The sequence below is a fragment of the Syzygium oleosum genome, unplaced genomic scaffold (genome assembly GCF_021117445.2).
Source record: "Syzygium oleosum isolate NSW1041296 unplaced genomic scaffold, Sole_v2.1 Sole_v2.11, whole genome shotgun sequence".
Taxonomy (NCBI): Eukaryota; Viridiplantae; Streptophyta; class Magnoliopsida; order Myrtales; family Myrtaceae; genus Syzygium; species Syzygium oleosum.
This window is the reverse complement of record NW_026607495.1, coordinates 2,977,801-3,049,889: the sequence shown is the minus strand read 5'-3', so window position 1 is coordinate 3,049,889 and position 72,089 is coordinate 2,977,801. Positions and strand designations below refer to the sequence as shown.

The window sequence follows — 72,089 nt, the reverse complement described above, 5'->3', positions numbered from 1 at the left end:
TGAATGATGCTAATCAAGTTCTCTTATTGGCATTCAAAGAATGTGAAGAAGGTCAAAGCGATACGTGGTATTTGGATACCGGCGCAAGCAATCACATGTGCGGGAGAAAGGAGATGTTTGCCGTGTTAGATGAGACAATTAAAGGGACTGTCTCATTCGGTGATAACTCTAAAATTCTTGTTGAAGGGAAAGGTACAATTTTGATTCGCTTAAAGAATGGTGCACGTCAGTTTATTACTAATGTTTATTATGTTCCAAAAATGTCAAGCAATATATTGAGTTTGGGACAACTTCTGGAGAAAGGTTATACTGTTCATATGAGAGATCTTAATCTTATGTTGAGAGATCGGAATAATAAACTGATTGCAAATGTGAAGATATCGAAGAACAGGATGTTTATTCTTAATATAAAGAGTGAGATGTCTCGATGTCTAAAGTCGTGCGTAGATGATCCTTCATGGTTGTGGCATTTGAGGTTCGGCTATCTCAATTTTGGCGGACTCAATTTGCTTTCTCGCAAGAAGATGGTTTATGGCTTACCATATATTGATCATCCCGATCAATTATGTGAAGGGTGTGTTATCGGCAAGCATTCCAGAACTAGCTTTCCGAAAGAGGCGACTTATTGAGCGAAGAAGCCGCTTGAGTTAATTCATTCTGATTTGTGTGGCCCGATCAATCCTCACTCATATGGTAATCATCGATATTTTGTTACTTTTATTGATGATTTTACTCGGAAAACTTGGGTGTATTTTTTTAAAGAAAAGACAGAAGTGTTTGATACTTTCAAACAATTCAAGAACTTGGCTGAAAAGGAAAACAGCTATTTTATCAAGGCTTTGAGGACTGATCGTGGTGGAGAATTCACCTCAGCCATATTCAACAAATTTTGTGAAAATCATGGTATTCGGCGTTTCTTGACGGCCCCGTATTCTCCTCAACAAAACGGTGTGGCTGAACGGAAAAATAGAACCATTCTTGATATGGTTCGAAGCATGTTGAAGAGCAAAAATTTGTCCAAGGAACTTTGGGCTGAAGCTGTTTTGTGTGCCGTCTATCTTCAAAATAGATGTCCCACATATGGACTTGAAGGCGTAACTCTACAAGAGGCATGGACCAGGAGAACACCAAGTGTTTCGCACTTGAGAATTTTTTGGAGCATTGCCTATGCTCATGTCCCGGATAAAAAAAGATCGAAACTTGAAGACAAGAGCAAAAAGCTCATCTTTATCGGGTATGACTCATCATCCAAAGCCTATCGATTATTTGACCCTAACACTTTGAAAGTGTATGTAAGTAGAGATGTCAAGTTCGATGAAAATGGAATGTGGGAAGAAAATCCAAAAGAAGAAGCGAATGTTCGTGGTGATTCCAATCAAACGGAGTTGAAAGATCAACCTTCACCTTTTCTCCAACATCTTATTCAAGTTCATCAACACCATCCTCTTTAAATAGTGTCGATGAACCGCTAGTGCCAAGATCGAAAAGATTGTCTGAAATTTACAAAGCTACCGAAGAGCTTCATCTTATATGTCTTCTTGCAGATTGTGAACCACTTGCTTATGATGATGCGGCCAAAGAAGAAAAAGTGGAGGAAAGCCATGAACGAAGAAATTGAAGCCATCGAGAAAAATTAAACATGGGAGCTTGCTAATCTTCCGAAGGACAAGAAATCGATTGGTGTTAAATGGGTGTACAAGGCCAAAAAGAATGAGAAAGGTGAAGTGACAAGATACAAAGCTAGATTAGTCGCGAAGGGGTACAAGCAAAAAGCCGGAATCGACTATGATGAAGTTTTTGCCCTTGTCATCCGCATGGAAACAATTAGATTGATTATTTCCATTACTGCTCAAAATAATTGGCGAATTTATCAAATGGATGTCAAATCAGCATTCTTGAATGGCATCCTTGAAGAAGAAATTTATGTCGAACAACCCAAGGGGTTTGTTGTGAAAGGTTATGAAGACAAAGTGCTGAGGTTAAAGAAAGCTCTATATGGGCTTAAACAAGCACCGAGAGCATGGAATTCCAGAATTGATGCATATTTCAAGGCGAATGGATTCTCTCAATGTCCATACGAGCATGCACTCTATTTGAAGCAAGAAAAATGTGATATTCTACTCGCCTGTTTATATGTTGATGATCTTGTTTTTACAGGAAATAATTCGGCGATGATTGATACTTTTAAGGCATCGATGGTGAAAGAATTTGAGATGACCGATAATGGTCTCATGAATTATTTCCTTGGTATCGAAGTGAAGCAAAGTGCCGATGGGATTTTTATTTCTCAAAAAGGATATGCAGAAAATATCCTTGAAAAATTCAACATGAAGAACTGTATGCCGGTCAATACACCAATGGAGTGCGGAACCAAGCTTTCGAAGTTTGATGATGGTGCCGATGTTGATTCGACATATTATGGAAGCTTGATTGGGAGTTTGAGATACTTGATATGCACGAGACCGAATATTATGTATAGTGTTGGAATTGTGAGTCGATATATGGAGAAGCCGAAATCATCTCATCTTAAAGCTGCAAAGAGAATACTTCGGTATATCAAAGGTACTATTTCTTATGGCTTATACTATTATTATTCTGAATCTTTCAAACTTAGAGCTTATTCGGATAGTGATTATGGTGGAGATATCGACGATCGAAAAAGCACCACCGGATTTATATTTTTCTTGTGCGACACTGCTTTCACGTGGTCATCAAAGAAGCAATCAAGTGTTACTCTGTCGACATGTGAAGCTGAATATGTAGCTGTATCTTCATGTGTTTGTCATGCAATATGGTTGAGAAGACTACTCAAAGATATTCTTATGGAGCAGAAGAAAGCAACGGAGATTTTTGTTGATAATGTTTCTGCTATTGCTTTGGCGAAAAATCCAGTTTTTCATTAACGAAGTAAACATATCGATGTTCGATACCACTTCATCCGAGAACAGGTTAAAGAGAATGAAGTTGAAGTATTGCATGTGAAAATCGGAGATCAAGTAGCAGATATTTTTACTAAACCTCTCAAGATCGATGCTTTTCGAAAGTTCAAGAGCCTGCTTGGAATGATCGATGGAAGAGAATTTGGTTTAGGGGGGAGTGTTAGAAATTAAACCAAATTTGTTGATACTTGTTTTTTTGTGAGTCTATTCGTATTTTCATATTTTGATTTTTCGTGTTTTTAGGTGCTAATTATAGTTTGAGCCCGAAAGAGGAAAGTTTCCTAAGTCAATTAGATTTCCTATTTTGAATAGGTTTCCTAATTGAATGGTTTCCTAATCGGAGTAGGTTTCCTAATTAGAATAGATTTCCTAGAAAGAGGTTTCCTATTTCGAATCAAACTATGGCCTATATATAGTCTATTTCTCTTGTAATTGAGACATGCAATAGAAAGACGCGAATTGCGATTGTTTCACCTTCAAAAATTTCTTCCATCAAATCAATATTGTTGCCGCGCCTCTGACGCTCAACAGAGGTCCCTACCCGGCTCGACGACGGCGAATAAAGAGCGAACTCAAGATGAATCGGACTAGGTCTGGTCACCTTGCAACATCTCCGAGCCAGTATCCTCGGGAAAGACCTAAGTTAAATGAACAAGCGGAACTTACCAGGAGGCGGGAGTCGGTGTGAGGAGTTGGTGTCCTGAAATCACTGGTCGGAGGTTGGAGGGTTGTGATGGTGATGGCCCAGTTCTCTTCTTTTTCTTCTTCTTTTTCTTTTTCCAATTTTCGAATTTTTGTAGACATTTTCTAAATTTTTTTTCTATTTCACCCCATTGTCCATTTGTACACTATCTTGGCCCATTTTGCATTTTAAATATTGATTTACCAGACTCGCAAAATCTGGTATCGACATTAATACGAAAAATTTACATCACAAATCAAATTAAGAGGACAGCAAAGGAGAATGAGACTCAGAAAATCCCCAAGAATACATCCCAAAACTTGATTTATCACAGATATGTATGAACCACTGATAGCATTTCACATTTTATTTTTGTTAAAAAAAGTTGAATCTGAGAATTAAAACTATAAAGTAGGATAACTAGTTTACTAAAAATTAAATGGATCGGATATTTCTTGTATAGAGGAAGACAAATAATAAAATCAAACACTTACCTCTGGTCAAGGGAGGAGGAAGAGGCGGAGGTTGAGATGGCGGAGGCGCCGGAGCCGGCGCCGGAGCCACCATGGCTGAGGCACTATAAAACGGGTACACCTCGAACCTGACGCTGCAGCTCATGGTGTACCGCCTCCCACCTTGCCTCTCCTGAGGGAGGGTGGAGATCATCGTCCGAAGGCACCGGTTGCAGTCCGACGCCGTCAAGTCCGGAGTGCACTGCGCGAGGGTGTACAGCTTCTGCAAGTTCGTGAAATTTGCCTCCTTGACCGCGAATTTCTTCCCCGACCCGCCGTTGGAAGCCCTTGTGGCAACGTCATCCACGGTCCGTCCCAGGAGTTGCTTGAACCGGGTCGGATCAGTGATGTTTGCAACGTTTTGCATCAAGAGATTAGGCACCTGTTCCATGGCCGAGAAGAAGGACTTGTTGGCGTACCTCAACATGCACTCGTCGTACCAGATCACAGAGGCTCCCTGGTTCCGGCATATTCGGAGGATATCCTGTTTTCCAGTGGCCACGCAGTTGCTGCACGTGGAGGTGTCGACATCGCCGCGGCAGAGAAATAGCCCATAGGCCCGGTCGGGAGGGTTCTGGCCAGCGGTGGCGTTGGCAAAGCCGTTGGTGCTGATGGTGGCGGCGGAGGAGAGGGAAGAGAGGAGGGTGTTGAGGTTGGACTCGTAGGTGGAGTTGGGAGTGAAGAGAAAGACGTGTGGGCAAGAATGATTAAGATAAGTGGGGGCAGCTTCAGTACTGAAATTCTGGACGAAGACGAAGAAGAAGAACGAGCAGAAGGAGAGGGAGAGGGGGATGGTGAAGCCAGAATTCATGATTTGCTAGGTTGAAGAATTGATTGGGCTTGCGGCACGAGAACGGGCAGAAGATTGTGGGAAGTAGAAGAGCATGCGGAGAATCAATTTTGATGAACATCAATTCTTAGGATACGTAATTGCAACATGAACAGTACCAGGTCCAGAAAACTGTCATTTTCATGTGTTTGGATTAGGCGCAACGAAATAGAGAGTAAAGACAAGAAAGATAAATCAAGACACGAGATTTATCCTGATTCACCCTTAAACTAGGATTACATCTAGCAAAAGGATTTCATCATAATTAATACCTCACACATTTCTGTTATAACTTTCAATTACAAGTGAAAGAAATATTATCTATTAAATAGTTATTCAAGGGTTCAAGCCCAAATTATCAATAAAATACGGACCCAAATTATAAAAACTCTCTGGCGTCGCAAGGTAGCCCTGAGGTGACCCCCTGGACTCTCGCCCGCTCACCCCGTGCTTTCCTATCAATGGGGAGTATAAACAAACCCCAACATCAACCTCTTAAATTAATACAAGGGCGCCATTGCAAATCGAAATTCGAGGATCCGAGTTTTGAACATTATAAATTTAAAATATTATTCCTCACGACATATTTAGGAGTTCTAGAACATATAAATTGATATCTAAAATCATGAAAGGCTATTATATGAAAAACCTCAAACTGGTATACATGTGATGAATTTACCCCCGAACTAATTTTTCGACCACCAAAAACCCCAAACTGGTACACATGTGATAAATTTACCATAAACTAATTTTTTAACTACCAAAAATTCCAAACGGGTACACTTGTGACAATCTTACCCTCCGTAAAATTGGATTAATACCACGAAAAATCATATATATTGGTAAACCCGTAACAAACGAAATGGTAAAACCCCAAACTGATATATCCAACTCAGAAATTGACGGTAAAATTTAACAAAAAATAATGAAGAGTAAATTTGTTACAGGTGTATAAATTTGAGATTTTTGGTAATCAAAAAATTAATTTTAAATAAATTTATTATAAATATATTAATTCGGCGTTTTTTTTAAGTATTAATCCATTATATTAGATAGTTTTTCGCTAGGTCAAAGGGCCGTTTATGACAAGCCAAGACAAACCGGTGTGAGATTTTCCACAAAGTACAAGAACATTAAAGTATGACCCCCCAAAAAAGGCATTAAAGTCCATTCCATGATGTCAAAGCGACAGGAGCTGGGGTTAGTAAGGTGGACAGTGGAATGAATGGACGGTGAGGATGGAAGACAGCATTTGCCCTCGTACGAAGCCGTTGACCAAAGTCAATTCCGTGAGTAGCGCTCTAATTTGACAATTGATTCGCATAATTTGATGCGACCGCGAAAGGAAGAATCCAACCCCTCCCGAAACGTTTCGTGTGAGTTACGCCTATTTATCTAGAAGGCCACTAGACTTAATTTTGTTCTCAATTAGGCATGTTTAATATTATAGCTTCCTTCTGACAAAAAAAAAATTGTAGTTTCCAACACTAAATTGTATTATTTCTTCAAAACACATTAGATTTGAATTCACATACATTATCCAGAGACACTATCACCTCTTCATTGGGCGGGTCCATTTATTTGTGCTTCCATTGCCATTCTAGAAATTTAGCGAAAAAATTATTACGTAAACATAATATACATACTGTTTAATTCGCAAGGATTGAGCTCACAAAAAAGCTAACAGATCTGACGATCCATATATATATATATATAGTCTTATGAATAATTTTGCTCACATAAGCGTTGACATTGATGCTCACTTGACTCGCGTCATGGATTGAATTGGACGCAATTCTAGTAACGTTGCCGTGGGTTCCCGAAAGCTGAATGATGGTGAGTGAGTTTGGACTGTTTTGTCCTCAACTCAAGCGGAGACTTGGAAAGTTAAGTCAAGGAGGAGGATGTAGACGTAACTGAAAGTGAGAGAGAGAGATGGAAGACATTCATGCTACTTTCAAACATAATAGTCAATTTACATCAGTTTTCATCAGCGTAAATAAGGATGCTCAAAGAAAATGAATTCTCTACATTGAGTTCCATGTCATCAGAAATTATTACTTTAAATTATGGGATAAGTACATTGAAAATCTTAAAACTTATCACGAAAATGCAATCAAGTCCTAAAATTTCAAAAAATGCAACGAAGTCCTAAAACTTGTCACGAAAGTGCAATCGAGTGATAAAACTTTCAAAAAGTACAATCAAGTCCTTAAACTTATCACCAAAATGCAATTGAATTTTAAAACTTTCAAAAAGTACAACCAAAGGAAGGACTTCATTGGACCAATTTGACAAATTTTATGACTTGATTGTAATTTTTGAAAGTTTTAGGACTCAATTATATTTTTGTGACAAGTTTTACGACTTAATTGCACTTTTTAAAAGTTTTAGGACTAAACTGCATTTCCGTGACAAGTTTTAGGACTTCCAATACACTTACCCCTTTATAGGATTTTTGCAAAATATCCCACGCTAGATTCGCAGTCTCCACACTCGATATTTTTTCAAATATCGTTTCCTCCACGGCTTGAAAGATCGCATACAATGCTTTCTGGTCTTTCTTAAGGGACTCCAACCAAGAATCTTTCTCCTCCTTTCTTAAGGCCTCAAATGCTTCAGCATTGGCCACTTCAGTGTAGGCTTTTCCACCAGATTCCATAAATCTTGCGACTTGAAGAGAACCTTCATCTAGATGGATCAGTTGATGAAATTCCTTCCGTTCAACTTTGGAAGTTGCAATTAAACGGAATTGGTGAATGCTATTTCTAGCTTTTATACCAAATGTTGTAAACAAAAAGAATAATGACAATTTTGGAAATCTGGAACAAGGCAAAAATAAAGACTGGAGGGAGAACCTATTGAAGTGCGAATGCTGTTTTGTTCAATGTAACTACAAATCTAAAGTTCACAACCTTTTGTAGTGGTTGGACGTGCACATAACTTGGCAAACATTAAATGAAAAAGAAAACCGTAAATGCACACAAACTGCTGCGGAAACAAGCAATCGAATAATAAAATAGATAGAACAAGAAAATAAATCAAATACCAAATCTATGTGGTAAGGTTATAGTGATATACGTCTACGAAGAGAGCAAAAATGAATTCCACTATAGATTAAGCGATACAACGTAGATTACAATTACACTCAAATCACTCAAACACTCTTAGTGTTTCCTAGCCCCCAGTTACACCCAACAACTCACGTACTGTTCAGCCCACAATTTCTCATGAAATAATCTCTCAATCTCATGAAGGAATTACACAAATCTTACCTCAAGATTTCAATTGGCTTCAATACCAAAAGCTCTCGGGGTATAATTCACAAAAAAGCTCTTTAATACTCTTCATAAAGAACATTCGCTTCTTATATATAAGCAAGAATTAGATCCAAAATAGAAAACCTTTTTTTAGGAAACCTTCTCCAACTAAGAAACCATTCAACTATGAAACCTATTCAAGATAGGAAACATACTTGAATTTGGAAACTTTCTTTTTTGGGCTCAAAATTGAGACATAATTTTAACAATCTCCACCTTAACTCGACGTTTAAGCCAAATAACAATCGCTTTATCGAAACTTCACTACTACTCTCCCACAACCCCCAATAGGCTCAATAGCTACAGACATCTTTCAAATCCAAGCCTTACTTGAATTTCGCCTTAACCGTGGACCTCAGCAAAACACCAATTGGACTTGCACCTTTAACCACTCCAAAAAGATTTTCCGACACAACCTACTCTACCACAGATAATACAAAAACATAATTACATCCATGTCTGATTGGAGATAGAACACGTACCTTGTCAAATTTTGTAGTTATAGCAACTGTTGGCTCTATAGGATCCATCTCGCTATAAGCACCATCTGTGTCAATTAATCCGCTAGTATCTGCTACCTCAGAAGTTTATGGTTGCAACTCCACCTCATGCTGAACACCATCCAAATCCGTATGAACACTGCCAATAACACTCATACCCAGAAGTACTAAAAACTCATCAAATGTCACTTCTCTGCTGACAATAGGTGAATTAATTCCGAGCACCACAATCGATAGACCCACTCACCTTTTGCATAATCTAGGAACATGTACTTTCTTGTCTTTCAATTAAGCTCACCATCACTCGCTTGAATACAACATGGGCAATCAAATATTCTAAGAACATAATAATCAGCAACATTACCTGTTCACACTTCTTCGGGAGTTTGACATCCAATCACAGTGATGGGGATCTATTTACCAAGTAGCTCGCCGTACTAAGCACATCCGTCAGGAATGTCCTAACCATACTAGCATTAGAGAGCATTTTATGGGCCGTCTCTAGTAATGTTTTGCTCATCAACTCTGCAACATATTGTAGTTTATTAGCACTAGTGCAATGTCTCACTATGCATTCCTTCATATGGAATTCGTTTAATAGCTTCGAGCAAAACGCCATACTACTATCAGTCCGCACATGCTTGATTATTTTACAAGTCTCATTTTCGATCAAAGCTTTTAATTACCTGATCCTAACAACAGTATCAAACTTGTGCCTTAGCACAAACACCTAGGTCTTTCTCGAGTAGTCATATACAATTGTTAGCATAAATCTGACACTCTTTTTTAAAGAAAACCGCAACAACCTGTGAACATCTAAGTGAATTAACTCTGCAACATCCGTCTTTTCTCTGATAATTGCACTAAACTGCACTTTCCGTCACTAATCTAAGTCACCGCACCTGCAGACATTCAATTCGACAGCATCATAACCACACAACAGATTTCTTTCACTTAAAACCTTCAGGCTTCTCTCACTAATATGCCTTAAACGCATATGCCACAATTCAAGCTCTCAAGCATATGCCTCCGACATGTCCGCAGCGAATTCGTCACTGTCTCAACTTGAAGCTCATATAGGTCATTGTGCTTGATTTCTGTTATTATCACCAAGGCACCTTGAATAATTTCCAGAACTCCACATTCTGAAAAATACGGATACCTAACTAAATCCAAGGCACTCAAGGAAATTAAGCTCTTCTTCAATTTTGGAACATACCTCACTCCAGTCAATGTCCTTATGATACCATCATGCATTCTGATTCTAACATTACCAACACCCACAACATCACACTAAGCGTTGTTCCCCAACTATACTTTACTATTATCCGTGCACTGATAAGTAGTAAATCAGTTCCTGATTGGTGTAGAATGAAAAGAATAACCAGAATCCATAATCCATTCATCAAACAATGAATAATAAGTGATAGACAAGATGTGATATGCATTATCCAAATTACCATTAGCTATAGCTGCAACATCATCCGCAGACTTAACTCTAATTCCTTTACCATTGTCATTTTTCAGCTTAAAGCAATTCCTTCTAATATGCTTCCTTTCACCACAGCTCAAACAGACAATACCACTAGTCATAAACTGATTTCATCCATTCAAGTTTATACTAGTCCTTTTAACACTTGTACTAACTTTTTCTTTATTTTCACCTACTAAAGTAGCATATACAGGTTCATCAAATTCTTTTCTACGAATGTCCTCACTGAAAATCAAATCTTGAACCCCATCAAACGTCAAACTTATTGATCCAAAGGAATTACTAACCACAGTAACAGTAGTATTCCAACTATCAAGTAATGTGGATAATAGAATTAAAGTACGTATCTCATCTTCAAAGTCAATCTCAATTTAACTCAATTGACTAATGATCACATTGAATTCATTAATATGATCAACAATCGACGCACCTTCGCATATCTTTAAGTTAAACAGATGTCATATCAAATAAACTTTATTGATCGTAGATGGCTTCTCGTATATATCCGATAGGGCTTTCATCAATCCCGCATTGGTTATCTCTTTCACAATATTAAACGCGACGTTACGAGCCAACATCAGTCGAATAATACCCAAAGGTCATCTATCCTGCAATTCTAAGTCAACTTGCTTCATCATCTCTAGCTTCTCCCCATATAGGGGCAAGTACAGTTTTATTTTATTCAGATAATCCTCAATTTGCATTTTCCAGAAACCAAAGTCCTTCCCATCAAATCTGTTGATTTTCACTTTTCCTTTAGTTTGTCACCATCAATTCGCTTCAACTTAGCCAAACCTAACTCTTATACCAATTGTTGCATAAACAGGCGATCGAACAATAAAATAAACAGAACAAGAAAATAAATCAGACACTAGATTTACGTTGTTTGATCATAGTGACTTACGTCCATGGGGAGAGCAGTAACGAATTTCACTATAAATCAAGCAATACAATGGAGATTACAACCACACTCGAGTCACTCAAACACTCTTAGTGTTTCCTAGCCTCCAATTACACCCAATAACTCACGCAGTGTTTAACCCACAATTCCTCATGAAATAATCTCTCAATCTCATGAAGGAATTATACAAATCTTACCACAAGATTTAATTAGCTTCAATACTAAAAGCTCTCAAGGTATATTTGACTTCACAAAGAACGTCCCCTTCTTATATATAAGCAAGAATTAAATCCTAGGAAACCTTCTCTAACTAGGAAACCATTCAACTACGAAACCTACTTGTATTAGGAAACTTTTCTTTTTGGGTTCAAAATCGAGACATAATTTTAACACAAACAAAGTCAAATAAAAGACACACAATAAATGTACTAATGTCCCTTCGGTACCTAATCTTATTCAATTATCAACCAACATGTCTAGGCAGCCTTTTTGCTAATTATGAATCCTAAGGTTCTATTCCTAACCAGGCTAAAGAGAAATAACGATCAATGTATCGAAAGTATGCAATCAAATAATAATCGAAATGGAAATGCGCAAACAATGACCTATCATTTGTCTCTAACAACAATCAAAACCTATCGTAAAGCCCTAAAGGCTCGTTCAATTTTGAGTAAAGAAATTTTTTTGATCAAAGATTTTTGCATATTTTAAAAGAAAACTACTCAAAATCTAGTTTCTAAGATTTTTCCTAATTTTTTTAAAAATATGATTTTCTTCATATATTTTATTAAAATTAAAAATTTTAGAATTTTTTAAATTTTCAATAATTATAATATTATAATATGCGGATCCATGTCAGATCTCCTCATCCGACCCGGGCTCGCCAGCCCTGGTTCACAGCTGGATTGGGCTCAGCGATTGAGCCCAGTTTGGCAATACCCAAAACCAAAACAAATGAAGGAAAAGACAAACAACTGAGTCCTGCCCGATGAAAATACAAGCCCTAGCCTATACTAAACCAACCCTAGGAACTAAGACTATCCTATTCGGGCCCAGCCCAAGAACCAAATCCTAAAAGGTCCAACCAAACCCCTATATGCCTGACCCAACTCTGATCCGACGCTCCTCCTGCACGCCCCTGCTCCTCTGACGGGACGGAGACACTCGAAACGAGCGGAGCCGCTCATCTCGGCCCGGCCACGCGCCGACTCACGGCCCAAAAAAAACGAGGTAAACGCCACACGGGGGCCAAGACTTGGCTGCAAACAGAGTAAAACGACAGCGAATCTAACACGGACATTTGGACAAACAAGTGGTGTGCATCGCTGGCTGGGGAATTTCCGGCTCAGTCGAGACTCAAACCCGCACCGGGATTCTCGATATACAACCAACGGAGCAGACACGGCCACACACCGGATAGACGGGGTCGAAAATCGCATAAGCCAAACGCGGGGACCCTACCCGACTTAGGCGATGACGCTCGGGAGGCGAGCTCGAAGTGGTCGAGCTATAGTCAGCCGTCTCGGTATCGCCAAGCCAGGATCCTCGGGACAATGGTGGATCAAACCCAAAAAAAATCAATTCACCGAAAATCGAGCGCTGAGGAAGAGGGGAGCCGCAGGCTCGGTGGTGCCGATTAGGGGATGCCGATTTGCGTAGGGGACGGCCGAGCGACGCTTAGCCAAGGAAATAGAGCAGAAAGAAAGGAATCCCGTTCCGTTTTCTTTTTCTTTTTTGGTATTTTTCTAATAATTCTATTACCAGTTGCTAGTCTACCCAGCTATCTATTTTTGCTATTTCTATTTGGACGATTTACCTGGCCGGCAAAATCAGGTGTCGACAGGGACTTAAAATGTGTCATAAACACACAAGCCCAACACATACACTTTGGATGTTTCGAATGAGCTATGCTCACGCCCTATTGGTTAGGCCATCAAAGCTCGAGTGGGGAAAGAGAAAAAGATGAACGGGAACCATTGACAAGGTCAATTGCGTGAGTTGCATTCTCTTGTTGAATGGAGACTTGACCAACAAAAGTCGAGATATACGTGACTCATGTATCTCAGTGACAAGTGATGATGCTAAAGAGGTTCTACGTGAGACTCATATAATCCAATTGTATTACTTGAAATAGGTTCCCGTGAACTGAGTTCGTGGAATTATATATTACATTATGTGTCAACCCTTCATAGGATATTAAAACATTAATACGTGTTCTTCTAATTTAGACTTGTCCGATCATGATCATCCACCTAATATCTTGCACTCTCCCTCCCTCTCCCATCATTCCGTCTTGCTACTCAACACTACAATCATTTGAGCACTTGCTGTCCATACCGTCTTGCTACTCAACACTACAATCATTTGAGCACTTGCTGTCCATAGAGGAGCTCGTCTGACTAGCTCCACTCCTCGTAGGCCATGGCTAACATCTCGGATTGAGAGAGACATACGAGAGGATGACGGTGAAAGAGCTAATCAGTCATGGAATTTGGCTGAAGTGGGTCCGGCATCGGTGGACTTGTGGTCGTGTATATATATAGAGAGAGATGCTTATTATGGTGGACACATGAGGAAATATATGTATGTAAGCATCCGCGCAAAGTTGCTAGCCTTTCCATCATAAGCAACCACCTACCATTATAATCGAGTAACTAGGCAGTCATGCAAAGGAATGTATCCGGAGGTGAGGTTTATGACTTCAATTTCTAATAAATGTGACAGAAATAAAGCGGTGCGGATTATGTATAAACGGATATATCTCCTCATATATCATGAAAAGTACCGTAAAAAAAGATAATTGATGAAACTCCAGTCGTTTCAATTAATTATTTCTTCAGACAAGGAAGAACTTATATTCCTTGATCCAATAAGGCCACACACATATATATGTTAATGTAAACAGCCTACCATGCCTAGTGGATCAAAACAACATTGGCCTCAAAGAGAAGACACTTTGTACCTTTAGATGTAAGCGACAAAGGTGTTTGCTCATTGTTCAGTAACGATCTCAGTGGAATGCCAAGGCTTTTATGATCAAGGTCTCTGTGAGACTATCGTGTAGAATGATTTCCACTCACATCACTGTTCACCGGGGGTAAAGTTCGGTGACCGACATCTCATTGGTCGACAATGGCATAGACCTGCTAGTGGATTGATCCGATTCATGCTCTTTCATTGGTCCCTCTGTCCTACTCCGGAGGAAGAAGGCCGGTTGTTGGGGCAGTGCAAGAGAAACAGAGTAGCTGCTCAACATAAGGACTATGTTTGCCATCGTGGGTCTATCCATTGGATCTTCCTGAACACATAGTAAACCAATGTGGAGGCATCTAAGAACTTCATTCCTTGAATACGAGTCTCCAATGACTGGATCCAACACTTCCAACGGCGTACCATCTCTCCAATTTTTCCAGGCCTAAAAAACAGTTCATTCGAAGAAAAATTTTCAGTACGTCGAATTTGCTTTGTTTAACAATTTTCTTGTTAGTTATAGTCAATTTGTGCAACTTACATAGCTAGCAAGATCTTCTCCCCCGTCTCCTTGGTAGAAGAAACTATTCTTCTTACCACTAATGAGCTCTAGCAGTAAAACACCGAAACTATAGACATCGGACTTCACAGAGAACTGCCCATGCATTGCATACTCAGGTGACATGTAACCACTGTAAACCGTAATATATCAGCAATAAGCATACATAAGCATAAAAAGTACAGAACAAAGCATAACAATACTTACAAAGTCCCCACAATTTTATTGGTGTTTGCCTGTGTTTGATCGACTCCAAAAATCCTTGCCATGCCGAAATCTGAAATCTTCGGGTTCAGTTCACTGTCCAACAAGATATTGCTTGCTTTTAGATCACGATGAATGATCCGAAGTCGAGAGTCCTCATGTAAATAGAGCATTCCCCGAGCAATCCCACATACTATTTTATAACGTCTTGACCAATCCAATTGCTTGCTCTTTTCAGGATCTGCATGTATGCACAATCGAAATGCAGGTATATTCAGTGGATAAATCCTCTTGAATAGATTTTATGCAAGGAACTAACTTGAGGTTCTAGAAGCTAGTGAAACATTCAACATACCTTGAGGCTACTCACATATTCACCTCAACATGGAAACAATAGCTTTGTAATATTTTGAAACACGACGTACCAAATAAAAAGTAGTCGAGACTTTTGTTCGGCACAAACTCATAGACAAGCAGTTTTTCTTCACCCTCCAAGCAGAACCCAAGCAGTCGCACAAGGTTTCGATGTTGAAGCTTCGCTACTAGTATGACTTCGTTCTTAAATTCTTCAGCACCCTGTCCCGAGCCTTGAGATAGTCTCTTCACGGCTATTTGTTGTCCATTAGGAAGGCTACCCTGGAAGGTCAGCATTTTGATGTCTAATACACATGAATAGCTCTTGATGACAACATTTCAAAATTACCAAATCAAAGATTTTCAAATCTTTTCACACTAAAGATCTTTCAAGTATATTTAAGCCATTCCCAATCTAGTTTCTGACAAACCATACCTGGAAAACTTCCCCAAATCCGCCCTCACCCAACTTGTTTTGGTGAGAGAAATTGTCAGTGGCGGCCTGTATGGTGGCTAAATGATACTGCAAGGACTCGGCATTTGTAATGTCATCTACACCTACACGACAAAACATCAAGAGATGGTCATTTCACCAAAAGCGTTGAACAATACATCATGCATATACGGTTTCATCATCCTATCGAACTATATGGCATAGGTACATATTTCATACCGCTTTGACCTTCTTGGACGGCTTCGTACGTCCTGGTTGCTTTCCTCTGCTTGAAACAACAAGCGAGGAAGAGAAGCACCACGCCCACGCCAACAGGAACGGCGACGGCAATGATTATCACAGTAGTTTTATTGCTTTTGCCTACATATGTGCAACCAAATCTTAATAGCATCAGTATGTGTTTATGTCTATGAGATTTTGGTAACTGGAACTGCTACCATAGGCCAGAGGAAACGGAAACAACGGAGAAAGACAGAGTGCGCTTAAAGAGCAAATGTCCAGAAGAAATTAAGCAGTAATCCATAATCTGCCCGTCTCACAAAATCCATTATTTTCCTAATTCCAATGTCAGTGCACCAATTGTTTATAGGGGGTTAACCAATTGATTAAAAGCCACCTCTAACCAGTTGTTATGTAAATAATCTAATCTCATAAGTGGATGTAGAACCCACCATGTTCAACTGGTATGAGTGATTGAGATAATCGCTCCACCTAGGAAAAACTTTTCACCTAAAATGTACCTGATCTTGACTTTGTAGCATGAAAGACTTAAAAGAAGCATTAATTTCGTAATGGTTATAATACTTCTATTATTCTTCGACCCAGCCTCCAGTTTTTTTGACAAAATGTTGCAGCATAAACACCGGAGTCACCACTCCAAGTAAAAGCCCAGGAACAACAAACGCACTAAGACCAGAAAGTTTTCATGTGATCCTCGAATATCATCTCATGTCTTCAATCAACCAATTACGTTAACTCGAAAAGTCATTATGCTAGAAATAAAGAGAAGAAGTTAAAGACAACACGAAAAGAAGTAAGACCATTTTTTGGAGCATTTTTACGCGAGCAGCCGCCTTACCTTGAGGATTGTAACCACCCACTCTCTGAAATCGATGATTCAGAAAGCCGCTTGTGTAAATATATTATAATTAATCAACATTTAATCCAAAAGCCTAGTAGTAGAGACATTTCTTGTATAGAGGTTAGCTAAATCTCAGTAAACATTTTTGGCCTACCGGACTACATCCGCGGCTTCTATAAAAGGAGAGCTAGGACGGAGGAAGACGAGCAATACAAACACATGTTTACCTTTAGGCGGAGGTGACGGAGAGGGAGGCGGAGGTGACGGAGCGGGAGGCGGAGAAGCTGGTGCCTGCAGAACGGTGGCGTTATAAAAGGGGTAGAACTCATACCTGACGTTGCAGCTCGGAGTGAGCAACCTCCCGCCTTGCTTCCCCTGAGGCAGATTAGCGATCCCAAATTGGAGGCATGTGCCACAGTCTGACGCCGTCAAGTCCGGCGTGCACTGCGCGAATGCGTACAGCCTCTGCAAGCTCGTGAAGTTCGCCTCCGCCACCGCGACCTTCCTCTCTGACCCGCCAGCTGAAGCCCTTGTGGCGGCGTCGTTCAGGGTTTGTCCCAGGAGATCCATGAACCGGGTTGTGTCGGTGACGTTGCCGGTGTTGTACAAAATGCGAGCCGGCGATTGCTCCATGGCCGAGGAGATGGACTGGTTCGAGTACCGCAACATGCACTCGTCATACCAGATCACGGAGACTCGCTGGTTGGGGCATCTTTGGAGAATTTCCTGTTTTCCGGTGGCCACGCAGTCGCTGCACGTTGCAGTGTTGACGTCGCCGCGGCATAGGAAGAGCCCGTAGGCCCGGTCGGGAGGGTTTTGGCCGGCGGTGGCGTTGGCGAAGCCGGTGGTGCTGTTGGTGGCGGCAGAGGAGAGGGAAGAGAGGAGGGTGTCGAGGTTGGACTGGTAGGTGGAATTGGGAGTGAAGAGGGTGGTGTTTGGGCAAACATGAACTAGATAATTGGGTGCAGCTTCAGTTCGGAAAATTTTGATAAAGAAGAAGAAGAAGAAAGAGAGAGAGAGGGAGATGGTGAACCAAGAATTCATTGTTAGCTAGTTTGATGAATTGATCGGACTTGCGGCACGAGAAGGGGCACGGAATTATAGGAAGAAGAAGGGCATGGTCTGCTCTCCAAGATACTCTTGTTGCGAGAACTCCACAGAGCACCAATTTTGAAGAACATATATTCTTAGGATAAATCTGGACCGTCAGGTTTGACAAATAATTGCAGCATGAACAGTGCCACGTGCACAAGAAACTTTAATGGTAAAAATATGGGGTTAGGCTGTTATGCTCTTAAATTATGAACTGTTGGGTTGCCAATATTTTATCTTAATTATTGATCTTCAAATGATGGTGGGGATTCAATGGCTACAAATGCAAGCAAGGTCCTGGTCAAGCGGAATTATAGCATTTAAGCTAATCACTTGGACACTGTCCTGTACCATAGTGCATTGCTAATAACACCGTAGAAAAGTATCGCAAGAAACAGACTCGTTCTCTTAATGGCTTGTGATAAGAAATTGCGGTTTTTTACGTAGGATTTGCTATTCTCACTATTTCTTAATATGTGACTGATATAATTAATTATAAAAAGTATCATGTAATCTACACAACAACTTGAGTGATCTGTAATCTGAGCAATTTTATGATAATGTATTCTTAAAGAGAAAATGTAATTGAGATTAGGTTCGATGGCAGAACTGAAAGCTTGGAAGGTGAAAACATCATTTTGTTTTCAAAAAATTCAATCCGAAGCACACCGTTGCAAATTGAAATTCGAGGATCACGTTTTGAACATTTAAAGTTTGAAATATCATTACTAATGACATATTCAAGAGTTCTGGAACAAATGAAAATCGGTATCTTAAATCATGGAAAGGTATTATAGAGTTTTGAAAGGTCAAAAGGGATTTTTGGCAAGTCAAGACAAAACCGGTGTGAGATTTTCCAAAGAACATTAAAGTCCATTCAACGATGTTTAAAGCGACAGGAGTTGGGGGTTAGTTGGGCCATCAATTTGCAGGGGGAACAGAGGAATGAGATGGACGGTGAGGATGGAAGAAAGTACTTGCCCTCGTGCGAGGTCGTCGACCGAAGTCAATTGCGTGAGTTGCGTTCTTGTTTGGCTCCAATGTGGCGACTGGAAGAGGAAAAGTCAAAGTATGTATGCCAGTGATGTCGTTGTAGAGTAAGAGATAAGGATGAAAGTGATCTTGGTGGCGCTGATAGCTTTGAGTTTTGCCGTGAAAGCTCCGGTAATAATAGTAATACTTTCGAAATATTAATATTGATCACCACAATTCGATCGGACCATCGATTGGCGTAAGGAAGGATCGAACCCCTTCGAAACGCTCCGCTCAAGTCACGCCTATTTATTTGGGAGATACAATGCAATCGATTTCTTTTTCTAGATCACTGCGTAACACAATAACCTAATTCGCTCGAGATATTACCTTCTTTTATCCATCATATATTGACCTAAAATTGATAGCGTGCTCAATTAGACACATTTGATGTTGCAGTTTCCAACACTAAATGGCATAATTTCTTCAAGGGTTGTTATCACGAAAAACTCCAAACTGATACATCTGTGACAAATTTATTTCAAACTAATTCTTCGACTACCAAAAATCTCAAACTAGTATATCTGTGACAATTTTACCCTTCGTTAGTTTTCGTTAAATTTTTTAGTCAAATTTTTGAGTTGGATAACGTGTGATAGTTGACGGGTACACCAGTTTGGGGTTTTACCCTCTGTTTGTCACAGGTATACCGGTTTGTGAATTTTTGTAGTATTAATCCAATTTAACATAGAGTAAATTTATAAAAAAAATGTACAAGTTTTGGGTTTTTTATTGTCAAAAAATTAGTTTGAAATAAATTTGTCACAGGTATACCAGTTTGAGGTTTTTCATGATATTGATCCTTTCTTCAAAAGGTGCCTCTTACAAGCTAGATTCAAATCCACACATATTATCCAGAGACGCCATCACCTCTTTGGTGGGCGAGTCCATTTATTCCCACCTTTGGTGCCATTCTAGAAGTCTAGCAAAGAAATTATCGCATAAACATAATCTATATACTAGGTTGAATCTGCAAGGGGTGAGGTGAGCTCACGAGAGCACCATCGGATCCGACGGTCCGGATTCATTTTAATGTACAATACTAAATTGACTTAATAATCTTGTTCGCTTGAGCGTCGACAGCAATGGTCATGCGACTCGCATCGTGGATTGAATTCGACGCGATTCTAGCAACGTTGCCGTGGGTTCTCGGGAAGCTGAATGATGTCGAGTGAGTTTGGACTGTTTCGTCCTAAACCTCAGGCGGAGACCTGGAAAGATAAGTCAATGATAAGGATGTAGACGTAACTGGATGTTAGAGAGAGAGACATGGAGACATTTCATGCTACTTTCAAACAGCATAGTCAATTTACATTAAGTTTTCCATCAACCTAAACAAGGATGCTCGACGAAAATGAATTCTCAGTTCCATGTCATCAGAAATTTCTACATTAAATCATTTAGGATTGATTTGCAAACGACGACTTCAATCCACTTAAATATTTTGTTGAGTTGTTGGGTATTTGACTATTTAACTACCAATTTTGTTAGTAATTTGGTATTTTCGTCCCTCTCCTTCATACACAAGTTTTTCATTTGATAATATATCTAATCAACATTTGGCATAATCAAAGTGCAATATGTAGATAGTTGTTTTGGGTCTAATCAAAATTCGGAACCCTTCTTTTCCATGACATGATAGATAAATAGATACATAAGCTCCATTATTATCTAGTGACCTCGGTTATTTGTCGATAAATCCATAAATGATTAGTTATTTATGAGGAGATCAGTGAGTTTTGTATTGAAAAATCTTAACATTATTGGATTTAATCTCTGTAGTTAGAATGAAAGGAAAATATTTGTTAAATGTAGAAACTTATATAGATAGCTATATAAAAGACATCTCTAATACACTAATTATTAAATGAAATCTACCTAAAGTTTTATAAGATAATGACAAATAATTACTAAAAACTTAAATTGAGAACCTAATTTTCCAGGAGGATGATGGTCCACACTAGACTTTTGCATGTGCGTCTATGTATTTCTGGGGAAGATAAGGTCAAAAGATGGACCGACCGGACAAGCAACAATAATCAAAGTTGATCTTTCAATGTGAATGGTGTTTATAAAGCCGTCTGGTCAAATTAAGGTTTTCTAGAAAAAGGTCGTGAGAAATTTTCTGGTTATATATTGTAGGCCGGTTGGTAAAACTGGACAGTTTATCATACACATGATGAATTATTTGCTGAATTCATTATTTAACTTAGGTACAGAGATAGGATGGCCCAAAAAGCCATAAGGCCCATGACCATGTCATCGAGGAATCCAAGCACAAGACTTTGGCTTGCCACTCCCCCGGTGGCGACCATGGCGGCTCGAGCTTTGGCGATTTCGACGAGCGACGAGATGCGACACATAAGCTTATGCCACCAAGATACTAGGGTTAGTTCCAGAGATGAGAAAGATCGAAAGCTGGCGGAATGGACCTCGCTGGACGTCGGTGGTAGGCTGCAAAGGCGGCAACCATCAGGAGGTGATAGGTACTAAAAAAACAAGCGAACCCAATGCAAAAATAATGTCCAAACTGAGTGTACTAGTTTTGACATAGTGTAAACAGATTAACACAAGCATAAACTCGGAAACATGTCTAAGGTGCACATCACAAAAAAGTGCAACGGAGAAGATCTCTCCAAAGTCTGTTAGCTCTTTTTCTGCGAAAAGAGGATTGCATCTCACATTGAACAAAACAAATTAAGAATCTTGAGCGGCCAAAAGTACACATGTTTTGAACCCTAAAAAGAAGGGGATTCAAGTACCGGGACGGTTTTGAACCACAAAAAAGAAGAAGAAGAAGAGGGGCGGTTTTGATTTCAAAATATCAGTAGAGGGATCAATGATGACATTTCATCGGTAAAGAAATAACAAAAACAGGAGAACAAATTGTCGAAAAAGGCCCAATAGAAATCCCGAAAATGTATCCAATCAAAGCTTAATGGGACTTACGACGAGTCCGACAGAATTAAACATACTCTTCGACACGTGCTATTAGAAATGTTAGGAATACTGAAAGTTGCTTGCTAAATTGGCTTGTTAAGTGATGTGGTACATTTTGTAAATGGTTATCTAAATTAATTTGCTCGTTTAAGCAACCATAGATTTGCACATTATTGAATTTAATAGATGAGTCTTAGTATATTTCTAGCACACTCTCCTACCATGGAGGATCGCATCTACTCACCTTGTCCTTAAAATGAGTCACATTCATGAACTTTTAGGTGCTCACAAACTTTTTCTCATTATGCCGTCGTCAACTATTACACTGAATGGAAAGTAACTCTACTTCAACAACCCCAGCTTCTCATCAACGTCAAAAAGGGAAGAAAAACACTACCCGAGCAATACAAAGAACGCAAAGTTCACGAGAAAACATAACTCTATGGCTCCTTTAGATCTCACAGTTGAAGAAGGAGGAGGAGCAGTTACAACCGCTGCAGGTGGCGGAGCAAGTGCCAGTGCCGGTGCCGGTGCCGGTGCTTCGTGGAAGACAGTCTCATTATAGAACTTGTAAAGTTCAAACCTAACATTGCAGCTTGGGGCCAAGACTCTCCCTCCTTCCTTATCGCTTGGCAGATTATCGATGGCCGCTTGCAAGCACGACTTGCAATCCGCCGCCGTCAAGTCCGGCGTACACTGTGCGAGCGTGTACAGCCGATTCGAGCTCGTGATGTCAGCATCCTTGACAGCAAACCTCTTCCCGGACCCATCGCTCGCCGCCCTCTCTGCTAATTCATCAGTCGTGTCCTTCAGCAACTGGGTGAAACTGCTAGGGTTTGAAATGTTGACCGTGTTCATCAATATGAAGGATGGTGATTCTTGCTTGACGGAGAAAATGGATTGGTTCGAGTAACGCAGCATGCACTCATCATACCAAATGATGGAGTCTTTCTCTTTAGGGCATTTGCGGAGTATTTCCTTGCTCGCGTTGGCCACACAATCGCCACAAGTGGCGGTGGTAATGTCGCCACGGCAGAGGAATAGCCCGTAGCTGCTGTCAAGTGGGTTTTTTCCGGTGGTGGTATTGGCGAAGCCGTCAGCATCTGTGGCGGCAACGGAGGAGAGGGAAGAGAGGAGGGTGTTGAGATTTGTTTGGTAGGTAGACTTGGGAGTGAAGAGGGTGGTGTTTGGGCAGGAATGCCATAAATAAGTTGCTGCAGCTTCGGTAATGTGAGTGCAAATGCTGAGAAAATTGAAGAAGAAGAAGATGAGAGAGAGGTGAATGGTGAAGCAAGATTTCATGTTTTGATGATTGGATGGCTAAGAAGAGACATACAGAAGACATTTATATAGGGTAGTGTCAAATTAGAACTTTGGTTATGTATGGACCGCAAGTCTACCCGCAAATCAAGTAAATGTACGTGTGGATGGTGGAGGGTGAGCCCCTATTGCAAGAATTTGATTATACAAGCCATTTAGGTTGCTTGTACCATAAGTCAGTCAAGTCAACGGAGTTGGAGTTTTCCCTTCTTTTGTTCCGCAAGCGAAGACTCATAGAGAAAATTGAAGTCAAGGACACGTTGGGTCTCATTTAACGTGTGTAGGGTGATGAGCTCGGTCCGCCTCATAGGCCTAACACCATCTTAAAAAAGAAAAACTAAAGTCAAAAAGGAAAGAAAAAGAGTGCTGAATGTTCACAGTAGGGGTGTGCAACCGGACCAGGTTTACCCAAGAACTAGACTGGACCACCAGAAAAATAGGTCCGGGAACTAATTTCTATTTGGATTGGTCCGAGAACCGATTCCATTTTTTGGGAATCGGTTGGAACTTGTCCGATTCCCGGTTCCAAGTGAAGACCCACCCAGACCAGTTTTGGAGCCGGTTTTTAGCTTGTGTTATAAAAAAAAAACGTAGATCATACTATTACTATATTTTGGATTGATGCTTTTGGTGGATAGTAATTTTTATTATTCATCGTAGGGATTGTTGCTTTTGACGAATAGTGATTTTTATTATTCATCTTTTACTTTGAATCGTTTTATCGTTACTCATATTATTTTGTTGGAAAAAATGAAACCAGAAAAAGGAACAAAAGAAAAACAGGTTCTTCGGCAGTCCTTAAAACCGAACCAGAAAAAGAGGGCAGGTTCCAAAATAGTTTCTAGGGCAAATAGGGTCAGTTCTAGGTTCCAAAACTAGGAACTGATTATAACATGGTATGTTCCAGGTATGGAACCTATCCATCCTGTAACCGATCACCCCTAGTTCACAGTAGTATAGAGGCGAGAGCAGTGGTGTTTTTCTACGAAAAAAGAAAGAAAGAGGGAGGGAGCGCGCGCAGCTTCAAAGAGGAGCAGATATGGTGAAACTTTGTTGGAATTGGTTGTAATTTTAGTATGTTCATCTGTTTTGTTCGTTGAAATCCTTCTCCAAATTGTTTCTCAATTTCTTCGACTGTGGTTAGAGTTTTCTTTTTCCTTTGTTGATCCACCTTTGTAGTGATGATATATTATTGTATTGTTGATGTGTCGAGCCTTTAACTATTGGCTAGTGATGAACTATTGTATATCCTGCTAGTTTTTATATTTAGTGGACATTTTGGAGTGGCCTCGTAGTTTTTCCCGCATTGGGTTTTCAACATAAAATTTGTGGGTTTTGCTTTTCTATTTCGTCTTTAATTTTCAGCGCTATATTTACTGGTTTGGGGTTGATATTGTTGGAATATTGTAACTAGTTGTTGTTGAGGTTGATTTGATATTGGTTGGTTGAGTTTTGGGGAAGATATTGATCCTAAACAAGTTTAAGTTCTTAGTGAATTGTTGTTGTCTTTCTCCACAAAAGTGGTATCAAAGCTAGCATTGATGGAGGAAACCAACAACACCATGTTTAAGTTAACAACATCATGTTTAAGTTAAATGCCTCAACTTGTTCTATTTAGAAGCCTTGGATTGAAGACATATTGTACTGTAAAAATTTGTATGAACAATGGGGATAAAGCTAAATGAGACAAGGAAGATAAAGAATGGGAGCGAATTAATCGGAAAACGGTTGGCTTTATTTGATAATGGATTGATGATAATGTTTTATATCATGTTGCTCAAGAAACAAATGCTGAAATATCGTGGAAGAAATTACAAGATCTTTGGGAGAGGAGGATCTCACAAAATAAAGCATTTTTAGTCAAGAGACTTGTAAATTTGTGATACAAGAAAAGAAGTAGCATGTCTAAGCACTTGAGTCAATTTTAAGATATTGTAAATCAATTGAAAAATCTGGAAATTGATCTTGGTGATGAGGGTTGGAAGCATGCTTATTGCATGGTACTTTCTCCAACAGTTGGGATACATTGGTTGTGGCATTAAACAACTTTGTTCCTTACATTGTGCTTTCTATGAACATGCTCAAAGAAAGTTTGTTCAACAAAGAAAAAGGAAAAAAGTTATAGCACTCAACTCTGCTCCTTATGCTATGCTTGTTTTAGGGCCATAACTTTTTTTTCGATTACTTGAATGTTATAACTTTTGAAAAACGTTCACTTGAGTACTATTACTTTTTAAAAACATTGATATAACTTTCAATCGATTATTTAAGTATCGTAACATTTATAAAACATTCACCACAAGTATCATGCAAAGTCGGATTTTTGGCACTTATGGTGAACGTTTTGTAAAAAGTTATGATACTTAAGTGAATGCTGTTCAGATATCATGACACTCAAATGATCGAAAAAAAAAATTATGACACTCAAGTGAGCATTGTATGAAAGTTATTGCAATTGTAATGTCATTTTCTACTTTTCTTGCTTTCATAAGGATTGTCTATTAAATAATGGATTGTCGAAAAAGAAAATGATGACCCCAAAATTAAGGCAATACTATGCAAATGTTAATATCACCAATCCACGTGCATGCTCACGGATTATAAAGAAAAGAAGGGGAGCTGTGGCCAAGGACCTATTTTTAAGAGAGAAACCATGCTTTTTGTTTGGAACTTTGTCAAAATCTTCACCAATTTTTTTTCTAGTTAAAGGTAATGAAGACGGTGAACCAGATGAAAATGTTGCTCATGGCATATTCTTGCACTCGAGGCGAATTTTGCAAGCTCTTAGTGTAAATTTATTTGCCATTTTTGGAATTCAGAGGTACTAAAGGTTGTCTTTTAAAACTATGTTTTAGCTTGGGCGGGGCAAATTGGGGGTTAGCTTGCTGTCCTTGGTGTTTACAGTTTGTGCTTGGAAGTTTGGTAAGTGAAAATTCTTGGTTTAAAGTTTGATTAATCACCTCAATAACCAAGGTATTCAAATTGGCTAAGTATATATTGTTGTAGAATGGTCTAAAATGCGAAAATTTGACATTCAAAGTTATGATAAATGACTATATAAGTGAGATATCAAATCTGTCAAATTTGATGTTTGGTTGATTTTATAATTAATTGAAAAGTTAATGCCTGACGAGCGTGAAGTTAATGTGCTTTAAATTGCCATGTGGCATTATCCATTTCCTTTTGTCATATTGATCATCATTGTGTGATAAATGAATGATTGTTCATATTATCTCGATTTATTGGAATGCGAATGTCGCTTTATGTGAATTAAATTAAATAGTCATCGGAAATGGAATTTATGGAACTGAGTTGAGTCAAATTGATCTAACAAAATTATCGTGGAATGAACTGATTGAATGTTTATGATCTTGTGAGTTATGCCATGCATAACGTTACCAGACCCCAGGCATGACCTTTTTCGCATCTTGATTGATGCCCCTATTGAGGGAGACTTGTCACCAAATTACCAAAAGATTTAGGACTAAATTAATCAAATTGAAAGGTTTATGATTGAATTGACATAAGTGCAATAGGTTTAAGATTTTTTTGTGTAATTTTCCCTTCATGATACGAAGGCGAGACTTTTCTTGTTCAACGGAGAAAATTGATTAGTTTGAGTAATGCAACATGCACTCGTCTTACCAAGAGATGGAGTCTTCCTCATTAGGGCATGCACAGAGTATTTCCTTGCTTGCATTCGCTATGTAGTTGCCACATGTGGTGGCGTGGACGTCACCACGGCAGAGGAATAGCCCATAGGTGCAGTCAAGTTGGTTTATGTTGGTGGTGGTATTGGTGAAGCCGTCGACATTAGTGGCCGTGGCGGAGGAGGGGGAAGAGAGGAGGGTGTTGAGATTTGTTTGGTAGGTGAAGTTGGGAGTGAAGAGGGTGGTGTTTGGGTAGTAATGCCATAAATAAATTGGTGCAGCTTCAGTAGTGTGAGTGCAAATGCTGAGAAAATTGAAGAAGAAGAAGAAGATGAGAGAGAGGTGAATGGTGAAGCAAGAATTCATGTTTTGATGATTGGATGGCTAAGAAGAGATATACAGAAGACACTGATATAGGGTAGTGTCAAATTAGAACTTTGGCTATGTATCTACCATAAGTCTACCCCCGCAATTCAAGTAAATGTACATGTGAATGGTGCAGGGCGAGCCCCCATTGCAAGACTTTGATTATACAAGTCATTTACGTTGCTCGTACCATAAGTCAGTCAAGTCAACTGAGTTGGAGTTTTCCCTTCTTTTGTTCCGCAAGCGGAGACTTGCAGAGAAAATTGAATTCAAGGACACGTTGGATCTCATTTAACGTGCACAGGGTGATGGGCTAGGTCCGCCTCACAGGCCCAGCACATGATTTGTGGAAGTTTTTAAGTCGCCTTGTGGTTTTTTCCACATTGGATTTTCTACCTAAAATTTTTAGGTGTTGCTTTCTACTTTGTCTTTAATTTTCAGCACTATATTTACTGGTTTGGGGTTGACATTGTTGGAATATTGCAACTAGTTCCTGTTGAGGTTGATTTGATATTGGTTGGTTGAGTTTTGGGAAAGATATTGATCCTGGATAATTTTAAGTTCTCAGTGAATTGTTGTCATCTTTCCCTAACAAAGTGGTATCAAAGCTAGCGTTGATGGAGGAAACCAACAGCACCATGTTTAAGTTAAATGCCTCAACCTATTCTATTTGGAAGCCTCGGATTGAAGACATATTGTACTGTAAAAATTCGTATGAACAATGGGGATGAAGCTAAATGAGACAAGGAAGATAAAGAATGGGAGCGAATTAATAGGAAAACGGTTGGTTTTGTTCGACAATGGATTGATGATAATGTTTTATATCATGTTGCTCAAGAAACAAATGCTGAAATATTGTGGAAGAAATTACAAGATCTTTGTGAGAGGAGGATCTCACAAGATAAAGCATTTTTAGTTAAGAGACTTGTAAATTTGAGATATAAGAAAAGGAGTAGCATGTCTGAGCACTTGAGTCAATTTTAAGATATTGTAAATCAGTTGAAAAATGTGGAAATTGATCTTGGTGATGAGAGTTGGAGGCGTGTTTATTGCTTGATACTTTCCCTAATAGTTTGGATCCATTGGTCGTGGCATTAAACAACTTTGCTCCTTATGGTATACTTAAAGAAAGTTTGTTCAACGAAGAAACAAGGACAAAGTTTTGGCACTCAACTCTACTCCTTACGGTATACTTGCTTTAGGGTCATAACTCTTTTTTTGATCACTTAAATGTCACAATTTTTGAAAAATGTTCATTTGAGTATGATTACTTTTAAAAACGTTCATATAACTTTCAATTGATCACTTAAGTGCCGTAACATTTATAAAACATTCACAAGTACCGTGCAAAGTCGGATTTTCGGCACTTATGATGAACATTTTTTAAAAAGTTATGGTACTTAAGTGAATGTTGTTTAGATATCACGGCACTCAAATGATCGAAAAAAAAAAGCTATGACATTCAAGTGAGCGCCGTATGAAAATTATTGTACTTGTAGTGTCATTTTCCCCTTTTCTTGCTTTCATAAGGATTGTCCATCAAATAAGGGATTGTCGAAAAAGAAAATGATGACCCCAAAATTAAGGCAATACTATGCAAATGTTAATATCACCAATCCACGTGCAAGCTCACGGATTATAAAGAAAAGAAGGGGAGCTGTGGCCGACGACCTATTTTTAAGAGAGAAACCATGCTTTTTGTTTGGAACTTTGTCAAATCTTCACCAATTTTTTTCTAATTGAAGGTAATGAAGACGCCGCACCAGATGAAAATGTTGCTCATGGCATATTCTTGCACTTGAGGCAATTTTCGCAACCTCTTAGTGGAAATTTATTTGCCATTTTCGGAATTCCGCAGTACTAAAGGTTGTCTTTTAAAACTATGTTTTAGCTTGTGAAGAATTGCGGTGAAACTTGAAGTCCAGTGGAATGGAACTTGCTTTTGGAGCGCCCATTACTTCCTGGTTGGAGGGTGGGACATTTAAGACAAGTCCTAAGTGTTGCCTAAGCCAAAGACTCAATTGGACTAATAAAAATGGTGGAATTAGGGCTCTTGAAGGTGTTGCATGTGGGCGTTCGTTTCTGGATGAATTTTGAAGGCTGAATTACCTTGGAGGCTAGAAACCTGGTGGTAAGCTCCTTTCAAGGTTCTGAGATTGTTCTAGGTTGGTTGGTAGCTTGAATCAAGCTTAGTTGGTCTAATTTAACGATAATATTTGTCTTGGGTGGTGCAATTTGGGGGTTAGCTTGCTGTGCTTGGTGTTTACAGCTTGTGCTCGGAAGTTTGGTAAGTGAAATTCTTGGTTTAAAGTTTGATTAATCACCTCAATAACCAAGGTATTCAAATTGGCTAAGTTTATATTGTTGTGGAATGGTCTAAAATGTGAAAATTTGACGTTCAAAGTTACGATAAATGACTATTTAAGTGAGATATCAAATCTGTCAAATTTGATGTTTGGTTGATTTTATAATTATATGAAAAGTTATGCCTGACGGGCGGGAAATTAATGTGCTTTAAATTGCCATGTGGCATTATCCACTTCCTTTTGTCATATGGATCATCATTGTGTGATAAATGAATGATTGTTCATATTATCTCGATTTATTGGAATGTGAATGTTGCTTTTATGTGATTGAATGTTTATGGAACTGAGTTGAGTCAAATTGATCTAACAAAATTATCGTGAAATGAACTGATTGAATGTTTATGATCTTGTGAGTTATGCCATGCATAACGTTACCAGACCCAGCCATGAGCTTTTTCGCATCTTGATTGATGCCCCTATTGAGGGAGACTTGTCACCCTCTTGAGGAGAGATCCTGAGATGGTTAACGGATTACCAAGTAAGCACAAACGATCCCTCTCATGTGGTGGTGCTAGTTGTTCGCCCGAGTTCTCCCAAAGCCAGCCAAATGCAACTTGGTTTCCTTAATTAATTATGCAATGTTATTTTTAATTTAAGAGCTGCCACTAATCTATTAAAAGCTTGTTAGAGGACAAGTAAAACGCAGAATATCGTTTTACTTTTGCAAACCAGAGACTCACGCCCAGGGACTTATTTACGCTAAATGTCTATCTAACACCTAATTTAGTACCTTTTTCTCTTTCTTGAAAGCATTTAATCATGCTATCTTTTCAAATTTTAAAATCGTAAGCACGCACATCTAGATGACCACATATTATCAAAGTCGTATAACACAATACAAGTGCATTAACCATCAAAATGACATCATACCAAGTAAAGTACAACAATATCAAAATCAATTAAAGTGCAATAAGAAAATCCGATACAAGTTGGGTAAAGAATATTCATCGTCTTATTGTTGAGCCTTGAGCCTCGGGATAGGACCTTCGTAAGTTGTGCTGATAATTAAATTTGCAAATGCCCTAAATTAAGGAATGCATGTCTCCTAAAGCTAAATGAGATAATGAAGTATCAAACGAAATACCATATAATGAAACATTAATTAAACCTATCTCTAAAATGCAATTACTAACTAAATGCAAGTTTGATTTATTTTTTCACTATGTCATTTATCATTTCTTTTGTCATTCTCATTTATATTTATGATTACATGATTAGATATCTAAACTATACTAAAAACGTGTCGATAAATTACAAATCAACAACCATGATGAAAATTCAATAAATATGAGGCGAACATGCAAATATGACTCGGGAATGATGCAATTAATGCAATGGGACCACCCGGGGACCGCAAGGGACTCTTAAAGAAGCCGAATGCGAACTCAAAACCCACTGTCCAGCCCATGCTGGACAGTGAGCTGAATATGCTCATTTCCCCTCCAAACAGTCCCAAACAAAAATGGAACCTTGATGACAAGTGAATGAGAATGTGATTGCACTCAAACGTGAGATTACAAGAAAATGAGCCTAGCATTCTAGGGACCTCGGCCAAAGCATGGACCGAGACACACATGCAAGGTTTCAAGACAAAAAATCAAGGGAAACGGCTAGACGAATCTACTAGGGGTCACGGCCAAGGGAGGAGGAAATGGACCGGTTTACCAACAGACTTACGTTTAACATAACCCAAAAAGGTTAAATCATATGTACCAGATGCCATAACCGCGTCGATTGACCGGTAGACCAAGGTAGTGGATTCGCAATGCCCGTGAGGGCTATGCAACCCGCCATACCTCAGCTTTCGATCTACAATCCCATGGTTGTTATTCTCGATGAACGAGTTCGCACGCATAACCCTTGTTGACACCTAAATTTTGGCACATCATTTAGTGATTAATTGCATAAAAAATTAGGAATTAAATTTTAACCCCTAAACAAAAATATCAAAATCGCATAGCATATAGTTTAGGATCATATAGTTTAATTGCTTTCAACATCGGATCAGCGGCAGTGAGTAAGTTGAAAATCCATTGCATAAATCAAGCTCGAGTACCGAACAAAGCTCGTCTCGCTCGGAAGATGGGGCCCGAAAATCACAAGTCTAAAAAGCATTGGTTGTCTTAATTTGAGCTTAAATCAGCCCATCAAGCTTAATTAGAGAAAAGCTCAAATTAATTCGGCCCATTTGGAATTAAATAAAAATTAAAGGATAAAAGCCTAAGCCTAAGCCTATTAGGACTAGGAAGCCAGGCCAATTAACTTAGGGTTGCAATATAAATATGTGATTATACCCCTCAATCAAGGGGGCTCTCATAATTTCCAGAACACAATTCCTAAGAGCACGAGAGACACGTGAGCAAGAGCAAGAGTAAGATAGAGAGTTGCTCGCCCGCGCCCGCCCCACCATCGCACTGCCTCGCGACCACACCATCTCTGCGCCCAACGCTGCTGCTTGTGGCCTCTCCGATCTGCTGCCGTCTCTGAGTCCGACGCCCACCTCTCGCCGCTACGTCCGGTCCAATCGCTCGTGTCTCCAACTAGCAAGCATCGTCGGGAAACTGATTTATCCAAGCTGAAGGTTGAAGGCCGTGAGTCCAAGGGGTGGATTTTGTTCCATTATCACCACCTGTCGGCCAAGGTCAGGAGCATGAAGTCAAAGAAATTCATGGCCACGTGATCTGAAGCAAGGAATTCCAAAGAAGAAAAGGCAACAAAAAAGGTGGCAATTGGGGATTTCAGTTTGAGTGAGCAACGTGACAACTGCAAATCAAGAACGCATCCGTCGCTCTCCATCATCAAGTTCCATTCGCAAGTCCAAGCCACCGTGACAACGCTGAGACTAGCAACTCCCGCGAACAGTCTTCGCTTTACCACCTGACGCCATCCCCGATCAATCCTGGTGTTCCCTGTCGCTTTTGTGGCCGGGGAGTCCCTACACCGTCGCAGCCCACATTTCTGGTTTGCAGATTGACCGGAGCACCACCATCGCCGCCGGTCCACCCGCCGTCGGTCATCCCAATCCGCAATCTCGATTCGCGAGTTCAAATTTGGAAATATCCCGAAATTAGGTAAGAACGTTATCCGATACTTTCAAAATATTTGGTTTCCTAGATTTTCGATATTTCAAATATTTTAGTGAGTATTTTGTGGATTGCTAGAAATTTTTAGGATAATGTTTTCTTTATCCCCAATGTTCTAGAATGTCCAAAATTAGGAATTTTTCCTAATTTGGCAACGTATCTGGATGACTATCCGACCTTATCCCTAAGGTATGATACGCGGCAATACGGAAAATCGTTATCTTATCCATAATCACTTGGATACGATATTAGATTTTATTCGCTTTCCAAATTCGAACAATCAACTTTCCGTCAATATCTATAACTCTATAGGTATGACTGTTAGTTTGATTTCTTTTCCTAATCCAAATTTGATAAGAAGAATCTTGCGGATTGCGTGGATTGTTTGAGTGCGGTTGTTATCTTTGTTTGATTGTTTTTTTTAAAGAAAATAAAAAATATGTTAGTTAGGATTTAAATTATAGGTTTTGCATGTTTAGGGAATCCTAAATGAATCTAGAAGGTGGGATAATTATTTAATTTAAATTAGGACTTAAGATAATTTATTTTCTAGTTTAAATTAGGTATTATTCTAATCTTAATAGATTGTTTAGGTTATTTTTAGATTCCAAATTTCCATGAAAATCCCAAAAAGAATGATGCATGTTTAGGATAGGTTTAGGATAACTTTCTTTGAATAAGTCGACAGGATAACCTTTTTATTTAAATTATGAATTAGAGTAATTTATTTCCTAGTTTAATTTAGATATTATCCTGATCTCGATTGTTCGTTTTGGGGTGATTTTAATTTCGAATTATCATAAAAAATACCCAAAAGAAGTCACTTTAGCATAGGTTAAATTACGTTTTCTAGAATTGATTGCATGTTAATTTAGGCATTTTTTTAATTCCGAATTTCATTGGAAAAATACCAAAAATAAATCATTTGCCCGTCATTAGAAATAGGTCATATTGTCGCATGTCATATAGTTCGCATGCTAAGTTGCATTAATTGCATGTCATTTTTTGCACGTCATTGCATATAGGTTAGTTTGCATTTTAATAAAGCGCAAACCCTAAAGAACATCTTGAGTGCCTTGCTTTGTTAATTAAAAGTCATATTAGGATTGTCTGTGTGATTTTCTATTAACAATGCAGATGCTTGCATTGCTCTAAGGTACGTCATTATCCTAATCTTGTAATTAATTTATTATTTTCTTGGGTGCTAAATTGGTGGTTTGCGCACCCGCATGAACACCTCACATGTTAGTGATTAGATAATAAAATGGATTCAGATTGCCCGCATAAACATTTTATGAAAAGAAAAGGTACCGAAATGGCGTTAGACTAGATCTAGCGTAATCAAGTCCCCGAGCTTAGAATCTCTGGTTCGTAGGAATAAAACATATCTCCCTATGTTTTATTTAGGTTTCTAATCGAACTACCACAAATAGATTAGTGGCGACTCCAAGCATGAAAACTTTTACATATTATAAACTTAAACCCAAAGTTACGAATTGGTAGGGCTTGGGAGGGCCCGAGTTAGGCTTAGTCTTAATAATCCATTAGCCTGAGAAATTTAGATCGCGACAACCCTTCAATTGGAGAGAAAGATTTTCTCCCCTCTCTCCAAAAAATAATTTCGAATTTTACGTCCTAGAGTTCAGACGAAATAATTTAAGAACATACTCAGGTCCAATAACTTAAAATGGACGAAAGTGTTTTACGTTGAATACGGGAAGCAAGGTGGCCTAGGTTCTCACTCAACTCACGACACTTAACAAAACCGTGTTGACACTTAAATTTTGGTGACCCAGTTAGTCATTATTTGCATAAAAAATTAAGGATCGATCTCGGCCCTTAAAAATATTAGTTAAATTGCAAATAGGTATTAGGAGCATTTGCATCAGTAATTAGGCCTATATAATTGTATTTGCACTGGACTGGCGATGAATGGTTTTGAGCTTAAAGGGACTAAGCCCGTGGTGGCTAAAATCATGTGCGTCAAGTCAGGAAAATTGGATGAAAATTCGAGACAATAAAGATATTGTATTATCAAGATTTAGCTATCACATGGCAGATAAAAAATCAGAGATAATTTTTGGGGTATATGTGCGTACATGGTTATATCAATTCTATGGATTTTGGGAAAATTCGGTCAATTTTGAAGGAAAGGAAGAAAGAGATTTGGCCATGAGGAGAGTATTTGGGCGTGTATATATGCATGGTCCAATAGGGAAAGAAGCAAAAGGCGAAAGAAGGAAACTGTGATATTCTTAAAGGTAGCCCCACGATCTCTAGAATATTGGCAGATACAAGAAAATAGAGTATAAATAGAGGGGCTCTTTCACAAGACAAAGGGAGAGGCCACACATATTGAATACACGGCCCCATTGAGAAGAAAGCGACTACGCAAAGAAAATTGGAAAAGGAGAGAACGACTACCTTGGGGTCTCTTTACAGGCTCGGGTTAATTCCAAAAAAAATCATCAACTTTAGGTCGAGGGACAATTCTGGCCCGAACCTTTTTTTGTTCCATAAAAAAGCATCAACTTTAGGTCGATGGACAATTATGGCCCGAACTTTTTTTTGTCCCGTAAAAAAACATCAACTTTAGATCGAGGGACAATTCTGGCCCGAACTTTTTTTTGTCTCGTAAAAAAGCAAAAACTTTCACTTAAATCCCAAATCTGACCCTTATTGACTTAAAACCATTGATTTTCCAACTTGACTATTCCACCTTAGTAATAAATCCACGTGACTTGTTGACTGGATTTAAAGTATTATTCATTGTCTTATTCTCTAAACCACAGCTTGAAGAATAACGGTGAAACTGTTCGTCTCCTTCACTTCATCGACAAGTCAAAAATATCTCCAGATTGAATCTTTCTGGCCAAACTTCGTCGTTTTGTTGTAATCTGAAGTTGTAAACCACCGCCTGTCGACAGACGCCATGGAAGAGATTCACCAGGCTCACCACCATAAATTTTTTTCTCAAACAAGGGTAACTTCAGATGGAAAATCAATGGGGGGCCAAATTTGGGATTTAAATGAAAGTTGGTGCTTTTTTACGAGACAAAAAAAAGTTCGGGCTAGATTTGTCCCTCGACCTAAAGTTGGTGCTTTTTTACGGAACAAAAAAAGGTTCGGGCCAGAATTGTCCTTCGACCTAAAATTGGTGCTTTTTTTTGGAATTAACCCTTACAGGCTCAGAAGAAAACAGGTAAAAAGAAGGGAGTGGGGCCGTAGCTTTCTAAATAAGAGAGGGCAATAGAGAGGGAGGAAGTCAAGGCCAATTCTTCATCCGCAGCTCATCTTCATGCGTGTGGAGTCTGGATTCAAGTGAAAGCTTTGCCTCTGTGCTCTCAACACCTCACGTTAGTGCACCCTCCCCAAGCTACCACGCACGGTTTGCTCAAATACCATTGCATCTCAATATCCCAGCGAGTACTCCTGGGGCCAAGTAGTTGATCTTGACATAGCCCAACCTCGGTGATTTGGTGCTATTCCTCTAACGATTCCTAAGCCTACATCCAGACGTGTCCTGCGGTTCTCGTGTCGGTCCAGCAAACTTCACCACGATTAGCGCCTCGCAAGCCCAGTCGAGTCCCTTGTGTTTTCGTTATTTGATAGGTGTTGCGAGAAGTCAGTTCGCGACGAGCACCAATACGACCCCGTCGTCACTGCATCAGCTGAACCGCCGATGGCCAGTAAGTCCGCGAGCCACCATCTTGGCCATCCACCACTGCGAGCCTCACTCGTAACCCATCTGCAATTCGAGTCCGATTCTGATTGAGATTGCGCACATCCAAATTAGGTAACAATTCTATCCAATTTGATTTGAATATCTAATTTTTAATTACGGATTGATTTTATTGAGATCCTAGGCATTATCGAATTATGGCGTTATTAATATGGATTGATTTAATTACTAATTTGATTCGTAAAGATATTGGATCATTTTTTTAATTATTTCAACTTAATATTGGATAATTGTTGTGCCTAAAGATCGCAATAATCTTTAATTTAATGGGTTATTTTTTCTATTATCGTAATCTTCAATTGGAAATCTTCGTGGATTGCATGTGTGGATTAGGTAAGTTTTTATCTTTGGTTGGGATAATTGTCACGTTTCAAAAATATCAAAAAAAAAATCCAAAAAGATTGCTAGATAGATTTGGTTGATTTCATTATCTAGAATAGATTGCATGCTAGGATAATATCTACTTAAGATAATTATCTAATAAAAATAGGATTTAACTTAGATTATCTCCTAGCTTAAATTAGATAATATCTTGTTCTAGATATAGTTCATTTTCGTTAATTTTTAATTCCGAATTTTAATAAAAAATACAAAAAAATATCATATGCGTGTCATATAGTTTGAACGTTGGGAAAATTGTATGTCATGTAGATTAGACTTTATTTTAAGATAAAAGAAAACCCCAAAAATTGTTTGTTTAGTGATGTTTTGATTTTCAATTTCTTTCTTGCTATTTATTGCTTTGCTTTTCCTTGAGTGTTACATTAATGGTTGCGTATCCACATGATCACCTCATATGTTAGTGGATAGGCTTAAAATCAATTCAAGCTACCTGCAAAATATATTTTTGAATAAAAGAGAAAAGGTACCGAAAGGGCGTTAGAGTAATCTAGCATAATTAAGTCTCCCAACTCATAATCTCTGGTTCATAGGAGTAAAATAAATCTCCAAATACTTTACTTGGGTTTCTAATCGACCTACCAAGAAATAGATTAAAGGCGACTCCAAACTGAAATGATTTGCATGTTAATAATTTGAATCATAAGTCGCGAATTGATAAGGGTTTGGGAGAGCCCGAATTAAGTCTAGGCTTAAAAATACATTAGCCAAACCCCTAAATGGTGCAACTGCAAGGGGAGGTCGTGACAAACCGACACTAGTTTGCTCGAGTTTCCTCAACCTTCACTCGTTACTTACGATTTTGGGCTCCTCAGCTCACGGTTTTTATGGCTTTTCATGGCTAGAGAGAGTTGAGGGAGATGAAGACTAGAGAATGAGCTTGAAAATTACGATGGAAATGAGAGAGATGAGTTTACAGAGAGAATCTTGAATCCCTTTACATAGTGGCCGGCCAAGCCGGTTGTTGCCCAATGGTTATAGCCAATATCCACCGATTCAAACCCCTAGTGTCCATTGGTCTTTGTCCAACATTTCAAGCCTTCATCCATTGAGTCTTTGTTTGACCCTTGTCGATCAAGTTACAATGTCAATCAAGCCTCATCAAGTCTCATCAAAGACAATCAAAAAGCATATGGTCGGCTGTTGACACTTGAATTTTAGCTCATTTTTTTCTATATTTTCAAAAATCTCAAAATTAGGACTAGGAATCTTGTCCAAGTCTAGAAACCTATTTCTAAACCAAAAATATTTTTTTAGCATTTTCCTGCTTTTTTCCTTAATTTCTTTTAGTCAAAATAAGCGAGAAAATTAGGAAAAATAGCAAATGGAATCAGAAAATTCCATAAAAATAGTTATTAGTCTTATTTTAAATCCAATTTCATGAATACAACATCAATTTTGAAAAATCTCAATCGGGTGCATGTTTTTCCCAAAATTGGGCAAAATTAAACCCGAATTGAACAAAAAATACAATTAAATTTTTTCTAGTCATTTTTAAGTCATAGTGTCATCACAACAAATGATTCTGGACCTTGAATTTCATAATGGTCAGTCCAATTGCACAATCTGACATAAAAATAAAAAATCCCCAAAATTTAATTGAAAATTAAGAATTTTGAACCCAAATAGGGAATCGTGCCCAATATGAAATTGTCGAACCATGAGACCATCATTTCTAGGGTTAATTAGATGTGGGTAATTCAATTTTGGCATCAATTTTTCCTAATTAGGTCAATTAGGACATCAAATTGAACAAAACCCTATTAACTCGAATACAAAAATGTGAAAATCTTGGACACAATTATAACAAAAATTGGGGAAAATCATATATTTGGGTTCGGAATGTGATGGGAAATTCAATTTTGGGGTTTAATTTTGAAAATTGGGTAAAAATTGAACTTAATTGGTGAATTTAGACCAACCCGGGTCTTCCGGGTCGGCTGGGTCGACCCGACTCGACCCGGGTTGGTTATCTTCCTTACCCGACTCATCAAAACACAATAAAACCCAGGAAAAACAGCCTGTGCCCAGGACTTTACCGACTTCTCCCGATCAAATCAGTACGTTTTAATCGACTGGGCCAGTTGGAAAATCTCCGGCTGGTACTAGGTAACCAATCCAATCGATTGGAAATCGGTTCCAACAGAATTTGGGCGGGAAAAATCAATGAACAAAAAGGAAAAAATTGAACATTGCGAGAGGGAAGTGTTCGACGAAATTACTGAGAGAGAGAGAGCAAACCAGAGAATACGAGAGAGAGAAGAAAGGCGTGAGAGGTGTGAAGAGGATCCTGGAACCGAGCGTTATACGTTTCCTCCGGCGAGGAAATGCCGGCAAATCGGTTCGGAGTGTGATCTTCCACACCTGAGTGACTAGTGAAGGTTTGATCGTCATAGCCTGAAAATGATCCTCAGTTGGCGTATCTAGAGCATCTTCAGAAGTTCTGAGACCGTCTACTTGAAGCCTGGGTGTCGGAGAAAGATTCTATAGCATCAAATCAGTTCGGAGAAGTCATTTGATCATCGAACAGAGAAGGTAAAAATTGTTCGTTGCTTCGATTTTTACTAATTTCCAGAACATGTTCTTGATTTGTTTGTGCATTTTTGTTGCGATTTTGTCATACTAGTTGCTTGAAGCATGTTCTGATCATATTGTTACTTGATTGCTAGGCATCGGAAACGCATTCAAACTGAGTCGGCCATGATTGTTAAGCTTCGCCGGAAATTCCAAACCTCGTCGGAATCTGGAAATCCTTGCTAGAGAGTTGTCACAACTCTAAGTCATTCAAGTAGGTTTTCTTTGACCTTGTTTGATGATTTGGTGTTGATTTGAACCGATTTAGACGGTTAGGGCGATGTAGAATAATGACTTGAATTCTGAAAATGTAAGTTTAGTTAGAAATGGATTAGGCTTTTTTCGGACTTGAATTTCGACGGCCGATGAATTTCCGACGACGTTCCGATTAGTTTAGATTGACACTAGATGATATAGGCTGGAGAATGGATCAACTAAGACGGTCAAAATCACACCGGAAGGTCGTCGGAATTTGGCTTGAAGTGACGACCTTGAAAATGTTCGATACAAAATGTTGCACATCACATGTTCGACAAAATGCCTCAATGAAAATGGTCAAAAACGGCGCCGTTTCAGCTCGAGGCCCGCCGTAGAAGACGATCGGCGACTGGCGCCGGTGACGTCCAGTTCGGCCAAGTCGAACCGGGTTGAACCGAGCCGGTCCGGTTCGCTTTTCGGCGAGAATAAAAAAAATCTAAAAAAATAAAAAATTTACAAAAAACAATCAGAGAATATAAAAAATTTTAGAAATTCGAAAAATTCCAAAAAAATAGAAAATCCATAAAAAATTAGAAAATTCATAAAAATTCAAAAAATTCAAAAAATACAAATAAAAAATGTGAAAATTTTAGAAAATCAATAAAAATTGAAAAATTGGAAAATTCATAAAAATTTTCAGAAAATCATAAAAAAAATCATCAATCAATTCTCGGTTAATAAAATTTTCGAAAAAAAAATCAAAAAATTCAAAAATTTTAAAAAAATTCACAGAATGGTTCAAAACACCGTGGCCAACCATAAAAAGTGAGATTTGAATTTTGGAAGTGCCCAAGTGGTATTTTTAGAAAATCCCAAATTCAGGGGTTATAATCCCTAAAATACCCTAAAAAATGTAAATCATGAAATGAATAAGCTTCTAGACCTTCATTAGGGTTTGGATATTTTGATTGATTTTCATTTTTAGAGATCATTTAGGATTGATTGAACTGATTGCCATCGATTGTGCATTTAATACTTGATTAGTTTTTACTGCGATTAGAATGGATAGAACTAGTGGGTAAGCCTTGGAAATTTGCATGACACGTTAGATATCGTATCGTTCTTAGGTACCAAAAGGGCGTTAGGGATCTCAATTCGAGATCAATAACGTAATAAAGTCCCCGTACTCAGAATCTCTGGTTCGTAGAATCGTGGTATTTCTCCCGTACCTCGATTAGGTTTCTAGTCTACCTACCAATAATGACTAGTGACGACTCAAAAAATCAAAAACTTAGACTAAACAGGAAATTACCATCCGCTGTCACGTGAGATATGATCTGGGAGAGACCCTTACACGGAAATACCTCCTTAGTGCGCAAATCCCGAAAGTCCCAAAAAATAGCGCGGCGCGACACCGGCCCTTAAGTTGGGGGATCCTATTAGCCACTAAAATTAGTCAACTTGGGTCCTGGGTCAGGCTTGGGCAAATTGCCTAGTGGCACCGACATGGCCAGTACATGGCCATCATTCGTCCATCTTGACTGAAATCCGGAGTGGAGTAGATACAGATTGTGTAAAATTTTCTGGCCAAATGAATGTCGGGAAGTCCTATTTTGATGGCCTTAAATCACTATGTTTTGGACTGCTCGCCTAATGTAGGGATTAGCCGACATCTTGGATTAATGCGAATTTGGGAAACTACACCTTCTTGGAATTAGCCACAAGCCATATACCATTAGAAAAAATAGACTCAAAGACGCTCATTGTGATACATAATTTGCAATTTTCCAAGTTCGTTTGGGCCTTGAATCAAGCAAGAGAAGCTAAGCCAAATTTATCGATAAAAAGGTTGAGTCCAACTATGGTTTCGAAGGGTTCGTGAACTCTGGCACCTTTGTTGATCAAAGTTCTTGCCACCGAGTCTAATATTCTAAAATTAGACTGTCTGTAGTTTCTACGTGCAAAAGAAATACAATGAGAAATGTAAATGCATGATGACGCAATATCGATATGTTCGGTTAGGGGTTGAATTTCGTTGTTATCGGCTAATTTAATTCCTAACCTTTGCGAAATGCATTTGTGATCCCTAAATCTTGCTATAGGGTCCAAGATACTAAGGCTGCAATGTCCCTTGTTTCGAGTTGCAAATATGTGCAAATAGAAATGTCAATGCAAGATGGTGCGGGATCATTGTTTTTGGGGATAAAAACACCACAAATGTCTTAACTTTCATACGGCGCTCACTTGAGTGCTATTACTTTTTTTTTCGACCACTTAAGTGCCACAACTTATAAAAAATCTTCACTTCAGTGCCGCAACTTTTAATTGATCACTTAAATGCCAAATTTTGTTTAAAACATTCATCTAAGTGCCGAAAATCTAACTTGGCATAGCATTTGTGGTGAAAGTGTTTAGAGAATTATGGTACTCAAGTAATCGATTGAAAAGTTATATGACACTCAAGTGATCGGAAAAAAAGTTATAGCACTCAAGTGAGCGCCGTACATAAGTTATTATACTTAAGTGATTGAAAAAAAATGTTATGACACTCAAATAAGCGGCGTATAAAAATTATAGCACTTATGGTGTCTTTTTCCCTTGTTTTTGCTTAGTGGTCAAATTCTATCATTTGAAAGAGGATTTGATCCTTAAAAATTTCAAATACATAAATGATCTTTTTAACGAATATTTAACTATCAATAGTTAGCCTCTTTGATGGGAAGCACACGTGGAACCGAAATTCCACAATAAGACTGTTATGGATGCAACTGGGAATGTTGAGATGGAAAACACTTTTATATGCAAAAAGGGTAAAAATAATCCCCATGCGTATAGACGTTCATAACTTTTGTGCGTCCATGCACATGTAAAACTATCCTACTAGAGAGCTAGCAACTCAGGTTCCCTCACAATCTCTATATTTATGTCATTATCACACATAAAAGTGCAACAAAAGATTGCGTAAGCATATGAGAATTTTATCTTCCTTCAACCGTAGTAATGGTGATGGTATTCATGGACCAGATGCTTCTTTCTTGGGATTGGACTTCTTGAGTGGGCGAGCTTTGAAATATAAATAGCGGTTGCTTCGGCTGTGCAAGATTGGACTCCCCATTCAGCATCAGAACCACGGCCGACATGTTGGGTCTATCTGTGGCATGGTCTTGCGTACAGAGAAGCCCTACCTGAATGCATCTCATTACTTCTGACGTCGAAAATGCGTCAGCAATGGCTACATCCATCAGGTCCAATCCTCTACCTTCACGCCACAAGTGCCAAGCCTATAACAAATGGTCGATTGTTAGATTATTTCAAGGACTACCCATGGTTGGAAACTGAAATGGAGGTATAATAGTTCGAAGTTAGATCTCGCACTTACATAAGCGAGGAGATTGAGATGTTGCCCGGGGTAATCTAAACTTGTGTTCTTCTTGCTGCTGATAATCTCCAATAGCAGTACCCCAAAGCTATAAACATCAGATTTCTCAGAAAATGTCCCACCCATGGCATACTCGGGAGACATGTAGCCGCTACAGACAAAATATCATAAGTGGATGGTTCCCGAAGTACAGTTCAAACAAAAAATGATAGACTAAAGGACGATGACATGAGAGTTGAGAAAATTGGAGGGTGATAAACTTCCAACTTGACGCGTACTGTATTTCTCATATCTTTTAGCATTTGCATGCAATACTGGTCTATAATTACCTCGGAGCGAACTGACATATTGGAACCATTGGATGTACATGGAAGAGGTTTCTTGGTAATAGTAAAGCAACAGTAGGAACATGTATGAAGGGAAAGGTGAGCGCATTATACTGCTAATAAGCTTTCAAGGTGATGTATCGCCTCACGAGTAAGAAAGCTTACAGTGTCCCCACAACTTTGTGAGTATTTACCAAAACTTGAGTGCCTTCAAACATCCGCGCCAACCCAAAATCAGAAATCTTGGGATTCATCTTTTCATCCAACAGAATGTTGCTCACTTTCAAATCTCGATGTATGATCCTGAGGCAAGAATCACGGTGGAGGTAGAGTAGCCCTCTTGCGACCCCCTGGATAATGCGGAAGCGTATGCTCCAGCTAAGTTTTTTCTTCTCTTTTGAATCTAAAAAAGGTTGCAAACGCAAGAAATGTCTAGTTTCAGTACCGGATTTTGTTGAAAGCAGAAATAAGTTCTTCAAAGAGTGAGACAAACCAAAAAGGAAGGCGTCCAAGCTCTTGTTCGGCAAGTACTCATACACAAGAATCTTTTCTTCTCCTTCAGTGCAGCAACCGAGGAGTCTCACCAGATTTCGGTGTTGAAGTTTGGATATTAGAAGGATCTCATTCTTGAACTCCGATATGCCTTGGCCTGAGCTGCTCGAAAGTCTCTTCGCTGCTATCTCCTTACCATCGTTCAGTTTTCCCTGTTTCAAAACGAACAGCACTATCAGATCTTGGATGATCTCTTTATTTCCCTCGGAGATGGCTTTTTTTTTACCTTATAAACCGGGCCAAACCCTCCCTGCCCGAGTTTGTTTTTCACATCGAAGTTGTCTGTCGCGAGGCGTATGCTATCAAAATCATAAACCACCAATTTCGATGCATCATCTTCCTTCATTTGCTCTTTCCATGCAGTTTCACTTAGCAGATCTTCTGATCTGATGGCTTCAGCCACTGACCTAAAGAGCCTTGAGATTGTCATTGTCCTAAACTTCCCTGCATTTTAAAGATAGAACGAAATCAACTTAAGATAAGCATGAGAACATCAGAAGCAGAGCAGTGTTTCTATAGTAGTAACTGCTTAGCTTCTTAAGCCATGGTTTTACCATTAATTCAAGATTCTTATATTGCAGTTAGTGCAAAATCACCCTTAAGACAGCAACAAAATATACATCTTTTATTACCTCTCCATTTTGAAAGACAATAGACCGAAATACCAGCTCCAAATAAGATGATGCCAGAAATAACACTTAGGCTGATGATAAGTTTTGTCAGCGTAGGTACACCTGAACCAGGAAAATATATTATAAGAACCACAGGCAGTGCAAAACCAAAGGCATATTAATTCAACCTTTTCAACCTGTATCCGCACCAGCACCCGCACCCGCACCCGCACCCGCATCCACAAGTCGAATAAATAGATCTTCGCCACCCGTGGTGGAGAATTGCTGAGTATCTAGCAGGTCTTTACTCCAAGCCATACAACCTATAGCATTCACATAAGAAAAGGCCAAGCACGAGCAGTTTGCTAGGCACCAACTTTGACATCCTTCCGCATCATTTATCAATAAATAATCAGCGGAATCAGGCAATTTCATTTGTTCCATTTTCCCGAACATATCTTTTTCGACAGTCGTTGAAGTTGCTGTGCTTGCGGATTTCTGACAATTCAATTCCATTTCCCTAAGGCACCCTCTGGTCCAGTTTCCTTTGTTCCATTCTTCGTCTGATCTTGGTTTAAAACCTTTTAAGCATCTACAAATAGGTGAACTAGACGAGTTGCAAACTCCAAAGGAGCCACATATTCCATAAATTTCACATGGGTTAGTTGGTGCCGGTGCCTTCCAGTATGTAAGCCACCGGCCATTGGTCCAAAGAACCGCCTGTAGAGATCCTTCAGATGAGATGAAACCATATCCAAAGATGGTGTTGTTGTAATTATTGAGGGAATAATATGATGTTCCCTGGACATTATCTTGCTGGACACTGTAGTATGTGTTGTCCATTTGCGGTATTCCGATGAACCTGGTTTTATCCCACTGTCCACTTCTCCAGTAAGGACTTGATCCATTCCAAGTGAAAAGCTGAGGCGGTGTCTCCGGTGTCAATCCTAGGACAAAGCTTCCCAACGAGGGATCATCTTCACCTTTCCAGGAAATCAAGTTTCGCTTCGTTCCTGTTTTCACGTTTACTCCGATCATCATGTTTGGCAGGAGAGTGTCCGTTGGCTCATCAAAGCTTTCCCACATTATGGTCGCATTCCTGTCTTGAAGAACAAAGTTTCCAAAGTCTGAAAGCACTGCTTCAGAGTAATTCGACTTTGCCATGACATTAGTAGACCACAAAGTGTTTTGTAGCCCATCAAGAAGCTTCAGATTTCTATCTTCGCCAATTATTAAACTCGCAGATTGATCTGTGTGTCCAAGTGGCTTGCCCCTGTTGGCCACCCAGACAACTTTGGAGGGAGTCATGCTCTTGTACCGTATTCCTACGTACTGCTTTGCTGATCCCTTTGGCATGAAGAACCCGAGCTCAAAGATTTGATTACTAGAGACAAGGGTTTGGTTCTGAACCAGTGGCCTTGATGCAGTTATGCTGTAAATTGTGCCACTTTGAAGTGCTTGAAGCAGGGAGAAGACGAGCAAAGAACGAAAGTGCCAGAGTCATTGGACTAATGTGGAACAGATTCAAGAAGTATTTGTGAAAAAATGCTTTGCGAAACTTCACCTCTTATAAGTAGATCAAAAAAATGATACAACCAATGCTAAAACTTTTGTACGATGCTTACTTTGGTGTGGTAAATTTTAAGTCGATTACTTGAGTGTCATTACTTTTAAAAACGTTAAGTTTGTTTAAGTTTTGCCGGAACGTCCGTTGTGACATTAATTTAATATAAAACCGTCAGACGTGACTTACTATGGAAATGATGTCATCTAAAGCGTTCAGAAACAACATCGTTTAGCCATTTCCTTGAATCAAATTGACGAATTAAGGCTAAATCCAACCCAAACCGTTACCCTAAATTAGGTCCAATGGTGGAGAATCTTTATCTTGCAGGTGCCTCCAAAGGATGCCCTTGAAGCGAAGGCGCTAGAGGCAGTGCCGCTGCTGATTCTCAAGGCTCGCCACAATGGTGATCCTTCCGATTTGTGGTATCGTAGCTTTCTTCCCGTGGGCATTGGACCAGAATTTTGGATTTGACATCGGAGATTTTCCATTTGAGGCCAGTAGCACTTGGGGCCATGGGTAATAGGGTGTGCAGCGGGCTGGTGGAGATGTCCTACTCTCATTTTCTGAGCAACCACATTGGCCGTTAATTTGGGCAAAGAAAGGCTAAATGACATCGTTTCTACAGACTTTTGATGGTATCATTTTCCTAGCGACCCACATCGGATAATTTATATTAATTAATACCACATCGGATTCTTCGGTAAAGGAAATCTTAGGAGTCACTCAAGTGAACATTTTTTTAAAATAAAAATATGAAAATTAAGTGATGGATTAAAAAGTTATGACACCAAAGTGTACTCTGTATGAAAATAATGGCACCTGTAACATCCTTTTTCCCCCACAGCATTATTGCGAAGCAAGGCCTATGAATCAAGCTTAAAGTATGCAGATTCTCTTTGAGTCTGCTTCAAATAGGTTCATTTTATAGAATAAATTAGTTTTCAGTTGTGCTCAGATACATAGTGGCTTCATCAGTTCAAGTTCATCATGTAATGCCAACATTCCATTGCGATATAGATTTTTAATGACCAAAGTGCTTCATTTGGCAATAGTAAAATGGTTTCAGTCTGAACTGTGGCTCTCTACATCAATCATTTTCGAAAGTATTGTAGCTTCCATGACCCGCTAAGGCCGGGCTTTTTTACTCCACTGTTCGAAGCTGACGCAGTTTTGGCAGATAATATTTGGATCCTCCTAACCAATAAAAGTATTTGCTGCTTTTTTCCTTTGTCCTTATAGATTATGAGGATATCGAAACATTCAGGAGTTAAGATATTGAAGTCATCTGCCGAACTTGAATGTGTCCACTGTTCCTGTTGTATTAAAGAATTGGGTGATGTCTGGCTACATGGTCCTTATTATTCGTCCTAAGTTGACAAAGCTAAAACCCATGATATTATGTTGTAAGTACATACCAGTTTGTGATATTGTAGATTTGGCTAAATAGAGTTGCTAAGGACTTACAGAGTGGAAAACATGAATCTGTATTGATTCAAGTTTTTCATTCTCCTTGAATTGGTTCTTCCATATTTGAACTGCTTAGTTTTGGGTTTAGGTTGATCATTCACAAATTTTGCGCTGATTGTGTTGATTTAAGTAAGGTTATTTCGGAGTTAAATTTTCATTCAAGTTACTCTAATAACTACCCTTCTTTCTTTCTTATTGCCGTTTAACTTGAAAATGACTTGTTGATTGTCGCAGGCTTACCTCAACAAGAGGCATTTGAAATAGGGAAAATGACACTACAAAAGTCATAACTTTAATACAGTGTTTACTTTGGTGCAATAACTTTTCAAGCAATCACTTGAGTATCATAATTTTCTAAAAATACTTTCAGTTGAGTGACTCTAGTGATTTTCCTTATTGAAAAATCTGATGCGGTATTAATTTAATATAAAATTATTCAATGGGGCTCGCTATGCAAATGATATCATCAAAAAGCGTACAGAAACGACGTTGTTTAGCCCTTTATTGCCCCAAATTGACAGCCAAGTAATTGCTCGGGAAACTGAGAGGAAGGACATCGCCACGAGCCCATTGCACACCCTATTACGCACGGCCCTAAGCACTGCTACTTGAGCATCTAGCCTCAAAGGGAAAATCTCCAATATTCAATACTTGAATTACCAGTCAATCCCACGAAAAGAGAAAGCTATGTTACCATAAATCAAAAGGATTTCCATTGTGGCGAGCCTCGAGGACCAGAAGCGGCGCCCTCGCACCAAAGGTGTCCTTTGGCAGCACTCGCAAGATAAAGACTGGCTGCTGTCGAGCCTAATTTATGGTCAGGGTTAGGGTTTGAGTTGGACTTAGCCCTAATTCGTTAATTTGGGGTAAGAAAGGGCAAAACGACTTATTTCTACACGCTTTTGATGACATCATTTCCCTGGTGAATCATATTGGACGATTTTATATTAAATTAGTAACACGTCAAATGTCACTTAAGTGAACGTTCTTTGAAAGTCAGACATCACTCAATTTATGGTACCCTGTACGAGAATTATGACACTTGTGATGTTCTTTTCTCTTAAAAAAATCAATTCAAGAATTTAAACTAAATAGGATGAGGAGTTTACCAAAATAAAATTAAATTGGACAGATCTTTCTGTTACAGTGGAAGACAGATAACAAAAAAAACACGTACCTTTACGTCTGGTCACGGGAGCAGGAGGAGATGGAAGGTCGGACAGCGGAGGCACCAGGGCTGCCACGGCCGAGGCATTATAAAATGGGTACAGCTCGAACCTCATGCTGCAGCTTGGAGTGAACGTCCTACCACTTTGCTTGCCCTGGGGGAGGCCTGCGATTGCCGCCCGGAGGCACGTGTTGCACTTCGACACCGTCAAGTCTGGCGTGCACTGCGCGAGCATGTACAGCTTCTGCAAGCTCGTGAAGTTCGCCTCCGCGACCGCGACTTTCTTCCCCGACTTGCGGACCGAAGCCCTCCCGGTGATGTCATTCATGGTCTCATCCAGGACTTGCATGAACCGGGTTGGATCGGTGATGCTCCCGGTGTGGTACATGGTGAGAGAAGGCACTTGTTCCATGACCGAGTAGATGGACCCATTGGAGTACCTCAACATACACTCATCGTACCAGATCACAGAGACTCGCCGGTTGGGGCATCTTTGGAGGATATCCTGTTTTCCAGTGGCCACGCAGTCGCTGCACGTGGCGGCGCTGACATCGCCGCGGCAGAGGAAGACTCCGTAGACCAGGTCAGGAGGGTTTTGGCCAGCAGTGGTGCTGGCGAAGCCAGTGGTGCTGCTGGTGGCGGCGGAGGAGAGGGAAGAGAGGAGGGTGTTGAGGCTGGATTGGTAGGAGGAATTGGGACTAAGGAGGGTGGTGTTAGGGCAGTAATGCCGTAGAAACGTAGGTGCTGATTCAGGACCAACAAAATTTATGAAGAAGAAGAGGAGAGAGAGGGAGATGGAGGAGCAAGAACTCATTTTTATGTTGATAAATCCCTTGGTCTTGCTGCACGGGCATGGCTATCATACTCTTAATATTTATACCCGCTGGCGCTGGATAGCCAATATTTATCTTCGTTATTGATGTTCAAATGGTGGTAATCCAACTGCTACAAATGCAAGCAAGGTCCTGTTTACTGGAATCACAGTAGTAAGCTAATTAATTGGAAATTGACAGATAACAAACTCTGTTTATCATAGTGCATTGCTAATAATATCGTAGAGAAATATTGGAATATAAAGTTATTCTATAATGGCAGGTGGCAAGAATTTGTTTTTCTACATGGGACTCGCTGTTCTTACTGTTTCCTAATATAGGATTGATATAAACTATTGGATTAAGTCTACGCGAAAACTTGTTGAGTACCATGTAGTCTACACAATGATATGTAAATGACGGATGACAAATAATAATGACTAGACTAGGGGCACCAAAGTGAAATCGGAGCAATTTTATGGTCACTTTTTATAGGAAAAATGCAATCGAAATTAGCTTCAACTGCACAACTGAAAGCTTGGAAGGTGAAATCGAAATTCGGGGGCCGAGTTTTGAAATGCCGTAAAAATAATGCGGAAACCAAAGAATCATGTAATTTAAGTCAAAAGCGAGAGAGCAAAATTATCAAAGAAATTAACGAGGAACGGTAATGACACCGGATATACACATGATTCAGTCCAAGTGTGACATTTTGAAATTTGACCATTTTCATAATATATGAAATGATTATTTCATCGATGCACTGTTAGTTAAATCTTGTTCTGAATTGATCACTCACGAGAGGATTAACCATTAGGGAAAGGCTAGCTAGGAATTAAGTACGCACGACCTAAGAACTCGATCATGGGTTGACACTTCGACCATAAGGATTAATGAGGGACAATTTTGGGCCATTATAGACCGATCAAAGGATGGTTATCGAACGATTCACCAATAGTATACAATTGGATCGCGGGTGATTCCGCTTGGCCATTGTATGAATTGCGAACGACCCTAGGACAATTCCTAATGATCGTGTCCTTTGGAACTAGCAATTGATCTTGCAATTACATGACAACCGAAGTCACCCATGGCTTGAGTAAACTTAAACGTGGCTCGATATCGAATCAACCAAGGGTTGAATACGCGTAACTCCTAAAAGTCACTCATTAGTTTGAGATACACTAAAGTCACAATTGATTGATTTGACTATGAAGTAGAATTTGAACTTGGGTATCGAACTTTCAAGGATATCAAGACTAATCTATTGGACGTCGCCTCATTAAGTCCACCTAGTTATCGGTTCGCTTGGAAATTCTTGGAAAAGTGAAATTCGGACAGGAAATTAGAAAAGACCCTTATACCCCTAAGTGTTTTTGGATTCCTTTGTTGTGTGGAAGGGAATTTTGGTCTTTGTACCCGTCCTCTAGTGGCTGGCCTCCTTGGACAGATTTGTCCCTCGTCTTTTGTTATTTACTTGTTTGCCCTTGGTTAGCTTGCTTTGGAAGACTCATTTGTGGCCATTAGATCTTGACTTGGGGATCAATGGGCAATCCTAGCCCTTCATTTTGGATGAGATTGTTCAGCCCATTCTCTCTCTCTCTCTCTCTCTCTCTCTCTTCCATTATTGAGTTGATCACTCTCACTCTCTCTCACTCCCCTTGGCCGTGACCCTCACCAGCTAACACCACCCCCACCGGCCACCTGCACTACCTTGAATCACCATCGTCCGCCGCCACCACCTAATTGTCACCACCCTCACCGACGCCACCCTAACCGACCAGCTACCACCATCACGCCACTACCAGCACCACCACACCGTAAGCCGCCAGCACCGCTCGTCGTTGCATGCCGCTTCGCAGTCCACCGTTCGCCGTTTACCGTTCGCTGGAGCTGCTGCACCGACCGTGACTATTGTTGTTGCTTATTTGGCTTTCTTGCTTAGGTTTAGTGGTAAGTAGCTTCCTAAACCTTGATTAGGTTGATAGGTTACTAATGGATGTGGTTTAAGGGTTGATTAGTGGCTGATCATGTTAGTGTAGTGGCTAATCTTATGGATTATTGGTTGATCATGGTGGCTGATTAGGTTAATCAAGGGTTGATCGTGTGGTAGTGGCTGATCTTGACTGATTAAATGTTGATCATGTGGCTTGATTGGCTAATCATGTGCTTAGTGTTGATCATGTGGTTTAATTTGGCTGATCATGTGCTTAGTAGTTAATCATGTGGCTTGATGGTAGATCATGTGGTTAATTGTTGATCATGTGGCTGATCTTGGATAATCATGGTTGATCTTGTTGACTTGTGGCTGATCTTGGATAATCATGGTTGATCATGTTAACTTAATGGCTGATCTTGTTAATCAATGGTTGGTCTTGGCTTATTAATGGTTGATTGTGATTAGTTATTGGTGTTTGAACCAAGATGAATGCGTTTTATGACATGTTCATTCGTAGAGAAATGCACGTCATAAACACATTGCATTGGCTAATTAAGAAAGATAAGAATTGGCATTGAGTGATTGATATGAGTGCATGGTCATGGAAGTGTCGTCTAGGCGGGGGTTCTAGACGATGCTGTGTCGCGGTTGTTACCGGACTGATGCTCCTTTTTGGAATGCCGTCTGGTACTCGGCTTGCCGAGGGGGGGGGGGGGGGATCCCAAATGTTGCTATGCCCGACGAAGTGGGACGATGCCCAATTATGCTGGAAGACACCGGTGGGGGTTCGGTTGTGAACCTGAAAGGTCGTTTAATAATCTGGACAATAAAGAGTGTGATATGCATTGGGGAATGCTATGTGTCCGAAATTGATATTTGAACATGTCTGGGTTATTAATTGTTGATATGCATGTTTATGCAATGCCATGAGTCGTATGTGTTTCATGAACACGTGTGGTATTGTGATACCATTATGTGCTCGTTAGAGCGTTTGCCATGTAATGCAGGTTGGATAAGCCAAAGTAAGGATGTTGCTTTTGAATTGCCATGATAGTTAGAATTGCATGTTTAGGGTGATCCGAAGGTACGTGTTACCCTAAGCGAGGCTTAGGGAGTTTACTTATTGAGTTTATCTCATTGTTGTCTATTAACCATTTCAGAACCCCGGGTATGAATAGTCCTCCCCGACATTTTGGAGTACTTATGGATATGGACCACATGGTGGTTGAGTACCCTGTAGGACATGATAGGGTAAATCTGAGACATACGACGACGATTTGGGTAGATGAGGGCTTCGTGGAGTGGAAGCCACATACTTTCCTAGCTTGGTTTATTCAGGGATGGAGACGCGGTATTTGGCCCGATCAGGGGTTTCGATGGACCCCCAGATGGTGGAGTAGGGGATGAAGTGTGGGATCCCATGGAGATCGACCCTCCAGATGGGGTCGTTACGGATCTGGACATCGGTCCTAGTGATTCAGATTCCGATCCGGATTACTTGGTTTCCGATCCGGAGATGCCTCCAGGGTATCACAGGGATTGATGATGGATTTGGATACCCCATCTTTTTGGCTGCCCCCTTTTTTAGATAGCGGAGCTAAGTTAATCCGACCACCTGATCCATTTTTGTTTGAACATGGTCTGTTAGGAAGTGGCCTCGTAGTAGGCTTGTAAATTGTATCTTCCGTAGTTAACAACGTATTTATAAAATGGCTTCAATTGGTTGTATATCTAGGTGTTTTCCTTACTATCTCGTTTATTGATTGTTGATTGGGTGTTTCAAGTTGCTTCCGCATGCATTCAATTGTTAGTATGTTGTTTGGGTCGGCGACGAGTCTTGGGACGTTGCATTCGAATGACCACTGATGGGATGTTGTGAGCTCGCAGGGTTTCAGGCGTGACACCAAGTGTCAATATCTATTCTATATGAAAGCTTGCCAAAAAAAATCCACTATGAATCTGAGTACAGAGCTTACAATCACTCGATAGCTAAAGTATTTCTCAACCCCCAATTACACTCAAAACAAATGTACAAGTGTTATTGCACAATCTCTTATAGAGAAATCACACAAAAAAATTTGAGATATAAAATCTTAACAATCTTCTTATTTACTCTAATGTTTATGTCCACCGAGTAGAATTACATCTTTAATATATACATGATTTATATCCAAAAGAAGAAACTCCTTTTAGGAAATATTCTCAAACTAGGAAATCACTCAAATTAAGAAACCTAACCAAATTAGGAAATTTACTTGAATCGGTTCCTTGAGTAACTCAAAACATATTCTAACAAATCTCCACCTTGGCTCAATGTTTGTAGCCAAGTCGTAGTGATCATCATCCATGTTGGCTCTCCTAATGCTCCGACGGGTGCTCATTTTCTTTGAACCCTAATTGAGCTCTAGAAAAGCTCGATTCTCCACAGTTGCGATCTTCTTCGAAATTTACTTGAATACTCATTATGTTTGTTCAGTCCTCCACTGTTGCGATCTTCTTCACAACAACCTTGTCCTTTGCCATGAAATCTTGGATGAAATGTTGTTCAGTCCTCCACTTTTGCGATCTTCTTCACAACAACCTTGTCCTTTGCCATGCAATCTTGGATGAAATAGTACTTGATGTTGATATGCTTTATTTGCTTGAGATAAATCGGATTCAAAGCCAGATATCCCATATTGGTTGTCATAGTGTATAGCAACACTTTTATGCTCCAACCCAATGTTCAAGAACAAATCCTCCAGTCATGTCGCCCCTTTCGCTATGAAGGTCGGTGCATGTACTTTGTGTTAGTCGAAGATAGACCAACATTATCTTGTAAGGATGCCTTCCAACTCATTGCACCACCTATCAACGCATACATGTACTCCACTGAAGACCTTCTCATCCAAGTCATGAATGTGATCCGAATCCACATAACCCCTGGCCACACTGTCGTTGCCGTCCTTCCAATACACTACACCAACATCTATTGTCCCCTTTAAGCAACCAAGGATCCACTTCACAATTTCATAATGAGTCTTAACACAATGCTTCGTCTAACAATTGTCAATGCTCACAACTTGTAAAATATCGTGCGTAGTGCATACCATGCTGTAGATAATACTATCCACTGCACTAGTGTAATGGACATAGGAACATATGCCCCTCTTGCTCCATATTATGTGGTGATAACTTATTAGACAGTCTAAAGTGCACGGTTAAAGGTGCGCTCACAAATTTTGCTGACTGCATGCTAAAACGCACCACGATCTTTTTAATATATTTCTTTTGAGACAGGAACAAACCCTACAGCCCTATCTCGCGAAATCTCCATGCCTACTATCTTCTTTGCAACAGCTAAATCTTTCATCTCAAACTTAACACTCAATTGTCACTTCGACCCATCAATATCAGACATATGTTTAGCTTCTATCAACAGATGATCAACATAAAATAATAGATAAAACAAAAACCAAATCCTTCTATTTCCTAAAGTAAACACAACTATCCAATTGACTTTTCAAATAGTCCTAATTATTTATGAAAGCATCAAAATACTTATGCCACTGCCTTAGGGACTTTTTCAGTCCATATAAATATTTCTTTAATAAATAAACATTGTCTTCCTTACCATGAATAGCATATCCCTCTAACTACCTCGTGTAAATCCGCTTCTCCATCCCATTGTAAAGAAACATTGTTTTGACATCGAGTTATTGTTTAACAACTAAAGCAAGTAACACTTAAAGAAAAATATGCCTTAACATAGGATAGAACATCTCGTTATAATAAATGCTCTATCACTGAGTATATCCCTTTGCAACAGGTCTTACCTTATACCTCACCACACTGGGAATGCTCTACTTTCGTTGATAGACTTATTTGCACCCAACAATCTTATGGCTATTGGATGCTTTGATCAACTCTTGTGTTTGTTTTTGATAGAGTGATTCCATCTCCTAGTCACTAGCCACTACGATGACTTAGCACTTGCGATCACCTCAAAGTAAGATGATTGTTCATCCATCTCTTTCTTGTCACCACAGTCAATGCATAAGCAATATATTAGCAATATTGATATAACCATAATGTGCTGGTAGTTTGATGTGCCTTTCCAATCTGCTAGTGGCTATACTATGTTGTGGCTTTGCTAATTATTTTATATCACCGACTCCATGAATTGCGGCCTCAATTACATTCTCAATCACTGTAAAAGCCTCTACCTAAAGCTCCATCTCATTATTGACACTGTAATCTGTTTGCTCTACTGGTAGTGTCTCAATGTTCATCTAACGAAGCATAGCAGTCTTGTAGAGATCACATCCTTGCTGACTAGAAAACTAGTAACCTAGGATCAATATACAATAGCCGGTAGCCTTTCACCCCATATGCATAACCTAGAAATATACACTCCTTCATCCTCGGCACAAGCTTACCGTTACTAGCATGAGCATATGCAAGACATCTGTACAATTATAATCCAGAGTAATTAATAGATTTCCCTAATCATACTTCCTCAGGAGATTCCACTCAATAGTCATTTTCATTACTTCGGCCCAAAATACCTTGCCTAGTCTTGCACATGAAAGCATGCACCAAGCTCGCTCAAGTATAATTTTATTTCTATGTCTTGCGATGGCATTCTGTTGTGGCGTCTTGGGTATGTTGAGGTGTCTCATAATTCCTTCTTTTTGGTAGGATGCAGTAAAAATCATTATCACTTAAACTTCTTGAATTGATCAAACAACTTGGATTTGTGCTTTAGAGCATATACTCAGACGTTTCTTGAATAATCGTCGACGAATGTCAGCATATATCGGGCACCTTCTTTCGAAGGCACTGAAGATGGCCCTAGCAATTGAACTAATGTAATCAATTGGTTGGTTCTTCTAATGCACATATATACTGTGACTTAGCACTACTTCCCAAATGTGTCGTGCTCCCATAGGTCCAACTTTCTTGTTTTTGGACCTTTCGACAACCCCCTGTCACTTAGTGTCATCATAGTTGCCTCAATCATGTGCCCCGACCGCACATACCATAACTAAGTCAATTTTGAGTCTGACTCACCTAATAAAACTATAGCAAATCTTGTCACAATTTCTCCTAGTAGTTGATAGAGAGAACTCACCTTTTTCCCCTTCATTAATGTCATGGCGCACCGACAAATCATCAGCACTTCACCTTTAGTAATTTTACTTATACCGGATATCATCGATTGTCTATAAAGAAATAAGGTTCTTCTTGAGTTATAGTATATGCCTTGTGTTTGTAGTATGCGGTCTACCCATCATGCATCCGATTTTGAGTTGTTATTATACCCACAACCTTATAGGCTGTGTTATTCACCATCAGAACTCTAACGTTAGTCTCAATCCGGTTAGTAGTGAACTAGTTCTCATGAGGTGTCATATGATAAGAACACCCTAAATCTAGCACCCATTTGCCTCCTGATGAGCTTGTATCACGCACAAGATAGTCTTCGCATCATTAGTGCTCTCCTCGGCAATATTTGTCACACTGCTTGTGTCATTCTACATAGCATCCATGTTTCTCAACTATGGACAATCACTTCACGTGACCCTTGTTCATTCTATGGCACAACTTCGACCTAGTTTTACCTCTGCTACTAGACCTCCAATGTTCATCTCTACCTCGAATCTCGACTCCCTGTGCTACATCTTGCCGCAGATCATGATCTTGCAACTTCTTCAACCACTGCTTGCAAAACGAGGCTGATTTTACCTCTCCTAAGGTAATCACAGTATGCCCTTGCAACATTGAATTGTAAAGTGCTCCCATGATTCTAGTAGAGACGCTAACAACATTATGCCTTATATTTCACTAATTAGGGTTTCATCGAGGTTCTTCAAATTCATCATGAGTTTGTTAAGCTCATCTATATTGGTATGGATGGAAGCACCTTTAGCAAATCAAATCTGAAACAAACCTCTTTAGCATATATAGATGATTATTTCAACCCTTCGACCCTTCGTTATACAAAGGGCATGAATTTTTGCCTACAAAGCTACGTCATTCTTCTTCTCGGCTAGTTCTATCAACACCTCATCCGATTGATTCAATACGATTATACTCTTTGCTTTCTCCATCATCTCTACCTTATAACCTCTTTAATCATTTATGACAATTCATCTTTGCCATTCAACTTCTTCGCTAAACCTTGGGTTGTTAATAGCGCACGAATCTTAACGCTCCACAACCCAAAGTTGTTCTTGCTGTTAAACTTCTCAATTTCTACTTTCTCTCAAGAGATAATTGCAACAACAAAATTTCTAGACAATGATTAGACAAGCAAAAACCCCAAATCAAATATAGCAATCCTAGTCTTAGCTCTGATACAAATTGTCGTCAAAATAACACAAAAGCTACCAGATCTTGTAATTTAAGTCAAATGTGAGAGAGCGAAATTACTAGAGAAATCAACAGGAAATGATAAGGACACAAGAGATTTCCTTGATTTGGTCCAAGTGTAGGTACCTATTTCATGAGGAGAACTAGCTGCCAAAAAATCCATTATGAATATGAAGAGCACAAAGTTTACTATTGCTCAATATTTCAAGTGTTCCCAACCCCTAATTACACCCAAAACAAACCCACAAGTATTTCTCACAATCTCTTATAGAAAACTTACAGATAAAAATTCTAAGATTCTTCTCGTTTGCTCTAGTTTGTGTACATTGAGTAGAATTCTATTTCCTATATATACATGGTATTTGCATCCAACATAGAAAACTCCTTTTAAATAATCTACTCAAACTAGAAAACTTACTCAAATATGGAAACTTAATTGAATTCGGTTTCCTTTACAAACTCAAGACCTATTCTACCATGAACATTTAAAATATGAAATTTTTTTTCCACTTGACATATTTAAAAGTCATAAAAAATATTAATAGTGTTAAATTATGTGTCGAGTTTGATTTGTATATGAAACTCATACTCGTTGGAAGATTTTGACTTGCTCAAAATTTGGTGTTGCCTTTTACATATAATTATCTTGGATTATAATGGATATATATATAAATTCAAGATCCAGCAGAAGAGATACGTTGGTGTGATCTTCCGTCCAAGTTTGATCGGTTGACTGAGATTTGGGCATCTTCAACAATCACGTACAGTGTGTTTCTTTTTCCTGATAAGCCGCACAGTGAAAAAAAGTGCCGCACAGTGCCTTGTCGTCGTGGGATTCCTTCGAGCAAAGTGAGCAAGCTGCCGCACGGAGAAAGATGAGGGACGATCGGACGTTTATTGTTCAGCCGTACGGAAAAGTTTTGCTTTGACTTGAACACACGGTTATTTGTACCGTGAGTTTTATATTTGTAAATACTTTGAATTTGCACGTGATTTAGGTGTGAGAAACACTTGAGCATGTGACTGATTGTAGCTTTAATTCTTCGATTATGGTAGATTATTTGTTGTTGGCTCTTCCCGTAGTTATAATCATTGATACTTGGTCCGAATCATGTGAATCTTAGGTGTTCTTTATTATTCCTCATTTATTTATTAGGTGATTTTACATTAACTTAAATTGCAAAATTTGATATTTTGCGCGTTAATATTACAATAGATAGTTTAAATCATGCAAAGCCATTAGATCACTTTTGTTTCTGCCAGAAGGTCAGAAGAGATTTTTACAAGTCAAGACAAATCCGTGTGAGATTTTCCTTAAAGTCAAAGAACACTAAAGTCCATTAAATAACGTTAAAGCAAAAGGAGTTGGGGTTAGTTGGGCCATCAATATCCAGGTATAAAGACGAGTAAGATGGACGATGTTGATTGACAAAAGTCCATTGCGCGAGTTGCACTCTTCTATGACTCCGACGTGGAGGCTGGAAGAAGAAAAGTCAACATATGTATCCCAGGGATGTCGTTGTAGAGAGAGAAAGAGAGAGAGAGAGATAGAGAAGGGGATGAAAGTGATTTTGGTGACGCTTATAGCTTTGAATTTTCCGTCAAATCATGGCAAACAGAGGAATACTTCTGATAGATTCAATCTGAATCATACGATTTAATGCAACACGGCCTAAGGAAGGATCAGACCCTCCGAAAATGTTTCACTCAAGCTACTCTTTTTCATTAGAAAAGAAACTCAAATTGATTTTTTTTCTAGGACGCTGTGACACTCTCTAATCTAATTCACTCGAGATATTACTCACTTTAATCCATCTTATACTGATCCCACGGTTTTGTCTCTAGGAGACCACCCATCTTTATTTTTTTTTCATTAGACACGTTTAACATTGGATTTCCAATACTAAACTGTATCATTCTATCAAGAAGCGCCTCTTATGAGTTTGTTCCAAATTTACACGCAGTTCAAAAGTCGCTTCTATATTGAGTTTTCATCTTATGCATAATCTAAAACGTTCTTCTCATGAAAATTCTATGGCCTTGCTTAAAAAATGGGCATTCGACGAATAGGAAAAGCAACCATGTCCTGATCTCCTTGAGATTTGAAATGACCTTGTCAAAAAATCTCAAGGACTTCGTCTCCTTGGGTAAACTTTGGGAATCTACTTTACACAAAGGACGAAGAATTGTATTGAACATGTGTAAGAGACAGCGAAACATGGAAGTTAGTTGATTCGTAAAAGAATATTATGCTGCTATTTAAGCTTAGCGATGACCACTTATCATCCCATATGAAATGTTTTTATGTTGCATTCACTTTTTATCAAGGATATGTAATCGCTGGCTCTAATATAGCTAGGTTATGGAGCTTTAGGACTCATTAGTTCAACAAGGGAAAAACTAGCATTGGAAGATGGTGTTGAGTATGGCAAAAAGTTTTGGAAGAGATCTTTGATCCAGAGGTTGAGGAGTCCGAATCGGTGTTATTAATTAAAGTGCACGATTTGGTCTATTCTCTTGCTATCATTGTGGTACGAAATGATTGTTCTATTGTTGGCTTTGATACTGTAGAGATTTCATAAGGAATTCGGTACATTTTGTTCTCTAGCACTTCATCAAAGGATATCTCAAATTTCGCGTGCAACTAGATTTCACTTTAAAATTGATGATGGAATTATTACTAAAGAGTTTGCTAGAAAATGCATCTCCAAGTATTATCACTTAGTATTTGGGTTTGATATATGGTAGTTTTGAGGAGCTGCCAAGTTCCAGCGTCAGTTGTGGCGCTGGTGGGCGTGCCAATGCTTTGTAGATGACAGTTTCATTATAGAACTTGTAAAGCACAAGACTCTCCATTTTGCCTTATCGCTTGGAAGATTACCGATAGCCACTTGCAATCCTTCACCATCAAGTCTACCATCCACTATATGGACGTGTATAACTGCTTCGACCTTGTGATGTCGACATCCTTGACTTGTAATCCGCCACCATCAAGTTTGCAGGACCCATTGGTCGCCATTCTCTTGGCCAATTCATTGGTCGTGTCCTTTGGTTTTGGAATGTTGACCACATTTATGAATTGGAAAAATTATCAAAAAAGTTATAAACTTATTATACTTGTGTCAATTTAGTCTTGAACCTTTCAATTTGGATAATTTAGTCTTAAAAATTCAAGCAATTTGCCAATTGAGCCCTTTTGGCCAATTTTGATCGGAAATTACTGATTTGGACGTCGGCCATCCTTCATAGCACAGCTAGAGCTGATATGGACAAAAAAATTGAAATTTTTTATTCTTTATTCTTTTTATTTTAATTTCATTTTGGCACACAAAGGTTGATAGTGACCCTCACTAGCCATTGGGCAAGGGCCAACAAGCCCTTGCTGACTGCTGGCAAGGGTCGCGACCCTCGACCAAATTTGGCAAAGGCCTTCATGCCTACCCTTATAGCCAGCGAGGCATTGATGGCCTCGCTCGGGGCCTTCGCGGCCCCGCTAGCAACAGGCGAGGTAGCCTTCGCCCGAACAAGGTCTTTGTGGCTAGCGAGGGCCCTCGCCCAATGTTGCCAACCACAAAGAAAAAAAGAAAAGAAAAGGAAAAAAAATTTAAAGATACAAAATAAATTAAAAATTAAAAAATTGTCCATGTTAGCGCGGATCGTGTCAGGTAGAACGATTAGCGTCAACGTCAGTAATTTCTAGCCAAATTTGGCCGGAAGGACTTAGTTGGCAAATTGCCAAAAGGTTTAGGACTAAATTGGTCAAATTGAAAGATTTATGACTGAATTGACACAAGTGCAACAGGTTTGAGACTTTTTTTTGTAATTTTCCATTAACGATACAAAGGCGAGGCTTTTCTTGTTCAACGGAGAAAATTGATTAGTTCGAGTAATGCAACATGCACCCGTCTTACCAAGAGATGGAGTCTTCCTCATTAGGGCATGCACGGAGTATTTCATTGCTCGCATTCGCTATGTAGTCGCCACAAGTGGTGGCGTGGACATCACCATTGTAGAGGAATAGCCCATAGGTGCAGTCAAGTGGGTTTTTACTGGTGGTGGTATTGGTGAAGCCGTCGACATCAGTGGCCGCGGCGGAGGAGGGGGAAGAGAGGAGGGTGTTGAGATTTGTTTGGTAGGTGAATTTGGGAGTGAAGAGGGTGGTGTTTGGGCTATAATGCCATAAATAAATTGGTGCAGCTTCAGTAGTGTGAGTGCAAATGCTGAGAAAATTGAAGAAGAAGAAGAAGATGAGAGAGAGGTGAATGGTGAAGCAAGAATTCATGTTTTGACGATTGGATGGCTACGAAGAGACACACAGAAGACACTGATATAGGGTAGTGTCGAATGAGAACTTTGGCTATGTATGGACCATAAGTCTACCCCCGCAATTCAAGTAAATGTACGAGTGAATGGTGGAGGGCGAGCCCCCATTGCAAGACTTTGATTATACAAGCCATTTAGGTTGCTCGTACCATAAGTCAGTCAAGTCAACTTAGTTGGAGTTTTCCCTTCTTTTGTTCCGCAAGCGGAGACTTGCAGAATTGAAGTCAAGGACACGTTGGATCTCATTTAACGTGCGCAGGGTGATGAGCTAGGTCTGCCTCACAGGCCCAGCACATCTTTAAAAAAAAATAAAAGTTAAATAAGGAAAGAAAAAGAGGGCTGAACATTCATAGCGGTATAGAGGCGAGAGTAGTGGTGTTTTTCTGATGAAAAAGAAAGAAAGAGGGAGAGCGCGCGCAGCTTCAAAGAGGAGTAGATACGGTAAAACTCTGTCGGAATTGGCTGTAATTTTAGTATGTTGATCTATTTTGTTAGTTGAAATCCTTCTTCAAATTGTCTCTCAATTTCTCCGATTGTGGTTAGAGTTTTCTTGCTCCTTTGTTGATCCACTTTTGTGGTGATGATATATTGCTGTATTATTAATGTGTGGAGCCTTTAGCTATTGGCTAGAGATGAACTATTGTGTGTCCTACTATTCTTAACGATTAGTGGAAGTTTTTAAGTGGCCTTGTGGTTTTTTCCACATTGGATTTTCCACGTAAAATTTTTCGGTGTTGCTTTCTACTTCGTCTTTAATTTTCAGCACTATATTTACTTGTTTGGGGTTGATATTGTTGGAATATTGTAACTAGTTGCTGTTGAGGTTGATTTGATATTGGTTGGTTGAGTTTTGGGAAAGATATTGATCCTGGACAAGTTTAAGTTCTTAGTGAATTGTTGTCGTCTTTCCCTAACAAAGTGGTATCAAAGCTAGTGTTGATGGAGAAAACCAACAGCACCATGTTTAAGTTAAATGCCTCAACTTATTCTATTTGGAAGCCTTGGATTGAATACATATTTGTCACACCCCGAACCCCAACGAGCTCGCGACATCCCTTGCTCCGGTCGAATAGTTGCGATGTCCCAGGAACATCGCCGACCCAATCCGAACATCAGAAACACATGCGGAAGCAAATATACAACCCCTGACTAATAAAGACGACAACGGGCAGATCGACACGACAGTCAAAGAACAACCACATTCAACTATATATACCATACCTGTATAGCAACCATTCAAACATTATATTACAGACATACTTAATACACGAGCATCCACAACCACCGTCATAACAAAAGGATCGGATGGTCTGGTTAACCTAGCTTCGCTACAGGTCGACTTATTTTACACAACCCCTAAAAACTACCCTAGGGAAGCTACTAGTCGCCGTCTTCCACTCTGCTTCCGAGTCGTCTGGCCTCTGCTCCGGAGGATCACCTGCAACTCCACTGGGCACCATGGACAGCTCCTCAAACTCCAAAAAGAGGAGGCAGACCTCCTGGGTTACGGCTGGGGTTATGTAAATGGTGGTTATACAACCATTAGACGAATCTCAATAAGTGTACAACCCCAAACCCCTCATAGGCACTCACGTACCGCCAGACGAAACACGCAAAACACACAACCACCAACCATACTAACAAACACATACGAACCTACCTGGAACTCATTATGCACGTCCCTGCACGTTAGACAATAATACAGCCAACATGCCACGACAATGAATCACAGTCGCGCACGTGCCTCGATTATAAGGCAAAACCTACTTGGGCACGTCCCATACCGTGTCTAGCAGTTTTTACCCCATAATCGAGCACTACAATACGCGATACAAACCACACTTGCACGCGAACTCACACCACGCATCAACTTTAGCAATCCTCACACGTCGAATCCAGTCCAGCTCATTCTCCACTTTTCCACCACTATCGCGCCCGCGTAAAACGCATCAGGCCCACGGTCTTCTGACCTCGTTGGGCATCGTCACCCCGTCGGGCCGGGCATCGCCACCTCGTCAGGGACGGCATCGTCCCGCGTAAACGAACACGCCTCAGGACGGAATCCTACACTCAACTTGCCTTCTACCGCGCCCGCGTAAAACGCATCAGGCCAACGGTCTTCTGACCTCGTCTAGCATCGTCACCCCGTCGGGCCGGGCATCGTCACCTCGTCAAGGACGGCATCGTCCCGCGTAAACGTACACGCCTCAGGACGGACATTTTTCCAACCAATCCTACATTCCCGTACCTTCGTTCCACACTCTCCACATATACCACACGGTCACACCTACACACGGTCACACACAATTCCACATCTCACACACCTTTCGCCAATGCACGTACTAGTCACACGAACACGCCACCCGATCACGCATACTTGGCACGCGAACCCAATGCGCAATCGCACCACCACACCTCACGGCCACACACCCGAGGCACATGGCCAAACCACAATCAGCCCGAGACACCATCTTGAATCAGCCAACAATCACAAACAATACAAGTGTCATAATAAGCCTAATCAAGCCATAACAATTCCAATCAATCACATAATTTAACCCCGATCGATTCACAACATCATAACCCTAACCAAACCTCCTAAACCCTGAAATTTCATCGCCAAATCAGTCCATAACACCCATTAATCAGCCTATCCTTCACATGCCTCAAACAGCCCCTAAACTAACCAAACCGAGCCCTAAACACGTCGTACAATACCCGAGGTCCTAAGGAGAGTTTGGGAAGGACACTTACTCTAAAAGGCGATACAAACAGGGCTGGGTGGTGGCCGGAACAGCCGGAACAGCAGCAGCAGCCGAGCAGGGTTGCCGGCGGCCAGGCGGGTGAACGGCTGCGAGGCTGTGGACGGGCGGCTGGAGGGCGGTTCACGGGCGGCTGGGGGCGGCGATCTGGTCGTATGGACCAGGGGAGGGCGGCCTGGGGTGGCTCGGTGGTGGCTGAGCCGATCAGAACAGGGTGAGACGGCGAGAGAGGGGAGAGGCGGACAGTGAGGGTGCACGGCCGGGAAAGAGGAAGCACCGACGGCGGGCGGCTAGGCTGGGCGGCAACCGGCGGTGGTGAGCTGGTGGCCGGCCAAGGGGACCTCACGCACGGGGAAGGGAGAGAGAGAGGGAACCGATCGGTAGGTGGGTGAGGAGAGAGAGAGCGAGTGAAAATGAGAGAGGAGAGAGAGAAAATGAATATTTAAAATCTAATCCCAATAATTGCACCCCGAAAATTACTAAACTACCCCTCTAACTACCCTACGATCCAATGGCCAAGATTTAATCTTATCCGAATCCGACGGCCCACGATTGTACTTATCCAATAATTCAAGGGGCGAAACGGTAATTACTCAAAAGGGAGAGGGGCATTCCTGTCCTCTTATTTTCGGCCAAACAAGATATTTCTCAATCCCCCGACTTAATCCGGTCCTTAAAATTCGTTCGCGGTCCCAGGGGTAAAACGGTCATTTTTCCAGTCCCGGACCAAAATCCATTTTTTTGCAGAAATGGGTGGCCCCAAGGTTGGCCAAGCCAAAAACGTCATCGGCCGCTCAAAATTGTCACTTTCAAAATTCTCGATTCCCGGGCCCGAATTCCAAGAAATGACTAAAATCGAACAATCGCGACTTTAGCTTATCTCTTGCTAACGGGTGGCTCGTTGGAATTACGCGCTCTCGACCCGTGACCGTCACTAAGTCAAATCACGTTTAAGTTTGCTCAAACCAAGGCGACCTCGATTTTCATATAATCGCGAGGGTCTGTCACTAGTTCCCTTCGGACACGATCAATCAAATAGATCGGTCTCTGTTGGCTCAAAATATTCCCTCGTCAATCGTTATGGTCGAAGATCGAACCAAGGTTGAGTTCTTTGGTCGTGCGAACTCAATCCCATGTTGGCCTTACCCCTAAGGTTAGCATCCCGAGAATGCGCGGTTCTGGGTGAGATTTCACTATAAGTGCATTGGCCAAAATATTCATTTCATGAATCCCGGGAAAATGATCGAAAATTCAGACTGTTACAATTCTTCCTCCCTAATTGCAAATTTCGTCCTCGAAATTTGCAACCATACTCAACCATCCAACAAATGGGGGTGATGACGTTTCATACCTCCTTTCTCCCACTTCATCCCACAATTAAGACTACCGAAATTTCTGGTATATTTCCGTGCTCCCGGGTAAATACTAAACTGCTCCTATGAACTTCCGATTAAAATCTCTTCTTAAGCTCTAAATCACCAGGCACACATGTCATCCACAAAACTTCCAAATTCCATCCTCGATCACTTAGTGACTGTCTCAATAATCGTCAGGTCTACAGACCATTACCACATTCTGTTTGACTAACCAAATCATGCCCACAATCGTATCAAAATCAACCTAATCATAACAGCCCAATCTTTCCTGCTTCCTATACCACCAAACACAATTTAGCAGTCTAAGCGTCCTAACGACACGCATATCTCATTCCTCAATGGTGCAGTTACACATACTTGCACTTCTAAAAACGGTTTCAATCCAGCCAATATAACCAATCAAGCAGACACAAACGAGTGCGACGCCCCCGGATCCATAAAACATAAGTCACATAATTATGCAGAAAAACCATACCTGGAGTTACACCTGGCATATTCTCAACTCCCTTTTGCGTCAGGGCATACACACGTTCTTGTGCCGGCGGTCTGTTCGAATTAGCCGGCGGGGCTGCACTAGTCGGATTCCCAATCCAAGGTGTCTGCGATGACGGGGGTGGTCGAACCTGAATATTCGGACAATTCCTTATGTGATGGCCCATTCCACCACACCCAAAGCATGCCCCAGTCACACTTGGGTAGGGACCATTCCCATGATATCTCCCACATCGTCTACATGCTGACTTCCCTATATTCCTTCTTGCCGGAGGGACAAAACGTCGATTTTCCATCATCGGCCTTTTCTCTTGCTGACGATCGTCCCTGGATGAGGTATGTTGTGATCCATACGCGGCGGCTCTTTCCGTCATATCCTGCTCAATAATCTGAGCCCGCCTATACATTTCTCCATAATCTTTAATGTCGTGCGATAATATCTGACTCCGAAGATCCAGCTTCAATCCGTCCCGGAATCTTCGAGCTCTATCTCGTGGATTTTCTACCATTGTCGGGGCAAACTTTGCCAATCTCGCAAATTCTGCTTCATATTGATCAACTGTCATCTGTCCTTGGCGTAATCGCATAAATTCCATCAACTTCTTTTCCTGGGCGTTTTCCGAGAAATACTTCTCATAGAAACTCTCAACAAACGCAGCCTAAGTCTGGGCCGTTCCTTCTGGGAATACTCTACCTTCAGTGGCCTTCCACCAATCATGGGCATTTTCCTGTAACTGATATACCGCCAACGTTACCTTCTCTTCATCGGTACACCCCAAAACTTTAAAAGTTTTCTCCAATGATTCCATCCATCTCGGTGCAGTCTCGGGGTCACCACAACCATGAAACTGAGGCGGCTTCAACTTTATGAATTGTTCCACTAATTGGGGCATCTGTCTAACCCCTGCTGGTTGAGCCTGCCCTTGCTGGGCTTGATTTCCTTCATTACCAGCAATCAGTGCGGCCTCAGTAGCCTGGACGGTCGCATTATCTCGCTCTTGAGCTTGCCTATCCAACATATTCCCAATCCTCTCTAATATCCTAAGAACTCCTTCCATACGCGGATCTTCCGTAGGCCTAACATCAGCTCTGGGATCCCTGCAGCTCCAACATCAACTCCCGGGTTTCCTACCACTCTAGCATCCATACCGAGGTCTTCTACAGCTCTAACTCGAGCACCACCTCGACCCCGTACTCCCCTTCCTGCACCCCTTCTTGTACCTCTTCCTGTTCCTCTTCCTACGCCCCTTCCTCATCGTATCAGCTTCCTACCACTCTTCTACCTGCTATAATTCCATACGGGAATTAGGGACCTAGGCCAACTATACGAGTCCAAATCCCTAGGCACAAAACTCTACGAACAACACTCGACACCCAACACCCAACCATTAAACCCATTACATAACCTCAAGCAAACATCACCAAACAATCGACGAAGTTCTCGTACTCACCTCCAGTCCTGCCGCACCTTCGTCTCAAACAACATCATGACCACAATAAATCACTCAGCAATCATAGGCGCGTACTCACAGGACATGCATAACCAACATAAACACACAATCTACAAAGGCTTCCTAACCGACTACCCTAAAGTCATCGCTCCTTATCACTACAGGTCTCGACCTTACCGATATCGAGCAAACCTTGCTCTGATACCAATTCAGACGGGGATGTCACGCCCCGAACCCCAACGAGCTCGCGACATCCCCTGCTCCAATCGAATAGTTGCGATGTCCCAGGAACATCGCCGACCCAACCCGAACATCACAAACACATGTGGAAGCGAATATAAAACCCCTGACTAATAAAGACGACAACGGGCAGATCGACACGACAGTCAAAGAACAACCACATTCAACTATATATACCATACCGTATAGCAAGCATTCAAACATTATATTACGTACATACTTAATACACGAGCATCCACAACCACCGTCATAACAAAAGGATCGGATGGTCTGGTTAACCTAGCTTCGCTACAGGTCGACTTATTTTACACAACCCCTAAAAACTACCCTAGGGAAGCTACTAGTCGCCGTCTTCCACTCTGCTTCCGAGTCGTCTGGCCTCTGCTCCGGAGGATCACCTGCAGGTCCACTGGGCACCATGGACGGCTCCTCAAACTCCAAAAGAGGAGGCGGACCTCCTGGGTTTACGGCTGGGGTTCTGTAAATGTTGGTTATACAACCATGAGACGAATCTCAATAAGTGTACAACCCCAAACCCCTCATAGGCACTCACGTACCGCCAGACGAAACACGCAAAACACACAACCACCAACCATACTAACAAACACATACGAACCTACCTGGAACTCATTATGCACGTCCCTGCACGTTAAACAATAATACAGCCAACATGCCATGACAATGAATCACAGTCGCGCACGTGCCTCGATTATAAGGCAAAACCTACTTGGGCACGTCTCATACCGTGTCTAGCAGTTTTTACCCCATAATCGAGCACTACAATACGCGATACAAACCACACTCGCACGCGAACTCACACCACGCATCAACTTTAGCAATCCTCACACGTCGAATCCAGTCCAGCTCATTCTCCACTTTTCCACCACTATCGCGCTCGCGTAAAACGCATCAAGCCCACGGTCTTCTGACCTCGTTGGGCATCGTCACCCCGTCGGGCCGGGCATCGCCACCTCGTCAATGACGGCATCGTCCCGCGTAAACGAACACGCCTCAGGACGGAATCCTACACTCAACTTGCCTTCTACCGCGCCCACGTACAACGCATCAGGCCAACGGACTTCTAACCTCGTCAGGCATCGTCACCCTGTCGGGCCGGGTATCGTCACCTCGTCAGGGACGGCATCGTCCCGCGTAAACGTACACGCCTCAGGACGGACCTTTTTCCAACCAATCCTACATTCCCGTACCTTCGTTCCACACTCTCCACATATACCACACGGTCACACCTACACACGGTCACACACAATTCCACATCTCACACACCTTTCGCCAATGCACGTACTAGTCACACGAACACGCCACCCGATCACACATACTTGGCACGCGAACCCAATGCGCAATCGCACCACCAAGCCTCACGGCTACACACCCGAGGCACACGGCCAAACCACAATCAGCCCGAGACACCATCTAGAATCAGCCAACAATCACAAACAATACAAGTGTCATAATAAGCCCAATCAAGCCATAACAATTCCAATCAATCACATAATTTAACCCCGATCGATTCACAACATCATAACCCTAACCAAACCTCCTAAACCCCGAAATTTCATCGCCAAATCAGTCCATAACACCCATTAATCAGCCTCTCCTTCACATGCCTCAAACAGCCCCTAAACTAACCAAACCGAGCCCTAAACACGTCCTACAATACCCGAGGTCCTAAGGAGAGTTTGGGAAGGACACTTATTCTAAAAGGCGAGACAAAAAGGGCTGGGTGGTGGCCGGAACAGCAGCAGCAGCCGAGCAGGGTTGCCGGCGGCCAGGCGGGTGAACGGCGGCGAGGCTGTGGACGGGTGGCTGGAGGGTGGTTCACGGGCGGCTGGGGGCGGCGATCTGGTCGTATGGACCAGGGGAGGGCGGCCTGGGGTGGCTCGGTGGTGGCTGAGCCGATCGGAACAGGGTGAGACGGCGAGAGAGGGGAGAGGCGGACGGTGAGGGTGCACGGCCGGGAAAGAGGAAGCACCGGCGGCGGGCGGCTGGGCTGGGCGGCGACCGGCAGCGGTGAGCTGGTGGCCGGCCAAAGGGACCTCACGCACAGGGATGGGAGAGAATGAGGGAACCGATCGGTGGGGGGGTGAGGAGAGAGAGAGCGTGAGTGAAAATGAGAGAGGAGAGAGAGAAAATGAATATTTAAAATCTAATCCCAATAATTGCACCCCGGAAATTTCTAAACTACCCCTCTAACTACCCTACGATCGAATGGCCAAGATTTAATCTTATCCGAATCCGATGGCCCACGATTGTCCTTATCCAATAATTCAAGGGGCGAAACGGTAATTACTCAAAAAGGGAGAAGGGCATTCCTGTCCTCTTATTTTCGGCCAAACAAGATATTTCTCAGTCCCCCGACTTAATTCAGTCCTTAAAATTCGTTCGCGGTCCCAGGGGCAAAACTGTCATTTTTCCGGTCCCGGACCAAAATCCATTTTTTTGCAGAAATGGGTGGCCCCAAGGTTGGCCAAGCCAAAAACGTCATCGGCCGCTCAAAATTGTCACTTTCAAAATTCTCGATTCCCGGGCCCGAATTCCAAGAAATGACTAAAATCGAACAATCGCGACTTTAGCTTATCTCTTGCTAACGGGTGGCTCGTTGCAATTACGCGCTCTCGACACGTGACCGACACTAAGTCAAATCACGTTTAAGTTTGCTCAAACCAAGGCGACCTCGATTTTCATATAATCGCGAGGGTCTGTCACTAGTTCCCTTCGGACACGATCAATCAAATAGATCGGTCTCTGTTGGCTCAAAACATTCCCTCGTCAATCGTTATGGTTGAAGATCGAACCAAGGTCGAGTTCTTTGGTCGTGCGAACTCAATCCCATGTTGGCCTTACCCCTAAGGTTAGCATCCCGAGAATGCGCGGTTCTGGGTGAGATTTCACTATAAGTGCATTGGCCAAAATATTCATTTCATGAATCCCAGGAAAAGGATCGAAAATTCAGACTGTTAAAATATTGTACTGTAAAAATTTGTCTGAACAATGGGGATAAAGCTAAATGAGACAAGGAAGATAAAGAATTGGAGTGAATTAATCGGAAAACGGTTGGCTTTATTCGACAATGGATTGATGATAATGTTTTATATCATGTTGCTCAAGAAACAAATGCTGAAATATTGTGGAAGAAATTACAAGATCTCTGTGAGAGGAGGATCTCACAAAATAAAGCATTTTTAATTAAGAAACTTGCAAATTTGAGATACAAGAAAAGGAGTAGCATGTCTGAGCACTTGAGTCAAATTTAAGATATTGTAAATCAATTGAAAAATCTGGAAATTGATCTTGGTGATGAGAGTTGGAGGCATGCTTATTGCTTGGTACTTTCCCCAATAGTTGGGATACATTGGTTGTGGCATTAAACAACTTTGCTCCTTACATTGTGCTTTTTATGACATGCTTAAAGAAAGTTCGTTCAACAAAGAAACAAGGAAAAAGTCATGGCACTCAACTCTGCTCCTTACAATTTGCTTGTTTTAAGGCCATAACTTTTTTTTCGATCATTTGAATGTTACAACTTTTGAAAAACATTCACTTGAGTACTATTACTTTTTTAAAAACATTCATATAACTTTCAATCGATCACTTAAGTGCCGTAACATTTATAAAACATTCACCGCAAGTACCGTGCAAAGTCGGATTTTCGACACTTATGGTGAACGTTTTTTAAAAAGTCATGGTATTTAA

At 40.5% G+C, this 72,089-nt stretch overlaps 4 protein-coding genes across 5 annotated transcripts; all 4 read right to left on the bottom strand.

Annotated features, from left to right (window-relative positions):
* Positions 1–3,536: 3,536 nt before the first annotated feature.
* Positions 3,537–5,105, bottom strand: LOC115691590 (putative cysteine-rich receptor-like protein kinase 9). Its single transcript, XM_030618277.2, has 2 exons — positions 4,116–5,105; positions 3,537–3,577 (listed from the first exon to the last, which is right to left on the bottom strand). The coding sequence occupies exons 1-2, from the start codon at positions 4,942–4,944 to the stop codon at positions 3,537–3,539; spliced, it is 870 nt and encodes a 289-aa protein (XP_030474137.2). The 5' UTR covers positions 4,945–5,105.
* Positions 5,106–13,975: 8,870 nt separating this feature from the next.
* Positions 13,976–17,944, bottom strand: LOC115691583 (cysteine-rich receptor-like protein kinase 10). The gene is made up of 7 exons (XM_030618269.2): positions 17,025–17,944; positions 15,936–16,076; positions 15,699–15,820; positions 15,334–15,544; positions 14,912–15,149; positions 14,687–14,837; positions 13,976–14,590 (listed from the first exon to the last, which is right to left on the bottom strand). Exons 1-7 carry the CDS (start codon positions 17,839–17,841, stop codon positions 14,264–14,266), a joined length of 2,007 nt encoding a protein of 668 aa, XP_030474129.1. The 5' UTR covers positions 17,842–17,944; the 3' UTR covers positions 13,976–14,263.
* A 4,063-nt stretch (positions 17,945–22,007) lies between these two features.
* LOC115691589 (putative cysteine-rich receptor-like protein kinase 9) lies at positions 22,008–23,238 on the bottom strand. The gene has a single exon (XM_030618276.2). It carries the CDS (start codon positions 23,161–23,163, stop codon positions 22,255–22,257), a length of 909 nt encoding a protein of 302 aa, XP_030474136.1. The 5' UTR covers positions 23,164–23,238; the 3' UTR covers positions 22,008–22,254.
* A 19,106-nt stretch (positions 23,239–42,344) lies between these two features.
* LOC115691581 (G-type lectin S-receptor-like serine/threonine-protein kinase At1g61370) lies at positions 42,345–49,455 on the bottom strand. 2 transcript variants are annotated; one of them, XM_030618266.2, is made up of 8 exons: positions 48,639–49,455; positions 44,625–45,884; positions 44,449–44,550; positions 44,043–44,260; positions 43,758–43,968; positions 43,430–43,667; positions 42,939–43,089; positions 42,345–42,840 (listed from the first exon to the last, which is right to left on the bottom strand). In XM_030618266.2, exons 1-8 carry the CDS (start codon positions 49,441–49,443, stop codon positions 42,538–42,540), a joined length of 3,288 nt encoding a protein of 1,095 aa, XP_030474126.1. In that variant the 5' UTR covers positions 49,444–49,455; the 3' UTR covers positions 42,345–42,537. The 2 variants fall into 2 exon arrangements, with proteins under 2 accessions (XP_030474126.1, XP_056171957.1); XM_056315982.1 differs by having other exon boundaries at positions 44,649–45,884.
* Between the last annotated feature and the right edge of the window lie 22,634 nt (positions 49,456–72,089).

Excerpts from the sequence above, each read along its gene's own strand:
- LOC115691583 (XM_030618269.2), bottom strand. The coding sequence starts at position 17,841 with ATGAATTCTTGGTTCACCATCTCCCTCTCTCTCTCTTTCTTCTTCTTC. Across the intron at positions 16,077-17,024 it reads TCCGTCACCTCCGCCTAAAG|GCAAAAGCAATAAAACTACT; the intron begins GTAAACATGTGT and ends GCACATATGTAG. Across the intron at positions 14,591-14,686 it reads GAGAAGATCTTGCTAGCTAT|GCCTGGAAAAATTGGAGAGA; the intron begins GTAAGTTGCACA and ends ACTGTTTTTTAG.
- LOC115691590 (XM_030618277.2), bottom strand. The coding sequence starts at position 4,944 with ATGAATTCTGGCTTCACCATCCCCCTCTCCCTCTCCTTCTGCTCGTTC. Across the intron at positions 3,578-4,115 it reads TCCTCCTCCCTTGACCAGAG|GTCTTTCCCGAGGATACTGG; the intron begins GTAAGTGTTTGA and ends CATTTAACTTAG.
- LOC115691589 (XM_030618276.2), bottom strand. The coding sequence starts at position 23,163 with ATGAAATCTTGCTTCACCATTCACCTCTCTCTCATCTTCTTCTTCTTC.
- LOC115691581 (XM_030618266.2), bottom strand. The coding sequence starts at position 49,443 with ATGAGTTCTTGCTCCTCCATCTCCCTCTCTCTCCTCTTCTTCTTCATA. Across the intron at positions 44,551-44,624 it reads GGGTGCTGGTGCGGATACAG|GTGTACCTACGCTGACAAAA; the intron begins GTTGAAAAGGTT and ends TTCCTGGTTCAG. Across the intron at positions 42,841-42,938 it reads ATCTCAATCTCCTCGCTTAT|GCTTGGCACTTGTGGCGTGA; the intron begins GTAAGTGCGAGA and ends CATTTGTTATAG.